This window comes from Mustela nivalis (genome assembly GCF_964662115.1).
Source record: "Mustela nivalis genome assembly, chromosome: 6".
Taxonomy (NCBI): Eukaryota; Metazoa; Chordata; class Mammalia; order Carnivora; family Mustelidae; genus Mustela; species Mustela nivalis.
In genome coordinates this window covers 104,265,354-104,336,814 of record NC_139025.1, presented here as the reverse complement: position 1 = coordinate 104,336,814, position 71,461 = coordinate 104,265,354, and the positions used below count along the sequence as shown (strand labels likewise).

At 43.9% G+C, this 71,461-nt stretch overlaps 2 protein-coding genes across 4 annotated transcripts; both read right to left on the bottom strand.

Annotated features, from left to right (window-relative positions):
- Positions 1-18,313: 18,313 nt before the first annotated feature.
- On the bottom strand, positions 18,314-22,170 carry C2CD4B (C2 calcium dependent domain containing 4B). The gene is made up of 3 exons (XM_082734318.1): positions 22,080-22,170; positions 19,694-20,400; positions 18,314-19,501 (listed from the first exon to the last, which is right to left on the bottom strand). Exons 2-3 carry the CDS (start codon positions 19,972-19,974, stop codon positions 18,421-18,423), a joined length of 1,362 nt encoding a protein of 453 aa, XP_082590444.1. The 5' UTR covers positions 19,975-20,400; positions 22,080-22,170; the 3' UTR covers positions 18,314-18,420.
- A 12,125-nt stretch (positions 22,171-34,295) lies between these two features.
- On the bottom strand, positions 34,296-63,210 carry LOC309866537 (uncharacterized protein). 3 transcript variants are annotated; one of them, XM_082734320.1, is made up of 5 exons: positions 61,371-63,210; positions 58,832-60,145; positions 55,884-55,953; positions 53,055-53,124; positions 34,296-34,897 (listed from the first exon to the last, which is right to left on the bottom strand). In XM_082734320.1, exons 2-5 carry the CDS (start codon positions 58,912-58,914, stop codon positions 34,854-34,856), a joined length of 267 nt encoding a protein of 88 aa, XP_082590446.1. In that variant the 5' UTR covers positions 58,915-60,145; positions 61,371-63,210; the 3' UTR covers positions 34,296-34,853. The 3 variants fall into 3 exon arrangements, 2 of the variants coding, with proteins under 2 accessions (XP_082590446.1, XP_082590445.1); XM_082734319.1 differs by lacking the exon at positions 34,296-34,897 and adding an exon at positions 51,134-51,462; XR_014312736.1 differs by lacking the exon at positions 34,296-34,897 and adding an exon at positions 51,893-51,978.
- Positions 63,211-71,461: the final 8,251 nt, after the last annotated feature.

The window sequence follows — 71,461 nt, the reverse complement described above, 5'->3', positions numbered from 1 at the left end:
CCCGATGCGGGACTCGATCCCAGGACCCTGAGATCATGACCTGAGCCGAAGGCAGCGGCTTAACCCACTGAGCCACCCAGGTGCCCCAGGCCCTTGAACTTCTTAAGAAATACTTTTAATTGCTTTATTTCATCCCACCTGCCCAATACACTGAGAACATTATTCTCATCTGATTTTACAGATAAGTGGACTGAGCCTCAGAGAGAGAAGTAGCTTTCCAGAGAAGAGACCAGGCTCCAGAACCCTGGCTTGAACCCCTTCCACGCTGCCACACTGGCTGTCTGTATGTAGCATTAGGGTCATAACACAGAGGCTACAGAGAATCAATTCAGCATCACCCTTCCTCCCAGCTCCAGGGCTCTGTCTTGACCCATTGCAAAAAGATTTGATCGAACCAGCCACCTAGTGTGGCATTTGGCATCAAGCCTTCTTAGCAGCTAGATTAGCCCCAAGTCTGATAACTGGGGTACTGCTGGTGTCAGCCAGTCCCCTTTTGGAATGCTGCAATTCTTGCTCTGGTCTTCTTTCTTGTATATTTCTTATTCCACTCAGAGGTCTAGAAGTTTCCCCCACCCCCAGCCTCCTATTCATGCCACCTGCTGGTCCTCCTGACCACCTGAGCATCACCCCCCCCCCCAACCCAGATTCCCTATAGCTGACTAGCACTGGGGCAACAAAATTTTAGGATGCCACAGGCACAGAGAGCCAAGGGTCTCATGCCCCTACCGTGAGCATCAGAAACCCTCCGCAGCAGCTGCATGTCATTGCCCTCAAAGTTGTACTACCCCACTGAAAACAAAGGCAGACACTGGCTCTTGTAACTCAACCCTGGATTTTCACCCAGCCCCCTGCTTCTCTGGAAACTGCCAACTCAGGCCAAAGTTCAACCCAGTTATAATTCCAGCAAGCAGCTACATTTATGATAGATAATTAATTATCAAATTAACTGTGACCTGGGGACCTGCCAGCCAAACCACTTCACTGGTTTTTAGAGAACACATGTTTCACAATTTTGTTGTGTCACTCATGCGAGTTTCGAAATCACCTAGTTTTAAGAACTTGACTTTAGGCATTGTAAAAGCTTTTTGTCTGGCCAGATTCCTGCATAAAGTATGTATACACATGTGTTAGGCTTAAGGTAATTCGGTAGCTCCATATTTCAACATGGTGAATTCCAAGTTTAAACTCAAGGCAAGACCTTCCACTTTGCCCCACCTGTCATCCCTCTTTCTAATGGAAGGTGTCTGCACCAAGAGCCATTGTCAAGGTGGCTGCCTCTGCTGAGCAGTGGCTTAGTGGTCCTTAGCTGGCCTTCATTTTTATGCACTGGCCTCACTGTGATGGTCACAGGTCACTGTGGCCTCTGGAACTGGGCCCCTTCACTCTGCCTCTTCCTGGCTCTGATACCAGCCCTTTCTGGATGGACCATCTGGCTCCCAACCACTTCTGATCCCCTCTTCAGGTGTCATGCAGGAATTCAGGGATGCCTTCTTGGGCCTCCCAGGGCAGCTGGCACACACTGAGCTTTCCCCAAGTTGACAGACAAGCACCCCTCCCTCAGCCACGGCTGTCTTTCCCTGCAGGCCCCAAGAGAAGGGTTCATCTACTTAGGTTTATTATGATGACCAGTGTTGTCAGAGATCTAAAAACAAACAACAAAAAGGGTATCAATCACACTGATGAGTATTTACCCAAAAAAAAACCCTACTTCAAAGAGATACAAGGACCCCTATGTTTACTGCAGGATTATTTACAATAGCCAAACTGTGGAAGCAACCCAAGTGTCCATGGATAGATGAATGGATAAAGAAGTTGTGGTGTGTATACAATGGAATATTACTCAGCCATAAAAAAGAATGAAATCTCACCATCTGCAACAACATGGCTAGAACTAGACAGTATAATGCTAAGTGAGATAAGTCAGAGAAAGACAAATAGAATATGATGTCACTCATATGTGGAATTTAAGAAATAAAACAAACAAATAAAAGCGGGAAAAAAAGGAAAAGAGAGACAAACCAAGAAACAGACTCTTAACTATAAGAAGAAACTGACGGTTACCAGAAAGGAGGTAGATGGAGGGATGGGTGAAATAGAGAATGGGGATTAAAAGCACACTTGCCACGATGGAAAAGGCTAAAAAATAAAAATAAAAGGTGTACAGATACATAAATACAGACAGACACATGTTTGCCCCGTTAAACCATCTACTGGGACTAATCTGACTATACATACATTCACCAGGAACTATTTTTTTGAGAGTCTACTAGATGTCAAGCACAGCTGACCTTGAACAACAAGGGTTTGAACTGTACAGATCCACTGATACACTTTCTTTGATAAATACAGTATAGTACTATAAATGTATTTCCTCTTATGATTCTCTTAATAACATTTCCTTTTCTCTGGCTTGCTTTATTGAAAGAATAAAGTACATAATACAATATACAAAATCTGTTCACCAACTGTTTATGTTATTGGTAAGGCTTCCCGTCAACTGTAGGCTAACAGGTTTTTAGAGAGTCAGAAGTTATATGCAGCTCTTCAACTGCGTGAGGGTCGGCACGCCAAACCCACATGTTGTTAAAGGGTCAACTGTATTATTCCAGGTACTGAGGATACAGGAATAAGCAACATGACACATGGATCCTGATCTCATGAAAATTTGATTCTAATGTGTCAAGTCAGACAATAAACAGGATCTCATTTCACAATGAAAACTGAGCTTTGATTCTTACATCTGAACGCCCCATGAAATATTAAACTTCCCCCAAAAAAGGACATGCCTGAAAACTCCATTAATGCTGAGCAGTTCTCATGATGTAAGAGCTGCAAATTCCCAGGACTTTGCTGTGGGTTTTACCAGGGTATTAAAAAGTACAGAAATGACCTCTTTGAAGACTGCATAGTTATTCTTTTTTTTTTTTTAATTTATTTATTTGACAGAGAGAAATCACAAGTAGACGGAGAGGCAGGCAGAGAGAGACAGAGGGAAGCAGGCTCCCCGCTGAGCAGAGAGCCCGATGCGGGACTCGATCCCAGCACCCTGAGATCATGACCTGAGCCGAAGGCGCCCCCTGCATAGTTATTCTTGATTGAATGCTTACCATGTGCTGGGCACGATGTCAGGCAGGGTCTCGGGGTGAATCATCGCTAATTCTGAGCACAAGCCTAAATTAGGTGCGTTTGTTGTGTCATTAGTAGCCCCACTCTGCACAAGAAAAAAAAGTGAGACTGATAGAATTTAAGTAAATTATCTGAGGTCACACAGATACGAGGTGGACAAGCCTTACTGGGACTCGGGTGGTCTGGCATCGTTCTGCTCTACCTCTTCACAAAGAGTTGGGAAATCTGTAACAGGAAAAGGAAAATCCTAAGTAGGAATTCTCTGAGTGCTCCTTTGAACTCAAACTTGGCCTATACATTCAAGAGCATACACGTGTTAGCTGGAGGAATTAGGGAGAAGATTGGCTTGGGGAGGACAGGTGGAAATAGAGTTTGTTAAAGCTAAAGTCTGTGGAAACACTGACAACTGAGGACCAAACAGAAATGATAAAACATCTCAGGAAGCCTAATACTGGAAGGTATAAAAATGGAATCCACTTTAGGAACATTCGGTTCCCATAAAAACTCCTGGGAGCAGATCTCGAGGAGGTTGAGGGGAGACACGGAAGCAGACTGGGAACAACCATTGTGTGGACATAGGCCTGACATTAGGGCCTTCCCTCCCGCCCTCCTCCTCATCGGGCTGCCTCCCCTTGTTCCTCACACCCTGAAACTGAACACACGCTCTCTAGCGGCCAGGAAGCCCGTCTTCCACCAGGATGGCAACCTCTTTCCTTGCATTTCTGGTCTTGGCCCTGGACCCAGCCTCCCAGGCACAGGCAGATTACCCCAGGCCATTCCGTCAGTCAAGGCCTCTCCAGCCTCTGAGCAGGCCCAGATCTCTGGCTAACCTCTAGGAAAATCAAATTCTCCACCTACCTCATCTTTCTTCATAGTGCCCTTGAGGTGTCCAGAAGGAAAGCACCCTGTCGAGCCTATTCCACTCCATTCAGGGAGTCCCAGGTGCTGGGTTCCCACCTGGGGATCTGGGAGAGGGGAAGCAGAGGCCAAGAGCAGCCCGTCAGCCCTGCCCTCAAGGGGACCCTTGAAAGGTCTAGTCAGACTTTGATCTTTGCATCTGCCTCTTGTGGACAGCCCCCACTTTGTCTTGCCTTGGAGACACGTCTCTTCTTCCACAAGATTTCAGTTCCCTGAAGGCACTAGAAAGTGCTCCATAAAACTTCTCTCCTCATTGGAAGAGGAGGAACCCAGCAGTGGCCTGTTTTTACAGGAAAACATAGTCCAGTCCAAGCGCCTCCCTCTGTGGTCAGCTCAGGGCATCAGATAACCTTCTCTGCTCGCTCCTCTCCACACTCTCCTCTTTTTCTCACCTAATCCTTTCCCTTTCTGGCTTTCTGTTCACTGGAACCAAAATCACCATGTCCAGGACCACGCTGTGGTGAATGGAAACACAAATAGAACTGACTAAGCTGCTTGGCGTTTCCTGTCACGTGATCTACCTGGACCCAGAATCACATCAGCTGTTCCATTCACAGCTCTTAAAGTTTTTTAACCTTGGCTTCTGCTTGTTAGTTGTTTTGACCAATTATTTTATTTTGTCCTTTTTCAAAGAACATATTCACTTCTTTTTTTCTCTTCTTTTTTTTTTTTTTTTTTTTTTTAAAGTATCATTAAGATACTCTTTGCAGGAAAAGCTTCTGGAAGGCGAGCATATATTTGATTCTCAGTGTGTTTACAGCACGAACAGCTCAGGGTAAGCTGCATCAGGACATTCTTTCTTAGCCTTGATTTCTGCAGGATTTCTATTTTCAGGCTAGTGCCTTCAAAAAAAAAAATGCAAGACAGGTGGAGTTTGTTTTCAAATCCTCTCTCCTTTACCATCTCAGTGTCCCTCACCTCCCCAGGCCATCCCTCCCTGCCCTTGGCCTGTCCCCGAGTCCTCACGACTGGAGTCTTCTACAGAGAGAAACCAGTGTGAAGAGCTTGACCTCTCGTGCTAGCCTGCCTGGATTCAAATCCACGGGGATGAAATATCTTAAATTTAAGCACTTAGGACAATGCCTTGCACTCACAATGAGTCGATAAATAATAATAACACCTCTAAAAACTGCTGCAACCTCCCCACCGCCAGCCAGATCAAACTTCCCAAAGCTGTACCAACAACCTCCAACTTGGCAGAGCCCCCATCTTCCCACAGGAACCACACTTTCTTCTCCTTCCTGTTCTCATCCTCCTGCCAGTGACACCTGCTGGGCTGGTGCAGGGAGACCTAGCAGGGAAGGGGCTTCTTTCCTCAGAGGGTCAGCCCTGCTCTTTCCACTCCCTGTCCACGTGCACCGCGAAATGCTTTGCGGGGTCCCCAGCTCCCTGGCCGCCTCCTTCCCTTGGCTCCCCAGCAGCTCCCAGAGTGAGCTACCCACACCAGCTGCAGCCTGACCTTCCCTGCGCGGCCAGCTGAGAAGCCCCTCTTAAAGCTGCCTGCGGCCCAAGGCCTTCAACCCCCCGGGGATTTGCAGGACCTTGAGACAGGCTTCTTGCCTGGCAGGGGAAGGAAGATCACACTACCCGCCCGATCCTCCGAAGCCAGGCTTGGTTCTGCTCAACGTCTGAGAGGTGCTGTGGCTCTGCCCTTCTTGTCCTAGAGGACTTCACTTCCAGAGCCAATAGCTTTGGCCTCTACCGCACACGCCTGAGTCCAAGCCTTCCCAGCTGCGATGCCAGGGAGAAAATCACCCCTCCAGGCGTCGCCACTCGAGGAGCGGGTACAGCCCAGGAAGCCGCCGCAACCCGGCAGGTGGTCTCTTGTCTCTAAATTAAACCCCTGTAGGGGAAAATCTGCTCCTCATCGGGCTCAGAGGTTTTCTCTAGCAACAGCCTGTCTTCTCCCAGCCCTGCTCCCTAGGCCCCCGCCCAGCGCGGGCAGTACAGGAGCCGACAGCTTGGGGCGCACAGTTTTGGTTTTTTTTTTTTCTCCCAGAGACAGGATCATCCATTCCTTAGGCGTGAGTGAAACCTGCAGTCCCCAGCACAAGCGATGGCCCCAGGGTCAGGGCCTCAGCATCTCCGCAGGGGGCTGGGGTCAGGCAGGGCGTGGCTGGCATGGGTGGGGTGGGGGTGGGGTCAACATCGGACAGGGGCAGGCCCCAGAACAGAAGTCCCCCTGGGGCAAAAGGCAGCTCAAAGGGCTGAGCATCTAGCCTTCCAGCTAGGAATGAGGTCCCACTGTGGTCTGGGGTTCCTCAGATGTTTTCATTTCAGTCCTGATGGAATGGGAGCAACTCGACCAGGTGCCTGCTGTCTGTATAAAGACTAGGAATAGGCTAGTGCTTTACACATGAACTCAGTCCTCACCAGAACTCTGCAAAGTAGATGATGCTGCGTCTCTCTCTCAAGGTGAGGAGACTCAGGCACAAAGAGCAGATCTCAGAGTCACAGCTCACACTGTTAGAAGAGAGCCAGGTTCCAAAATCCCTGCTGTTAAGGACTCCCCTGCACAGTCTGGGTTAAAAACCCACTTTTGCAACTGCTTCCCTTGAAAATCTAGGCTGTTGTTTCTGGACATTAGTTTTTTCATTGAGCTCACCTGGATGTAGGAATGTTGTGGGAAGGAAGTAAATAGATCCGGTAAAGTCCTTGGCCTGGTGCTTTGATAGTAAACACACAATCCATGCTGGTTACCAACACGACCAGTGTTTCTATTAGTAAAGCCCTGCAGACCCAAGCAGCCAAGCGGGCCTAACTCTCACGCATTCCCTTGCCTGTTTCCCTGCAGGGGGGCAGGTCCCTGGCAGCTCCCAGTCCTCCCAGCTGCCCGACCTTAGTTCCCAGGCTATTATAAACAGACCTGCATCTCTTTTGATCTTTAAAATAATCCTGCAATATAGGTAGAGCTGAGGCTTAACCAGATTAAGTACTTGGCCCAAGGAAAGATTTTTTTCAGGTTCCAAGATCTCTCTCTATAAAATTAAATGGAGTGTTTTCAGTTCTGTAAACTGTAAATGCAACTTTAAAAAACACGATGAATAAAGAAAAAAGGGAGGTGGCTCAGTCTGTTAGGGGTCTGCCTTCGGCTCAGATCATGATCTCAGGGTCTTGGGATCAAGCTGGAGTGGGCTCCCTACCCAGCGGGGAGTCTTCTTCTCACTCTCCCTCTGCCCCTCCTCCTGTTCATTCTCTCACTCTCAAATATATAAAATCTTCAAAAATATATATAAAAATTTTAAAAGTAAAAAATCGATCACAACCTCACCATCCCAACACAGTAGCCGCATTTAAACGATGAATTACTCACCAGGCTTTGTCCGTCTCCGTAGAGACAGTTTTCTCCTGATTCACCACTTCCATAGAGCAGCAGAGATCATTGCTAACCCCAACGTTGGGATGGTCTCGAAGTATCCATGGAGGGATTCTAGCGTGAGCACTGACTAAATCCAGAATGACTCTAATTGGACCCCAAGAGAATAAAAATACAATCAAGTGAGAGTAGATAAAGACTCAAGAAAACATGCCTTTAGAGAAACAAATCAGATTCACTTTGAGACACCATTTAAAAAGTTGTATTTTTTAATTTAAAAATTTTAAATTTTAAAATTTTTTTAAATTTTACTTATTTATTTTTTTTAAAGATTTCATTCATTCCTTTGACAGAGTGAGAGAGAGAGATCACAAGTAGGCAGAGAGGCAGGCAGAGAGAGGCGGAAGCAGGCTCACTGCTGAGCAGAGAGCCCGATGCGGGGCTCGATCCCAGGACCCCCAGACAATGACCTGAGCCAAAGGCAGAGGCTCAACCCACCGAGCCACCCAGGCACCCCTAAAATTTTATTTTTTACAGTAAAACTTGTGTATATTTAAGATATACAACACAATGTTTTGGTATTTGTATACCATATTCATATATCAAGTACACATTGTGAAACGCTTACCACCACCAAACTAACATATCCAAATTAACATACCCATCACTTCCCATCGTTACTGTTTTTGTGTATATGCTAAGAACATTTGAGATCTACTCCCAGCGAATTTCAAGTATGTATTATTATTTAGTACACCATGCTGCACATTAGAATTCCAGAACTTATTTATCTTCTAACTGAAAGTTTGTACCTTTTCAACAATATCTCTGAGCCATGAATTTTTTTTATCTAAACTACCCTATATCCAAATTCTCTGGGAAATGTTAAAATCATATAGACATATGATCCATTCATGTATTTATTAATTTATTCAGTAAGGCAAAAGCAGTTAAAATGTGAACCTTCGTCCTGTCCCTTTCTTTTTCCCTCCTATGTCATTAATCACATCAAGTCTGGGTTTTTTGTTTTTTGGGTTTTTTTTTTTTACTTTAAAGAAAGTTTTGTTTTTACTTTACATTCTTTTTTTTTTTTTTTCCTTTTAAGAGATTCTCAGAAACAAGGACCTCCTATAATAAATTTTACATAGAGTGGTAGAAATTTATGACTGTCTACTGTCAGTCTAAGAATGGATACCCAGAACACCCCTTTATGAAATACAGATTATGGGAAGTTAAAGAGAATGGGGTAAGGGAGACTAGAGGTGACAGAACTCTGATTTGATTTGGGGCAACTGGGTGGCTCACTGGGTTGAGTGATTCTTGATCTCAGCTCAGGTCTTGTCTCAAGGTTTCAGGGCCTCTGGGGTGAGCCCTATGTTGGGCTCCACAGCATGGAGCCTACTAAAAAACAAAACAAATCAAAACAAAACCCTCTACTTTGGTTTGAATGTCCTTCTACTTCTCACCAACTGCCTGAAGCTCTATATGACCGTTCTCTATTTTTCCCCTTTTTTATTTGATCACCAAATACTCAATGCTGACACACCTCACCCATGTTCCTTGTGATGAAGTCCCAGAACCTAAGTCAGGTTCGGTGGGGTGAGGTTCGGAGCTGACGACTAAAGAAAGAATTCTTAAGACATCTTTGGTGCAAAAAGGTGGTTTATTAGAGCACGGGGACAGGACCCGTGGGCAGACGGAGATGCTGCTGCCCAGGGCCTGTGAGGAGTGGCTGGTTATATACACAGGAGTTGGGTAGGTGAGGACAAAGGGGTGTTCAGAAGGGCTATTGGGGTAAAGAAGACTGTCAGGATATTGAAGGCCTGGTTACTATCAAGCCAAGGCCACTTTCCCTCTAATGAGGCACTAACATAAAGACAATTGGGAGTCTCCTGGTGGAATGTTACATTCCTGCTATCAAACATCCTTGTTAGTGAGATTTAGGTCTTAAAAGAAATTTAACTTTATTTACTTTTCCTTCTACCTCCGTCTCCTTCGGTTTTTTATGGAGGGGAGGGTGACGTTAGGGCTTGAGGAACTGAGTTATGTGTCTTTGGAAATTGGGCTATTGATAAGGCAACTTCTTTGTTGTAAATCTCAAGGACATTTGTAAACCAAGAGAGATTCCTGCCTTGCAGGACTGTGATCTCTGCAAGATAACCATTTGCTCTTCTTGTAGGGCAGTCAGGGGTGCCTGTGAAATGTCACACGTATTACCAAGGGGAGTGGGTGGAGAGGGGGTGCAAGGCACCAGCCCCTGCTCCATCCTCAGCCAGCCTCCTGCTCCCTCATCACTTGCAGGCTTACCTCCTGCACATACAGCTTGGTTGGAGGGTATTGGCAGGAATATAAAAGGAAGTGTAAGAAATGGACCATGATTCAGGTGCAAGAGCTGGCAGTTGAATTGGGACCTGATGTTAATAATCAGAAGACCTGGGACTGATTCCTGGCTCCTTCCCTTACTAATTGGATTACGATGAAAAATTGGTTAAAATTCTCTATCTGTAAATTAAGACAGATAGTATTAATAATAATAGTACCTATGTGTAACCTAAAGGGTTGCTCTTAGAATCACAAGGAGTAAATTCTGTGAAAGCATTTTACTAGGAAAGCATTTACTAGGAAGCGATAATCAGGAAATTATTATTAATATTTATGTAAAACGTATACACAGATTAAAACACTTTTCAGGTTTTTGTCACTTTGCAAGTTCGAATTTTCCAAGATTATTCCTCCTTCAGAGACATATTCCCTTTAAGAAGTGATGTCAGGCTCAGTCTTACTTGAAAAGTATTTGACATTTTACCATACCCATCTTAATGTGGGCACATTTGACACGACTCCCCCCAGATCTTTAAGATTCTGGGTGTTCTTTTTAGTGACCAATCAATGTGTGACATGCACAAGCTTACCCCATCCTTGAGGCTTGCTCTGTCCCTGACCTCACTCCATCACTGACTTCTGGGTTAGAAATCAAGGACATGAGTGGGATCCACAAAAGGTGGGAGGTGGGAAATAAGGTAAGCTCAAACTCCGGTGTGGCGAGTCACGGCTCTTTTTGGACAGAAAACCCAAAGCAAATCCAATTTAATTCTATAAGGAGTTTAGGAGTAGGCTGGCTGCAGTTACAGCTAGTTTCAGAACACCGGTGACATCACTGGGACACCAACTCTTCATTTATCACGCTGCTCTTGTCCTTTTGGGCTTTGTCCTTGGTTTCCATGTATTGACAAGATGGCTCCTGAGAGCTACCAGCCTGTGTCCTGTCAGGGGCAAATTCAGCAGAAAATCGTTCATCTCCGTCTCAAAAATTTAAAAGCAACTCCTAGGTCTGAATCTCAATGGACTAAATTAGGTCACATTTACATCCTGTATTAATTAATCACTGTGACCAAAGATATGAAATGACTCTTATTGGCCAGACCTGCATCAGACCCACCCCTGAAGCTTGATATGGAATCAACACCATCTGAAACTTATGGGCTGAGTGAATGGGATCTAAATATTATTGTGAGAGTTTCTTTATGTATGACTGCCATTAAGATAAAAAAAAAAATAAACTTTGAACCAGAATTTATAAATTACTGTATCGAGGTTAAATCACATTTTCAAAATAAAAATAAATAATATCTACTTTCCTTTTCTTTCTTTCTTTCTTTATTAAATTAAGCAAGGAAGCCATAAGACTGCAATGACTCTTATATCATGGAGGCCTATATAAGCAAACCCAAATCTAAGCCTATAAATGCCTCAAGGCTATAAAATTGAAACCTTAGAACAAGCAATCATAACCAACTAGACTTTACACTGTAACCTATCAAATCATCTCCTTTCTTCTGCTCCTTCTCCCAATAAGTCATCCCCCTAGATCTTGATCACCTCCAATTTGGTGCTGCCCAGTGGAATGAATTTTTGCTCAAACTCTTAAAATTGGTAACATGCCTCAGCTTATCTTTTAATATTTTCTTCCTTCTTTCCTTCTGTCCTTGGCCCTTCTTTCATAGATCCATTCATGGAGGGGGGCGGCAGGAAATACAATATACACCTGGGGACTTTGAAGAGGAAGATTAGGGGAGAGAGTGCTCCCCTCGCCACCTGAGGGGACTTGATGTGGACAGATGGATGACTGGCAGCCCAGAGTAGGATGCTGGGTGTCCCTGTCATGTTTCTCCAAGAATCCAGTGTCCCTTGCAGCCTTTTCAAATGCTAAGAGCACAGCAGAGAAATTGCAGCTCTAGCAAGTGTCACAGCTGCACGAACTCCAAGTTTTTTAGTGTGTTTTCTTCAAGACCAGCCTTTCCCAGTCAGAATAAAATTTCTTATTACGATCACCTCTACTCCCCTGGTGTTTGCTCTTGTATATAAGCTATTAACCTCAAATACTTACTTTAATTGATTCATCATTTCTTTTAGTCATTCTACAAGTTTGAGGTCTTGTTACTCATATTTTAGACAGTTTCATTGTATATTCATAATGAAGAATTCTAACAGTACAAATCTGTTCAGGGTACTGTAAACAGACATACTCATGGCACAGCAAGTGGATGTTCTCTTTGTGCCAGAGGAATGCCAGGGAAGGGACATTCAGGAGGGTAAGGCTGGAGGACTTGGGTTTGGGACAGACGGCAGTGCATCGTAAATCTCAGGCTAAGCATATTGGGAAAGGTGTAGCTATGGGAGGATTTTGTTTATGGTGAAAGCAGAGTATTAGGAAATTAAATTTGATGATGGTTCAGCTTAAGTATATTTTCTAAAAGATAGATGTGCAAATATAGATGGGTGTGTGTGTGTGTGTGTGTGTGTGTGTGCGCGTGCGCGTGAGCGCGCACATTCTAGAGCTTAGAAGCAATGACACCCAGGAGTTCATGGTTTCTAAGTACTATCAATCAATGCAAGAAATCAAGACGCCTTGAGAAATGGTTGATTCCGGGACTGGGGTATAAGAAGTGCAAGATGAACCTGAAACAAATTTTAGATACAGAAAATAAGGAGGCGTTCACTGAAGATATAACAAGCACACAAGAGTTAGCTTTAAAGGGGTTCCCACAGGTCAAACCTGGGACCAGAATGAATCATTGCAATGGGTTATAACTCATAGAATAAAATTTAAAACCCATGAGTCCATATAGATATAAACAGGCAAATAAATCTCTGTAGTAATAAATGTTTCAGGCAAGAATCATCAATGAATGCTTAAATCTGGGAAGGAAAAGGATGGTAAGAGATAGGATATTTACATGGTCTTAAAGTATCTCTCACAAGAGATTTATTAAATATAAAGAGGAAAATAATAATCTTTACAGTAAAGAAATCTGGTGAACACCACCACTCTAACCAAGTAATTAAAGTTAATGTCACTAGTAATGAGGCAAATTGATAGAGTGTGCATCTAATGTGGGCATTTCTGCCAGAAACACATAGTCTACATCTAATCAGAGTATCAAACAAAAACTTATGAACATTATGACCTTATAGAAAAACTTATGACCTTATAGAAAATGTCAAGATCATGAAAGCCCGAGATTAAAGAAGATTAAAGAGACATGCCAATTGAAGGCAACTTGTGATCCAGGATTTTCTTCTTCTTAAAGATACCCCCAAATATTATTGGCCAATTAGAAACATCTGAATAGGTTCTGTAGATTATCTGGTAGTACTGAATCAATATTAATTCCCTGATTTTTATAAGGGAACAATGGAAGAAAATAGCTTTATCTTCAGGAAATACACGACTATTTGGGGGATAAAAGAGCACATGTCTGCAACTTATTCCCAAATATTTCAGGAAAAGACAGTTAGATGAGATTTATTAAATATAAAGATAGATTATATATATATATATATATATATATATATGATAGATAAATATAAAGATAGATAGATGATAGAATGATAACAAAATAAATGTTAGGGAATCTGGTTAAAAGGTATATGGGAATTCTTTATACTGTTTTGGCAACTGTTCTATAACTCACACATTATTTAAAAATAAAAAAAAAAAAATTGGGCACCTGGGTGGCTCAGTTGGTTGAGTGACTGCCTGTGGCTCAGGTCATGGACCTGGAGTCCTGGGATCCATCCGGCATCAGGCTCCCTGCTTGGCGGGGAGTCTGTTTCTCCCTCTGACCCTCCCCCTTCTTATGCTCTCTCTCTCTCTCTCTCAAATAAATAAAATCTTAAAAATAAACAAATAAATAAATAAATAAAATTGATAATGGTGAAGAGAGCAGTACAGAGCAGATTGAGTAAAGGAGGAAGATATGATGGCTCTGGCTTAGGGGACCAGAAGGAGAAAGAGATGAAACTCCAGAGAACTGCATGGACATTTTAGACAAATCAGGCACCATCTCCTGGCAACAGACAAAGGCAGGAGACATCGGTTTTTTTTAAAATCAGGAACTGTGGCCAACCTGGAAAATAAATCCTGTTCTTTTTGCCAAAGAAAATAAAATATGGATATTCCCTGTTAGGATAAATACCAGTGTCTGGTTACATAAGGATATCTCATCAAGGCTTTGTTATTCATGAAGGATGAAAAACTCCTGGTAGTAATGTTTGGATTTTAGCACGTATCAGCTGAGCTCTTGTTCCTCTTTCTGGAACAAGGCAGATGGAGTCTGAAATATACAACCAGTGGAATGGAAGGCTGTAATTCTTTGTGTTTGTATCATTTAGTGCAGTCACCCAGATATGTTCCCAGTACACTGCCCTTTGTACAGACTTAAGACTGGAACCACAGATGTGCGCTAAAGCCATTCAGCAAAATCATACTCATTTGCTTGAACAAAACAGGGGATATTCAAACTGTACTTTAAAAAAAAAAGTGTATACTCCTATTGCTGTAACTAAATGCAATTATCTCTTTTAACCCTTGCCATCTTCACACCGAATATTTCAGAAAGGACAAAACTGAGACATAAAGAAGGCTAAGCATTGGCCCCAAGTTCACAAAACTACCCAGTAGCAGAGCCTAGATTTGAAGCCAGGTCTTTCTGGCCTCAGACTTTCTATTCTTTCTAGTACTGCACCCTTTCTTACTTTTTTTTTTTTTTTTTTTTTAATGATTTACTTATGTAATTGAGGTGAGGGAAGGGGCAGAGGGAAAGGGAGAAAGAAACGTAAGCAGACTCTGCCTTGAGCATGGGGCCGAGTAGGGCTCAGTCCCATGACACCGAGATCAGGACCTGAGTGGAAACCAAGAGTCAGATGCTTAACTGACTGTGCCACCCAGGTGGTAATTCCACTTTTTTACTTTTTTTTTTTTTTTTTAAAGATTTTATTTATTTATTTGACAGAGATCACAAGTAGGCAGAGAGGCCGGTAGAAAGAGAGAGAGGAGGAAGCAGGCTCTCCGCGGAGCGGACAGCCTGATGCGGGGCTCGATCCCAGGACCCTGGGATCATGACCTGAGCCGAAGGCAGAGGCTTTAACCCACTGAGCCACCCAGGCGCCCCCACTTTTTTACTTTTAACAGGAAGAAGCACCTGCTTCAGACGACGCTGACCTCACACTCCACTCGCTATAAAGAGGGGCCCAACTTCCCTAAGTCTAACCATTCTTTCCCTTTCAGGGAATTATTCATAACTGGGATTGCAACCAACTTAGGCTACTAAAATATAGAGAGGAGTTTTCTGGGGCTTTCTGAAGTTCTTCTTTAGTCGTATAGGGGTGCCTATAGAAGCAAGGCCTTTTCTCCTGCCTGGGGTCTAACAAGAAATCATGGCACAGTCCTGCTGTCCCAGCCAACAAGCTAAGACTGCAATTGTGACCTGCCTGGGGATGGAGTGATGCTGTGGATGAAATTTGGAATTAGATATGGTTCAGGAACATGAGTTCTTCGACCCACATACGTTCTGGGTCCTCTCTTACTTTTCCAAAGAGTCTCCTCCTATAGTTATTCCTGGTTTTTTTTCACTTCACTATCAACCTCTCCCTTTTCCAAACATGTGTTGGATTCTTTCATATTAAAACAAAATAAATCTTTGATTCTGGAAATCTCCGCCTTTCTTCCAGCTATAGGCCCCTTTCCTCTTCCCCCTTTTCTAAAACCTCGGGTATACTTGCTCACCTCCCAGTCACACTTTAACCCCTTCTGGTCCTGCTCCTGTTAGGACTACTCTTTATGGTAAAAGCACCTGTTATGACAACTGTAGGATTTCAATGGGGTGGGCATGTCCTTCTTCTTTGGCTTCCATGACTCCATACTCCCCTGATCTTTCCCCTGTCTCGCTGGCTACTGCTTCTCTCTCTCCTACACTGATGCTCCTCTTGTACTGAATTTCTAAATGTTGCTTTGTTTCAAGGCTTGGTCCTAGATCCTCTATGCTTCTCTATTCTAGCTCTTTCTATGTTTGTTCAACACTCAATCAATTTCATTGAGAGTCTACCAGATGCCAGACTCTGCTCTAGGCGCTGGAAATAAAGCAATGAGTTAAAGCTCCTGCTTTATAAAGCATACTTCTGGTGGAAAAGAAAGAAAGAAACAAACACCAAAAAATACGGGTATAATATAATATCGGGTAGTGATAAGTGCTATGAAGAATAAAAAAGCAATAGCAACATTGATGAAGAATGATGTTGCTATTTGTTGAAATAAGGAAGACTAGGGGGTGAAGAGATTTGAGAGGGGAAAATCAAGAATTCTGTCTGGAGGGGCGTGTGGGTGGCTCAGTGGGTTAATACTCTGCCTTTGGCTCCTGTCAGGATCCCAGGGTCCTGGAATTGAGCCCTGCATCAGGCTCTCTGCTCAGCGGGGTGCCTGCTTCCCTTCCTCTCTCTGCCTGCCTCTCTGCCTACTTGTGATCTCTGCCTGTCAAATAAATAAAATCTTAAAAAAAAAAAAGAATTCTGTCTGGATGTATTAAGGGGTCATTTGGACACAGGAAGTAGTTATTTGAATAGATTAAATTTCTCTTATGTATGAATCCTTCCTCAAATCTTAGGAGACCTTCGCTGGCCACTCTATCTCTGAAAGCATTCCACCTGCCTCTTCTCTCTTGCCCTCCTTAGTTAACGGTCTTCGTGATAGTCCCCACAATCTGTAAAAACCAAACTTGGCTATTGTTTGGCTACTCCCACTAAAACTATGTCCTGTGAGAACAGGAATCTTATCTGTCTTTTTCATAGCTGTGTCCCTGGGCTTGGTATTGTGCCTGTCAGAGAGAAAGGGCTCAACAAATCATCCTTACATGAGGGAACAAAGGGGATGTCTGTCCTCTGGAAAAGTCAGCACAAGTTGGTTCTTATCTGAGCTTAGCCAATCTCTAGCTATTTGACTTCAGGCAAGTTACCTCTGTGGTATTTTCTCAATACCAGAAGTAATTTGATTAGATGATTTCTAAGGGATAGTTTTTCCACTTTGAAATGTATGATTTTTATTGACTTACTCTGACCAAATTTGTATCTCGAACCTCATTTCAGTAGCAGTGCTTATGGGCTTTCTGATGTAGACTGTTCAAACTCTTGCTTATGGGGATATTTACCACAGGAAATCTGAAGGCTTCTGTATTCACACTCCTAGCTCCCCTAAATCCTGTCTCAGCTATTCATTCATCCGTTCTGCTAGCCTCCACTCCAGGACCAGGGAGAAACAATTGGAAAGAAAGAAGAAGTGAAGGAGTTTATTTTCTGGAACATTATGGAACACCTACCTATTCCCCAGTACAGTTCAAGCCTTTGAAGGTAAAGTAGGATACCTTTGAAGGTATCATATTTCATGTGTATTTAAGAGTTATTTGGATATCAAAGCATATTTCTACAAAACCCTGTGAAGTAGGTATTAAGACCCCCATTTCACTGATGTAGGAAATGAGGTTCAGGGACAGGAACTGATCTGCCCTAGTTCAGACAAGGGGCAGAAAAAAGATTAGAAGCTAGGTCTCGCCCCACCTGCTCATTTTGCTTTCCCCCACACCACAGATGCCTATGGTCAAGGGCAAACCCTCTTGGATACAATCAGTTTCCAGTGGACTCAGGTCTATTTGTTGAGTCAACAAATGAAAATAAATTGGATTAAGAAACCCTCTCTTGGGCGCCTGGGTGGCTCAGTGGGTTAAGCCGCTACCTTCGGCTCAGGTCATGATCTCAGGGTCCTGGGATCGAGTCCCGCATCGGGCTCTCTGCTCAGCAGGGAGCCTGCTTCCTCCTCTCTCTCTCTCTGCCTGCCTCTCTGCCTACTTGTAATCTCTCTCTCTGTCAAATAAATAAATAAATCTTAAAAAAAAAAAAAAAAAAGAAACCCTCTCTTAAAATCCAGGGTTCAAAAAGTTGACAGTTTACTTTTCAATTCATTGCAGAGAAAATCCTATTGCAGAGGCATTGATTACTGTGTAACTTAAATACATAGCTAGGTGGAAATAATGCCACAAAAATATCAGTATGTTTACAGAGGCAAAAAGATGTGTCTTCTGAAACAGCAAGATTTCCCAGGGCTCCTTCTGGAGAAGGAAGAGGGGGATGCCAGGATTATCAATTCCCTACATGACCATCTTTGGAAAGATCCTCCTCGCCCTTTTACTTTTCTTTAGCATTTTTTAAAAACTTCACTTTCAGAAGAATCCTTTTTGCTTAATGGGAAAGAAATTCTTTTCCCACCAAGATATGCTTATTGCAGAATGTCCGACTCTGATATATGGGCATCAGTGAGGATATGAACCTATGCCACACCAAAATATGTAAAGCTGTATATGTGAATCTTAGCATTGGGCAGCGTTCTGAAATAATAACTTAAAAAATAACAAACCTTTAGCGTTATCATAAAGCAGGGAGGATAATCAAGGCAGATTGGGTGTAGTTACTTTTTCTCCCTTCCAGCCTCTTTCCCTTTGAACGTAAAAATGGTCTGGAAAAAAGGATTGGATGTCGTGAATAGAGAACTTCATTTTTTCCATCACTACCAACAATGGCAAAAACAGACATCTAAAAACTAAACTGTCAATAAAACAAGATCATAAATAGAAAAATGAATAAATAGCATTTATTTTGTCCGAAGGGGCTGTCCGGGTCCGAGGTCCCAGCGCGCGGAAAGCGCCCCAAGGGAAGGGCTCGAGGCCCGGGCGCCCTCAGGGGAGCAGCAGGGAACCCAGCAGCAGCTCGCCCTGGCCCAGCCAGCGGCCCCGCTCGCGGCCGCGGCCCCGCTTCTCCGCCTGGACGCGCACGGCCAGGCGGCGCACCTGCTCCTCCGACAGCCCGTCCAGGCACACGTCCTGGTCGAAGGCGGCCTTGCGGCTCGGCCGCACCACAGCGCTGCGCTGCGGGCGCGTCTTGCCTGGAGAGCGCAGGACGAAGCTGACGCGGCAGCCCACGGCGCGGGGCTCGGCGGTCCCTGCGGGCAGGCCCTCGGCGCCGAGCAGCCGCACGCGGAGCCGCCCGCTGGCCCGGCTGTACTCGGCGGCCAGGCGCAGGGCGCCCCTGTCGTGGCCCAGGGCCACAATGCCCTCGGCCTCCAGGCGCTCGGGCCGCGGGTCGGGGCCAGGCGGTGGAGGCGGCGGCGGGGACGCGGAGGGGGCCCGGGCCGGGGGCCGGGAGCCGGCGCCGCGCTCGTCGTCGTCGTCGTCCCCGCTGGACACGGAGCGGGCGCGCGCCAGGCCACGGCCCCTCCGGGCCCGCAGCGCACGGCTCAGCAGTCCTTCGGGGGCGCGCAGGAGGCGGTGGGCGCGGGGCGGCGGCGCGGGCACGTCCGGGGTCTGCCGGGGTCCGGCGGGGAGCGCGGGGTCGGGAACCGGGGCTGCGCCCGGGAGCAGGAGCGGGGCGGCGCCGGCGCCCCCGAGGAAGAGTGACTCCTTGCGGCGGGTGTGCGGGCTCTCGAGCAGCGCGCAGAAGCCGTAGGCAGTGCGTGCGCGCGGCAGGTGCGGCAGCGAGAGCGCGGCCTGCGAGCGCGGGTCCCAGTCCGTATGTCCCGCGGCACCGTAGGCTCCTCCGGGCCACAGGTCTGGCTCAGCAGCACAGCGCCGGGGCAGAGCCGCGGCCGGAGGCGGAGACTCCGGTGCGCAGGGCGCGGGCAGCCGGGGCGGGATGCAGAACTCGGGGATGCGGGCCGGGGTGAGCACGTTGGAGAAAGCAGGCTCCGGAGCGGAGGCGCGCAGTTTCCCAAGGAGCCGCATCCTCAGAGGCTGAGGCTGGGAGTGGTGGCAAGAAGTGCTCCTGCGGAGGAGAGAAGTTGGTGAGCGTGGATGCCTGGAGCCCCTCGGGAAGTGGCTGGACCGCTCCCCGGGGCCCTCCGAGTGTACCAACGGCCTACGATCCCTGGCTAATCCAAGCCCAGCTCTCCCGCACCACAGGCCTGCCCGCCTTCCACTCATCGGTACTAAATAAACGAACAAATCGATATCAGACCTTTCCTTCCTTCTCCAGTCACTCAGGGTCATGAGTTGCAAGTTCAGGGCTAGCTGCCTCCCGGTCCTGGCTGGGGCGCCAGCTTCAGCACTCTGGCTGGGACAGTGGCGCCCCTGCCTTATACTGGCAGCCCGAGTCCCGCCCAGCCGGCCGGGAGCCCAACCCCTGGAGGCCCTGGACAGCCCGCCTTCCAAGCCAGCCCCGCTCGCCCTGCTCGCCGCTGCCCGGGCCCGGCAGCGGATGCTTGGGCGTGACCGTGTGGTCAGTCCTGGGACCTGCATCCTCTCGGCGTGCACAGAGCCCCTTACACAGGCCTGGAAAAAGATTGCAGGTGAAAAGAGTGTGCCCGTTTGCCCTGCCCAGGGAGAACTTGGCGGCGGAACATGCTGGCGGCCTCTTGGAGAAAGTGAAACAGGATGAGGAACCAGGAAGTTTTTTGCTAGGAGCTAAAGCCTGTCAGCCTGCGCGTGACCGACACGCCCGAGGTTCTTCTATTTTACTTTCTCCACGCACCCGCCACGTGTAGATGGAGTTTCCACGTACCCGTGTACTTACTACAGGGTTCCCTCTGCTGGATGGTGACCTCCTTAATAGCCTGCTCAGTCAATGCCGTAAATACTGATGAACTGGGTGGATTTTGCAAACATATCTGAATGTCGGCAGCCTGTCATCTGTTGTCACAAGAGATGGGGCCTCTGGCTCACACTCTAGAAAAATAACACTTGATATTCCCAAAGCCATCCCTTTTCTGCTTCAGTAGGGAGTGACCAGTTAGAAAGCCCTTTACGGAAAATCTACGTTGCCTCTTTCCACGCCCCACTCCGTCCCCCAACACCTTCATTTTCTAATATGAGAAAACTGGAAGCCCAGAGGGACTTGAGGAAATTCCATAAAGGTTAAATAAAGCCAGTTAATGGCAGAACCTGGAACTAGCCACTTCCTGTTTACTTGGCTTTGCATGTGATGCTTCCTGCTATCTGAAATGCCCTTCCTCTGTTCTCTCTCTCTGTAGGAACTCGTTTATTTTCCATCATTCAGCCAGACAAGCATCCCCTTCAGGAACCTTTACCCAACTCCCTCTCTACAGTTCATCAGTCCCTCCTTATTCCTTCCACATATCTTTTATGTACCAGCATTGCTGCATTTAGCATGCTGCTTTGGAATTTTGGTTTACAGGTTGTCTCCCCCAATAGACTAGGAGTTTCTTGAGGGCAAAGGCTGGAACGACTCTTTCAGGGTGTTTGGGGACCTCTTTTGAATGTAGGTATAATAAAATAAGAGTGCTAGGATTCAGAATCTGGGTTTGCCTCCCTCCTAGTTGCCCTATACAAGGGACAAATCTGCCTGTCTTATTAATCTTCTATCCAATTCCAGCACCTGGAATACAATGCCAGGCAAATAATAAGTGCTCAGTAAATATTTGAGTGAATTACATTGTGTGGAATTGAGCCTGATCTACAATCCAGGTCTTATGACTGTCAGGTGCTTTTAACCACCTACCCCTCTAACGACATTATTCAATTTCTCATAGTAAGCCGGTGAGGTGGACATTGCTCCTGTTTACCAGATGAGAAACAGGCTTAGGTTATGAGATTTGTCTAGGGTCCTTCAAACTATGAATAATATGCTGTTTCCCAAGTCCCAACTTTTTACTAATTTCTTCCTTCCTTCTCTTTTTTAGTTCAATATAATTGGCTGAAGTCTGTTGTGTGTCAGACTTTGTGTGTGTGTGGCTTGTATTACACTTTATACCCAGAACGTTAATACTTAGCTACTCAGTCTACTGTTAAGCATTTTCCACTATCCTTGCTTTGAAATAAGTAACCATTATTTCCAAATCCTTAGAAGTAAGGAGAGTGAATGTTTCTCCATGTTAGTAATATTTTCTTAACTGATCACTGTTCTCCTTTGGTATATGCTTTTTTGATGGGACAAGCATGAATTATGCAACCAGGGAACAGTAACCATCCTGCCAAAGCCAAACTTGCAGGCAGAGGTGTCCCGGGGGTCTCTGAGTGCATCAGTCCCTCTGATTCTTCAGACCCTCTGCAGATTTGCAGGCAAATGGTCTTCTCAAAAGCAGAAAACACCAGCATTCGGTCCTGCCAATGTGCTGGCTCACTTCAAATTAGACCTCAATGAAAATGGCTCTCCCGAGGGCCTTTGTGGCAGGAACACACAAACATTTTGTCAGTGGGTAAATGCCACCAAAAGCAGGACGTGGGATTTGAGTCATTATGCTGACAGCGCTTTCATGTTCATAGGACAACATAAGCAGGGCTGGAAACCCAGTCCTTATCTAGAGGGTTTTCTAAAACCATTAGCTTTCCATGAATCAATATTCTACAGAAAAGACAGTGAGATACAGGGAAATTAAATTACTTACCCCAGAATACACTCTAGTCATTCATTCATTTAAGCCCATAGCTGCAGGCTGTGTCCACAGTTAGAGGCCTGATTTTCTTCCTGATTCTGAAATCACACTGGGAAAAAGTGAAAAACAATGCCTTTTTGTTGTGTTTCAGTGGAAACTCTGATCACTCCGATTGTTTCATTGTTTTGTGCCTTATGACCACATAAGGTCCACCACTGTCTTGCATTTAAAGCTTTGACATTGTTATTTCAAATAATCTATCCCAAGAATAATATTAACATTTACTGAATGCTCACTATATACTGGGTTTTATTTAATTCCTAAAACAACCCACTAAAGTAGGTAAGAATGAAGAAACTGTGGCTCATAGAAGAGAAACAACTTGTCTAGAGGCTTATAGCCATGCAAAGCAAGGTTGGGAGTCAAATCCAGATCCTTCTGGCTCATTATGCTGTATGCTTATAACCATTTCCCTAGAGTGTCTCCTTCAGAGCTATTTTTTCTGAACCCTGTCCTCTCTGGGTGGTTAGATAAAAGAAAAAGAGACTTTTGTTCCAAAGCCTTGGGTTGAAACTACACACCTATTGTTTATACCAGCACCTAATAGCTTACCACAGGCAATTGTCATAAGCAGGAAATCACTGGTTTTGCACAATAGTGCTGTTTTGTAAACAGAATCCTTATCCTCCCCGGAAGTGTGATCACTCTCTTTATTTATATCATACCTTTTTCCAAAACAGGGTTTAAGGGGATTTATGTAACAAAGACCCAGGGAACTTACGAATTAGAGCCTGACGATAAAAATGGAAAAGAAATGCAATGGATTGAGTAAGGAACCATGAATTAGGTCCCAAACTAACATGTACCAACACCCATAACCCTAAAATGGGATGGACAAGATATGAAGGCAGTGAAAGAGGCTGCAATGGGAAGACTTAGGGTTGTGAAAATCCCACAGGACCCTCACAGTCCACCAGCCTTGGAAAACCAGAAGAACCTTGGAAAACCAGAAGAACATGGGAATGGCCATGTCTCCTTTACAGAAAAAAAATACAGTCATGGAAAATCACCATCAAAAAGACTGTAGCAACACGGAAGCGGGTTTCCGTTGGAACAGTCCATGAAGTTAACAATATGTAAGGCTATATATCCCTTAACATCACAATTGGATAAAGATGCGGTCTCGTAAAGGCCAGAACTAGATGGGAATATACAACATAGACACTATTTCTTTTTTTGTGGGCATTGGAGTTTTTATCAATTTATGCCCTGGTTCATTGAAAGTTAGAGCAAGCTTACAAATACAGGTGCAACACGATGATAAAATAAAAGAAAAAGAAGAGGATGAAGTAACTGACCCAGAAAGAAAGAAGGGTAAGGACGATATGATAAAATCGGAAATGAAGTTATAATGGAAGCGATGTAGTGAAGTTTTTCTTTTCTTTGTAGCTGCCACAGTACTAGAACATGAGCCAAAAATCTGGCATCACCAGAGCTGACTTTGAACTCTAGTGCTGCAATTCACTTTTTCATTGTCCTCAAACAAGTCATTGCACCTCCAATATGACTTGTTTTTATCTATTAGATGGGAAAGATGAACATTGTTTTCTAAAGACAGAGTGGGAACTTGCTTGTGAGCATACTTTGTAAATCATAAAGTGCCTCAATCCTCTACTTGCTGTTTCCTGCAAGCTTCCCTGTTTCCTGTTCCTTTTATATCAAACCACCCCCCCCCCTTCAAGATTCCTATCCACTTTTCTGGAACTCTGTTCAAACATTACGACCTCCTGAAAGCCCTCTAGGACTGACAAGTTTTGGTCATGGGCCTCTTTTCTCTTATTTTCCTTCAGAGCGAAGGGAAGGCATAGCAGTGAATTTTGGAGTCTCTGAAACCTGGGTTCACGATCCCACTCTGACATTTTCCATACAAGTGACCTTAGCCAAGTTAGTAAAATCCTCTGAGTCCAATCTTATTTATTAATCTTATCTTACCTCCATCTTGTGAGGATTAGAGATAGGACATAGAAAGCACAAAGGACATAAAAGGGCTCCGGGAATTTTGGTTATTATTACTGAAATAATGTCCTTGGATTAAGTTTCCCATGTAAAACTTTCAAAATTGCTTAGTTTGCTAAAACATATTAAGTCCATGTTTACATTTGAATGCTTTTAAAGCTGGTTAATGAAAAATACATGGAACAACTTAAAACTAATTCTTTTTTTTTTTAAAGATTTTATTTATTTATTTGTCAGAGAGAGAGAGAGCGAGAGCGAGCACAGGCAGACAGAGTGGAAGGCAGAGTCAGAGGGAGAAGCAGGCTCCCTGCGGAGCAAGGAGCCTGATGTGGGACTCGATCCCAGGACGCTGGGATCATGACCTGAGCCGAAGGCAGCTGCTTAACCAACTGAGCCACCCAGGCGTCCCTTAAAACTAATTCTTGGTCCACCAAGAAACAACTGCTGAATATTTAATATTATCCCGACTGAATGTTTATCAAGCTAACAAATAAAAATCAAGGTTATCAATTTCCTTTTTTTTCTTTTTCCAGAGGAGGAGTGTCTAGATTCTTCCATTTGTTTGCTTCTCCCTCCAGATAACTGTCTAGACTAATTTATGGTTATCTTTTAAGAATCTTCAGCTCACTGGGCTTTCTCCTTTCCTGTCAGAGATTAGTCTCCTTTATGTACACATTAGGTACTCAATGTATGCAGTACTTCTAGTCAGTTTTACAAATATCGTCCTTGTTTATTCTTCATAACAATCATGTCAGTCTAATGCTCATTTTATAGAGGAGGACATTGAGACTCAGTGTTTCCTTCAAGATACAAACCTGGTCTTGACTCCATAGCTTATGTTGTTCTCCCAAAACAATGTTTACCATTGCTTGTGACCCAGGGGATTTAAAAAATACACTGGAAAGCAAAAGCAGCTTGGACACAAATTGTCATGAGGAAGTGAGAAGTAACTCAGAAATTTAAGCACATTTGCATGTTTTCTCCTTCTGGCTACTTTCCTCTGCTTTTGCCCACGTTGAAATGCTGCTGTTCCCAGAGTTTCTTCTGCAGTCTCCCTCTGATTGATCCCCAGGGATTCAGTTTAATCTCTTTGTGCATGCTTCTCCGGACTGTCACGGACCCCCACCTGCAATCAGCCTGCCCTCCCACTCCTCCCTGGAGCTAAGAAGCAAACCTGATCATGTCACTGAAGGAGCAGGAGACTGGCTGAGGATAAAGCAAAGGCTGGCACCTTGCACCCCCCCCTTCACCCGCTCCCCTCCATATGTGTAACATTCCTCAGGCACCCCTGACTGCCATAAAACGATAAATAGTTAACTTGCAGAGATCACAATCCTGCAAGACAGGAGTCTCCCTTGGTTTGCAAGTGTCCTTGAGATTTACAAACAAAGAAGTTACCTTATCAATAGCCCAATTTCCAGGGACACAGAACTCAGTTCCTCAAGCCCTAATGTCACGCTCCCCTCCATGAAAAACGGAAGGAGGCGGAGGTAGAAGGAAAAGTAAATAAAGTTAAATTTCTTCTAAACCTAAATCTCATTAACAAGGATGCTTGATAGCAGGAATGTAAGATTCCACCAGGAGACTCCCAATTGTCTTTACTTGATAAGTAACCAGGCCTTCAATATCCTGCTAGTGCTTTTTTCGCATGTGTGGGCTAACCGGCGAGTTCTGGTTCTGTAAGATTGCTTTGTCTGCTTTTGCGTGGGGTTCCCTGACCCAATCCACTGACACCAAGTATGCCTGTTCAAACTATCAACCAATTAGCACAGCCCTAACCGAAACTTGTTTGTACCTGTCTATAAAAATCCTGCACCAATCCAGCTCTGGACCTCTCGGTGTTATCGGCAATGAGCGCCGCAGAGGTCCAGGTTCGAACCTGCAATAAACGACCCTTGCTGACTGGCTTTGACTCACCTCTCTGGTGGTCTTTTAAGGTGGGGGTAATATTCAATTGGCATTTCATCACTCCCGGACTTTGAGCCTTCTGTGTTGCCTCACTGCCTCTAGGATAAAGCCCAAAGTGCTCTGCTTGGAGTACGAGTCTTCATGATCTGGCCGCTCCCAGCCACAATCTCCAGCTATTCCCACCACGCCTAGGACTGCAGTCCCTGTACTCGCTGTTCCCTGAAAGCGCATATTCACTCACCTCAGGTCTTTGTTCATGCTGTTCCCAGCGGCCATCTGCCTTTAACAGTCCTCTCCATTCCTTCGTCTTCTCCTAAAAGCCTTCCCTGACCTCCCAGGATTGGGCCATGCAGTCCGCTATGAGAGTGCTTCTCCTATGGTATTCAAGACGTTTGCTTGCCTGTCTGTTTCTCCCTCAGGTCTCTTTGACCGAGACTTTCACCCCCATTCCGCAGGCCCAGCACAGGTCTGTCACACGGGTGTCAGATGGCTGCTGAAATCAGGCACAGTCTCGCGCTGCTACTTAACTGGGTGTTCCTCCAAGTGCGTTTGTATCTCATCTTTTCAAACAGATGCTGAAGTTCATTTGAGGTTAAGAATCCCTTTTTATATATATCCTCCTCCCCTTTTTGAGAATTTACCTTAATTGTTTGTATTTTTGCCTAAAAAGGAACCAGGTAAGAAACTAGCATTAACTTTTCATTTCTACTCTAAGGAAGTTAGTACATTAATTCCTATGATGCTTGTCTTAAAAGAACTCTTATTGCTTAATTCAAGTTATCTACACTGTTGTTAGTGTTATTTGAATCTCCTTAGGTCAAATAAATAGTCTTTTAAAAATTCAACCATGTAGGTGCATTTACATTATGAAAGTGATTTATTATTGTACTCATGTTAAATCAAGTAGTTGATACGACTTACTAAATTGATGAACATGGCAGTTAACAGGTAACCACTTATACTTTTCTCATGAGCTATCAGAAAACGAACTTCCTGTCTTGATCCCCAACCGTTTCATTCTAGTTGATCACTGATTTCTTTTCTCTACAAGTAATAACCAAATTTTTAAGTATTCCATTCTCTTCTCATCACTAACAGGGTTGACTAAGAGCAACATCCCTGTTGAACACTTACTTTTCTTTTACTGTCCACAAGATCTAGACCCTGTTCACACGCTCAATTTTTCCTTTTTAAGCATTTCTTTAAAAAATTATATAACCTTTAATGAATACAAAAACGCCCCTAAACATAATATAGTACACACTTGTTTATCCACCAACCAGCTTAAGAAATAAGTTTTCAAAACAGTTGAAACCCCCTATAATTCTTCTCGATCACCTTTTTGTCTCTTTGTTGTCCCAGAGTTAAATATTATCCTGAATTTGAGGCTTATTGTCTTTCTCTAAATATTAGTTTTATGCCCTATGTACATATCCCTACAAATTATTCTGTTTATTTTTTGGTTTTGAACTTTATAAAAATGGTTAAGACTACAAACATTCTTCTGCAGTTTTTCTTTATTCAACATTCTGTTTTTAAAACTCATTTACATATCTGTGTACAGGTCTAGTTCATTCGTTTTCACTGTCAGAGAGAATTCCACTGTAAAAATGTACTTCATTTCTTTCGCCGATGAACATTGCGATTGTCTCCAGTTTTCTAGTGCCGGTATGGTCATTTGTATACATGTCTTCTCAGCCACCTGTACACAGATTTTCTAGAGTACATTTCCAGAAATAGAAGAGCTGGTAATAGGGTATTTGCATCTTCAGTTTTAATGCAAACTTGCTTTTCTCATCAGCAGTGGATAACATTTCTTGCTGTTCCATATCTTCCTTCAACTACATTTGTATTATCAGCTTTTAAAAGACTGTTAATATGTTAATATGGTTTAAAAGACTGTGTTGTGGGCTAAACTGTGTCCTTCCTAACTAAGTTCATATGTGAAGTCCTTACCCTCAGTGCCTCTAAGTGGGACCACATTTGGAGTTAGGGTCTTTAAAGAGGTTGTTATGATTCAGTGAGGTCATTAAGGTGGGCCCTAATCTGAGAGGACTGGTGTCCTTAAAAGAAAGGGAGATTAGGACTCAGGCATGCACGGAGGAGGACTGTGCAAAGGCATGGGGAGAAAACCATCATCTGAAAACCCAGAAAAAAGGCCCTCAGAAAAAATCAATGCTACCCACACCTGGATTTTGGACATTTTTTTTTTAAGATTTATTTATTTATTTATTTGACACAGAGAGAGAGAGATCACAAGTAGGCAGAGGGGCAGGCAAGGGGCAGGGGCGGGGTGGGGGGGAAGCAGGCGCCCTGTCGAGCAGAAAGCCCAATGTGGGGCTTCATCCCAGAACACTAAGATCATGACATGAGCCCAAGGCAGAGGCTTAACCCACTGAGCCATCCAGGCACTCCGGATTTTGGACTTCTAATCTCTAGTCTCCAGACCTCTAGTCTCCAATCTTCTTTATCTCCACGCAGAGATAAAGCTGTCACTACATTGTACACCTGAAACTAATATTACAGTGTATGTTAACTGAAATTTAAATAAAAACTTAAAAAATAAGAATTCTCTGTTGTTTGAGCCAGCTAGTCCATGGTGTTTTGTTATTGCAGCCCTAGCAAACCAAGGCAATGAAGTTAAAAATCATAGTTTTAATTTGTATTTCTCTCATTTACAATTGAGGTTGAGCAATTTTCCATATGTTAATTAGCCATTCAGATTTCTTCTATAAAATTCTTTAAAATATTTTATTTATTTGGGAGAGAAAGTGAGCACAAGCCGAGTGGGGGCAGTACAGAAGGAAAGGGAGAAGCAGACTCCATAATAATTAAGGAGCCCTAGGTGGGGCTCGATCCCAGGACCCCAAGATCATGACCGGAGCTGAAGGCAGATGCTTAACTGACTGAGCCACCCATGTACCCCTATAAAATTCTTTTTAAGAAGTCTTTCACTTTGTATGCTTTTATAGTGCTATTTCCTTCTCTTATACATATATACACACATTGGACACTTCTTTTTTGGTCATATTTAAGTGCTGTAAATGTCATCACCCTGTGTCTTGCTCTTCATACTTTTATAATCTCCTTTGAGAAATAGGAGTTTTAAAAGTTTAATGTAATCAGATATATCAATTTTTTCTTTCATGATTTTGCTTAAGAAAGAATTCCCTGCCCCTAGGTCATAAAGATATTTTTTTACATTTTTTTCTGATGTTTTAAAAGTTTTGCTTATTCATATTTAGACTGTTAAGCCAGCAATTGGCAGAATTTCCAGCCAGTGCTCCCTAAATGTGAGTAGGGCTTTTTTAGGAGGTGATATGCTCCCCATCTTTGGGGGTATTCAAATAGTCTGGACAATCATGAGATAGAGATCTTATAAGGATTCCTGGATCATGTCAACTTATAAACCATTGAATGTCTGGTCATAGATCTGAGTACGACAGGCATTTTTGTCTGAATATTTCAAATATCATCTCAAAGGACTTATTTATCCTATCTTGGCTACACTTCACCTCCTGACTTTTATTTTAAAGCCACAACCTATCTACCAAGTTCTTTAAGATTATGGACAATTCCCCAAATGCTGTGAATGGACACACTTTGGTAACTGTAAGGAATTAGATGTAAACAGCCTACAGCTTCCTCCCTTGTAATAGGACTGCTCTATTTTCCTGGTGGACACCCAGGACTGAATGTGGCTCATTTTGATTTTCCTTTCGTATTAGTGACAGACTGTCTGGGTCCATCTCCATCATGATCTGGCTGTGTGAGCCTGGGCAAGTTTCTTAATTTATGTAAACCTCAGTTTTGTCACCTATAAAAGCGGGTTAATAGTTCTAATTATATCCTAGGGTTATGCTGATTAGTAATCCATGTAAAGCCATTAGGATATAGTGTCTGGCATGTACTCAGTAAATCTTATCTATTTTATGGTAGTGATATTAATGGTAATGGCAACAGTGGTATTTTGTGACTATACTCTTTGTTCCTATATCAGGTTAAATTTTTCAGGCACAAATGGGATCTTAGAAAGAAACTAAAGGAGGAAAAACAACTCCTTTTGGTAGGTAACAACTCTGGCCCAAGCTCTTTGCAAAGAATTTTTTATCTGACCTTTCACCAATCTTGCAAGTTTCCAATGTCCTAGCATTTAAACATAAATCCTGACTGAGAGCGTTTAAATAACTCCTCCTAAAGTTACTTGGTCACCAATCACAGACCTAGAATCTAAAAGCTATTATCTGATACAAAAGCCTAAGGTCTGTGATGTTAACACTGTCTTCAGAAATCACTTGAGGCTCAAACAAGTTGATGGACCTGCCCCCAAAGCCCAGGCTGCTGACCTTAGTAGCTTTGAGAAGTCATGGCAGATCTGTGTTAGAGTTTTTTCAGGACTTTGTACAGTGTTTTGACAGGCCTAGAAGGGAGTCCAAAGCTGGGACAAGCAAACTGGCCTGTATCTCAAAGTGCTTGTGGGCTCCAGACCTGTCTCTACTGTTTACCAGTTGGCCTCTGGGTAGGTCACTTAACCTCCCCAGATCTCATTTTCTCCACGTGAAACATGACACTCAATGATACCAGGTAATCTTCAAATTCCTTTGTAGGGCTTCATTCTCAGAATCCAAAAATTCTACAAAGCAGCTACATAAGGTCCTACAAGGAAGCCTCCCGGGCCCCAGCCAAATCCGGAGAACAACTTTACAGTTCCCCAGCTGCTCTGTTAGCTTTTTCTTTTGGTCTCACTAAGCTAGAAATGGACCTCTCAGCTCCTAAATCATGTCAATGGATCCCTGTAAGGGAGAACCCTTCCTTGACTCTTCCTCATTGTGGTACTTGGGAGTTCCCAGTCTTGTGGCATTCCATTGTCTGCCTTGTCATCTTGTGGTGTTCTCTCCTATGTCTGTGTCTCCCAGTCTCTCCTCCTCTTATAACACCATTCTTTTGGATAAAGAGCCCACCCTACTCTGGTAGGACCTCATCTGAACTCATTACATCTGCAAAGATCTTATTTCCAAATGTATTCACCTTCTGAGGTACCTGAGGTTAGGTCTTCAACATAGGTTTTTTTTTGGCGGGGGGCACAGCTGAACCTGTAATAGTGGCTAACTTGTACTTTGTCTGAGCCATCTGTCAGCAATGGTCCCCCAGCCCAATGTCATATAGGGAAGGAGGGGGGCAATTTCAGAACCTAAACCAGGAAAAAAGGTAGGAATCTTCATAAAAATTGAGTCATCCATTCCCTGCACAGGAATCAGAGGTCACCCCTCCACTTCTGTTTCTTGAGCAGAGAGATTTACAATTGTTTCCTCTCCTGGGAAATATGAAAGTTAGCCAGGCTGCCTAGGGCTCTGCCACTTTCCTGAGGCTGCTCCAGATTGGCAGATGGCCAGCAGTGGCTGCTGAAGGGATAAAATCCCCTCATCCTGAATAAGGAAACTCCTGAGTAAAGCCTTGAATTTCAAGAGAGGAAATAGATTGTAAAAGTATTTTTCCTCCTCCATAATGAGAAGGGCATGTGTGGCCACACAGGGGGCTGTACATATCAGTACCAAGAGGAGCCCAGAGGGCCCACAGCCAGCACATGGTGAAGGACACCACGAGGAGACTGGCCTGCCTGGGAGCGGCCTGCTAAGGCCTGGGCCAAGGACCCACCCACCTCCCCATCAACTGTGTCTCAGACCTAGGATGCCCAAATGGTGGGGTAAGAGTCATAGGAAATGACAAACATAGAACACAGCTTGTTGACTTCCTCAAGTGAGACCTCTGAGACAGATCTGATTCAGCTTGGAAAGGAAATGTTAGCTATTTAGCAATATAAATATTGTGGAGAAACCTGTAAGTATTACAATTACAACTCATATGATTTAACTTGTATTGTCTCTGTAAGACATACTAAGCACATAAACTTGATGTCAGGCCAAAAATGTAAACTTTTAGTGCCTGCCACAGATTGGGTTCCCAGGGAAGCAGACACTGAGCTAGTAATACACATGGAGGAAAGTTATTGGAAGGTCTCCATGGGAGATACATCTGTGGGGGTGAAGAGAGTTGGGTAGGGGAAATAGAGCTGCTGTGTGGTCCTAATACAGGTCTCAGCATGGACCATGCAGAGCTCTGGAACCAAAAGAGCCCTGAAGAGTTGTCCCAAACTGGGGGGTCAGGGGACAGGCAATTAGAGCCTCCCCATCAACCAGTCTTTGAGTGAAAACTCCCCCAGGAAAAGGGCCGTGGGCTTAATCATGGTGGATCCCTTTAGTTACGGCAGTTTCTGGAGAGGAATTTATCTGTGACTTGTGGGCAGCGAGGGGAATGAGTGTCGAAGAACTGAAGAGGGGTGGCAGTAGTCAGGACAGCACTCCACAGCGTGACAGTGCTCTCACTCCAGAGTGACATGGGGTGATGCTCCAAGCAGAGTCTGGCCACTCAGCACCAGCTGGCATCCTCTGCTCCATTAGCAGAAACATCTAATCCCAAAGAGTCCCCTGTTTGACATATGCCACCAATCCCTCATAAATCACAAGGGCACTCATGCCCCGCCCAGGAGAAGACAAGTGAACATCACACTGTTGGGGCTGTTAGGGTGCATCCAGGTGACAGCCAGGCCCCTCTAGGGGCAGCTTCTTGGGTCTGGTAACCTGTGAGCAACAGCACATTGATTAAATAAACCAAGGGCCGTCCACAGGGAGATCATGAAAATGGAAGTTGTAGAAGACTGTAAGAGAATAAAACAGCGGGCACTGGATGATCCCATTTCTGGGAAAAGATAAACATATGGGAAGAGTCTAGAAGAATGGCCATGAAATTCAAGTAGTAAGATTATAGATTATTCTAATCTTTTCCTTTTACTTAAATATTTCTTCTGGATCAACCCAATATGTTACCTTTGTCATAGGGAAAAAATTAGTTTTTCTCTAAAGATTATAAGAGGAAATTATTTTATTTTTTTTCATTAAGATAAACCTTGTAAGAAGTAGGCCTGTGGCTACATTAGCCAAATAGTGATTTGCTTAACCACCAGAGGCAGAAATCAGAAAAGGGACTTTAAATGAAGTTTGTATGTTAACAATGGCCACTTCAGAGCCTGGGAGATTTAAGAAAGAACAAGATTAGGTAGGTAAAAGGATGTTTGAAATACCTCGCCAAAGTAAAAGTCATATCACAAAGTAATTGCCATGCAGGATACCTGCTAGACTTAAGAGTTTTGCTTGGTGCTTTCATAGGACAACCACTGAAAAGTACAATTGGTTAACAGATGAGTACACTAGGTGAACTGTGGGCTCTGCAAAATGCACCCCACACTACTTATTCACATATCAATCTATATCATTGAAATCTATCAGCTCAGGGCAAGTTAAACACTGCTGCTGTAGAAAGCCATTAACATCTTCCTCTGGGAGAAGCCCTCAGGCCTGTTATGGGAATGCCCAGGAGCTGCACCTTTGCACCTACATGCTGGCTCAACTGAGCATTTGTCAGGATTCTGACTCATTCCCAAAGAAGAAAAGCAGTGACTTGGGAAAGCTCCTATAAGACAGAATGGTTTACTCTTAATGACATACAGAGTTTTGTCTTTGGTTAATTTGTTTCTTAGTTTTTAATGCTGGTCAGTGTCCAAAATTAAGCTGTGGTCAATGCTTGCTCCACCCTGAAATGTTTGTACGGAAAAGCACAAACTGGCTTACAGTTCACACAAATCAATCTAAATCTAAGTACACCCCCCCACACACACTTTTTAAAATATTAGGTGACTTACACAGAGCTTCAGAGAACACTAAATACATCTCAGTGACCATTTTGTCTTCTCAGCAAGCTGGGAGGTGTTTTGTTTTGTTTTCTATCAGCAATTAACAACTTGAGTTTAAATTATGTCTAAAGTTCCTGTTGGTAACAACTTCTTGTTAGGCAGATTGCTACCTGGACCCCACCTCCCCACACCCTCTCATTTCCAGGCTTCAGAAATTCCTCCTCTGGGGCACTATCTGCTGTGCTCTCAGTGAGCTGTAATTAGCACCATGCTTCTCAAACTACCTTCTCTGGAACTGGGAAGTTATGTACATTTTCCAGACATTTTACGAGAAAGTTTTTCACATGCAGTAGGACATATAAAACATAAAATGTAGATGGCTTTTTGAGAGGGAGTATGAAGCTCCAAGAAATTTCAAGCTCCCCCAAATCTCCAGATCTTTAGTGGTACGAGCTAGGAAATCTTTGGTACTCCTGATGTCTCCACAGAAAGTCCAAGAAGCCCTGACCAAGAATAAAGAATCTAGGAGCAGATTGGTCACCAGCATTTGGGGGAACAGAGCATAAGGTAAAGGGCAGTCCTGGGGGAACTGGGGTGAAAACCTCCCACAGACAGATGTTGTTTATCTCATCATCTTCCCTGGTATTAGACGGATTTCAAAAATTTAGTTCATAACCTGCCACTAGGTCCTGTAATGCCAGAAGGGAGTCTTAGTTTCTGCTCTCAAAGAGCTCAGTTTAGGAGCTAATAAATCAAGGCATGAAGGTATGTGACGAGTGTTTTTGGAAAGTCCAAAAAATGTTCATTTTTTCTGGGGAAAACAAGAAGCACTAGAGAACATAGTGGTATTCAATCTGGGATCAAATCAAAGAATTAGCAATCAAAGAATTAGCCAGGTTAAACTGTGTGGTAGGCAGAGATGGGACGTGATTCTCATGGCTCTTACTACTATCAGTAAAGTGCACTCACGGAGATGGAACAACTTCAGTGCTGGGCCACAGACAGAAATCCCCATGGGAACGAAATCAACTGTCCACACCATCACAACAAATGGGTCATCTTTCCACTTCTGCTTCTGAATTAGAGGATTCTTCAAATCTGTTTCTTTCCCTGGGTCAATGTGAAAGCTCACCAATAGGGCCAAGACCCTGCTTCATTCCTGATTTGCAAAGAAAAACAGTTGCTGCTTAAGGAAACTGTAAAGGCTCTGAAAAAAAATTTTCTGCTGCATAACAAATATTATGAATGACACAACTTGGTTTAGCTTAGAGAAATTCTTTCTTAAAGTGCTAGATGGTCTCTGTAATTAGTGTTTCCCTTAAATACAATTTCTTCAAAGACTGTTAGCGAACACAATTGGCCATGTCCCTGTACCTTGTATTCTTAAAAGTTCCATGGGCTGTAAAGGGGCTCTTTGAGAGAACAATGGGCAAGGGAATAGGCTTCCCAGAGAGCAGTGGCCAAAGTTAGTTCACCAAGAAGGGAAAGCCAATATTATAAAACCTGTTCTTTGCAGAAGGAGGAGGGAAGCCATCTTTCCCATGTTTTGCAAAACTTCTACATCACTTCTAAGTTCTAGAACTAACATTTTGAAATTACCCTGAGCTTGAATTTTCTGGCCTACCCCAACCTAAAAAAGATAACAGATAAACAGCAAAACTTTAATTCATGAAGATTATAACAGAAGTACTATATTTTATATTTTCCCAAACATTTCTAATTTTAATTATATTCCTTTCATTAAACAAAATAGAAGTTTGAGAGCCATGTGTTCTTGGGCAAAGAATATAACCAATGTACCTCACTTTCAACATTTGTAATAACTGGGGTAAGAATACCTAGTTCCACAGCTGTTTGAAGGCTAAAAGCATATACATTATTTAGAATATTATTGCCTGAGACATGGAAAGGGCAAAGTGGGAGCTAGTGTTAGGTGAAAGAGAAACATTAACGTAGTATGCATGTGATGGAGTAAATTGTTTCTTTTCACTGATAACTTCTGCTTTAGCAAAAGTAGAAGCCTTTCTTTATAGAAGTGCAGCTACTTGTCTTCAGTCAAATTTTTCCTGCTCACAGTTGAAAGCTGACGCCATTTGTATCTTTCAAGCCAGATGGGAGACGAGCCAGCTTGAAGAATCCCCTTTTCCACTATGTTTGATTAGATGACAGAAACCTAACAAGGTTTTAAGGATAAACCGTCCAAGTTGAAGAAAAGATGGATTCTGGATCTATTGGGGTAGCTGGTATTTCCATTTCTATTCATATTTGGCATCCCTGAGACAGAAGCATGTTGGAAAGGAGAAAGCATCATGTTTCCATGGGGAGGCTATGCATCGAGCACATAATTACTGAGGGCATCAGTGAAGTTCATTGTAACCAGGTCTGCCTAGGCCAAGTGAAGCCACTGGGGCAGTTGCCTGAACTTGACACTGTTGGGCCTAAAAAGAGGCATCTTTAGAGCAAACCAATGGACCAAAGAACAAAACTACCCACATTCCCATGACCCTTTTCTCAGAGTTCAGACTTGGGGTCCTGGTACATTCTAAACAATGAAAGAATTCCAGTAAGAACATTCCTTACTGCCTTTTACAAGTGAGGGCTCCAAATGACACTTTCACACTCTAGCTAGTATGTTGTCTATTACATATAGAACTAAATATTATTCCAATTTTGTTGTATCTGAGTTTCATACTGAAGGGTCTGTGGACAAAAGGACGAGACCGATACAAAGCTAAAGTTAAGCAGGGCTTTATTTTGCACCAGCACCGAGAACCAAAACCGACCGGTCGGGGTCACCTTTCACAAAGGGAAAGCGATGACCTCCTATTCTCATCAGCCAGGTTTTATAGAGTAAAGGCCATATAGTTGAGCCTGGCCAATGAGAATGTAGCCCACAGAGAACATCATACAATCATGCTAGGTTATACACAGGTGGCCAATTGGATTGCACCCTACCTCATGGTAATCATTTGATTCAGCCTATCACCTTGGCTAGAATTGGTGCCTTAGTTTGGCACCTGAAAGGCGGGGCTCACATTCCTTAGCGGGTAGGGAGGTAATACATGCGCTTTTACTTATTGGATTACTCCACCTGGCCAAACACGTCCTGGTATCTGGGCTCCGTTATCTCGCCCAGGCTGACATGTCCTGGTACTTGTGCTCTGTTATCGGGGGCTATTCGGCCGTATTTTAGCAGCCGGCCATATTTCACCGGTTCTGTTTCTAAGCGCGTTCCTCTTGGGGGAAGGGGCAGAGTCAATCTAAGTTCACACCTAAATATCAGGATGGCTATTCTATGGGGATGAGACCAGCACTGATCAAGTAGGCCCTTACATTCCCCCCCTTTTCTTTGGAAAAGATCTTTGACAGTTCTATGTCCCCCTGTTGTAAGGGGTTATATTGACTTTGTAAGATTAGCATCTTTATCGCCCCAATTCTTTTTTGTACAAATGACAGCAGGTCGTTTATAGTGCAGGGGCCAAAGAGTAACATCAGTAATAGTAAGACCAGGGGGCCTGTAATCACTGATATTAGGGAAGTCATCCACGGAGACCAGTTGAACAAACTCTCATACCACCCCGGGAGTCCCTGCATTGTTGTTCGCGCTCATCTAGCCTCCTTTTGACAGCACCAGGCTGTCTTTAATGACTCCAGTGTGATTTATCCAAAAGCAGCATTCTTCCCCTAAGGTTACACAAAGTCCCCCTTTCTCTAAGAATAGTATGTCAAGCCCTCTTCTATTTTGCAGTACCATTTCAGCTAGAGAGTTCAGGGAATCAGTTTATCTATATTTTCATGCATGTGGTGTAGGTCAGCATCTACTTGGGATCCAAGAGCCTCAAAATCTACTTTCTCTTTTATTAAGGCTGCGGTTCCTATTGGCGGTGGACCCTGCTATCCCTGCAGCCATTAACGCTGGAATTAGGATGGGTCCGCACGTTTTGTTCATCCTGTCCCTGCAGTGAGATGCTGGAATCCCTCGACTCCCCCATAATAACCTACTTGGGGAAGGATGTGGGCCGTTATACAGAGTTCATTCCAGGAAGAGTTTTGGAACAAGGCAAGATTAAGGCATGGCATGAGTCCTGAATTGCAGGCAAACCAGGCCCCGGCAGGGGCCTTAAGGAAATTAGTGAAGATGGTAGGGACCATTATAATTTCACATAAGTCTTTGTACTGGGAAGATTACTTCCCTTTTCGTGTCGCAAAGCAAAGTCCCTTACCTTCTATATCCCCTAGGGTTAGTCTAGGTACTTTTCCCCATTCACAAGAGTCATGAGAGCTTTCATTTTTAATCTTCCCCTTTCGGTTCCCTATGATAAGATTGGCCCCCACACCATTATAGTATGGGGTCTGAGGATTTAAGCATAGCCAGCAGTCTCGGGTGATATTAAGAACTGAAGTATTTAAAAAATTAAACATTGTATCTATCAGTGGGAGTAAAACTTTTGCGGCACTATTGCCATTGTCAACCTCTTTTTTATCCTTCACAATAGTCTCCTTAGGGGTAGGCGTGGCAGGTAGCCTGGTTGGTTTTAATGGCTTGGGAGAATTTAAAACTGGGTTCGGCCCTGTAGGCCAGGGCTCTTCTCGAATCTTTATCTTCTGGATGGAGAATTGCCCTCCTCTATCTGCACCAGGTTCATAATATCTAAGGCCCCAAGATCGGCCATATTCCCAAAGACAATCTTTGGGGTTGATGATCATAATAGATATATTTGTACAATATCTCCCATATCGGTGGGATGCGGTTGAAGGGAAGATCCCTGTGGCTAAATTTTTAACAAATTCCTTTTGTTACACAGTTGTCTGTTCTGGTGGGTACTACCGTTATGTGGGGGTCACGGTTAATTCCCCAATCAGAGGCTATTGTCTCACAGCCCCACCATGCACAGTAATAGTCTGAAGCCCCCCAACATCCCGTATAAGTCCCTGTGTTAGGATACATGTAATAGTGATGAGGGAGTAGGAGGCTGGCTGAGAATGGAGCAGGGGCTGGCGCCTTGCACCCCCTCTCCACCCACTCCCCTTGGTAATATGTGTGACATTCCACAGGCACCCCTGACTGCCCTACAAGAAGAGCAAATGGTTATCTTGCAGAGATCACAGTCCTGCAAGGCAGGAGTCTCTCTTGGTTTACAAATGTCCTTGAGATTTACAACAAAGAAGTTACCTTATCAATAGCCCAATTTCCAAAGACACATAACTCAGTTCCTCAAGCCCTAACATCACCCTCCCCTCCATAAAAAACCGAAGGAGACGGAGGTAGAAGGAAAAGTAAATAAAGTTAAATTTCTTTTAAAACCTAAATCTCACTAACAAGGATGTTTGATAGCAGGAATGTAACATTCCACCAGGAGACTCCCAATTGTCTTCATGTTTGTGCCTCATTAGAGGGAAAGTGGCCTTGGCTTGATAGTAACCAGGCCTTCAATATCCTGACAGTCTTCTTTATCCCAATAGCCCTTCTGAACAACCCTTTGTCCTCACCTACCCAACTCCTGTGTATATAACCAGCCACTCCTCACATGCCTGGCGCAGCAGCATCTCTGTCTGCCCACGGGTCCTGTCCCCGTGCTCTAATAAACCACCTTTTTGCACCAAAGATGTCTAAAGAATTCTTTCTTAGCCGTCTGCTCCGAACCTCACCCTATTGAACCTCACCTAGGTTCAAGAACTTCATCATTTGGTGACCACGAAGGGACTGTGAGTCTTTACATTTGGACTCTGAGCTTCGGTGCAAAATTGGTGAGTTCTTTCTCTTTTCTTCCTTTACTCTCATTTCAGGGCTTTTCAAGGAGTATGGTCTTATTGGAACACTTGCATGTCAATTGCTCAGGCTGTAATCCTCTAGCCCGTGGCTACTCTATGGGGAGGAGAGCATCTGTCTCTTGGCTGTAAGTTAGTACCCTGGCCAGAATGGCAATAGACCCAGAAACTTGATGGCCTCTCTTTATCCCTGTTCTTATAGAAAGTTGTCTCTCTTGGGCACAGGACAGCCACCAAAGTCACCAGGACGGCTGCCAATCTTAAGACTCCTGTGTGAGGTTTCCTCCTGATTGATCTAATGTGATCCCCTCCACATCCCTGGCCTAGCCACTTCTGGACACGGGACCTCCACTGGGAGCTGGCCGAAACCAGTACCCGATTGAATTAAAACGCAACCGGGGACCGTTTCCTAGGGAAGTTGGCTGTAAGGGCCACATGTGTTGGAATGTCGCATAGACCATTATGGATTTCAGTCTTTACTGTTTCTTGTCAGTGTCTTATACAGATTACTTAAAGCTATGAAATTGGGTAATTTCCCCTTGCCAAACTTTTCTAGTATTTCCATGGGTTAAAATGGCAAAACAGTATGCAGTCCTCAGGACAGACGATGGCATGGTATGGCACAGCATTTTGGTCCATTCACCAGGCACCCATCAGCAGCCTAGGATGCGATGGGGAAGTGGAGGGATGCCGGTACCCCTCCAGGGCCTTTAGGGCAGAAATGCCTTCCCAGGGAAAGCAGGATGGTAATCAATAGCGATATCTTGAGGGACGCCTCTGGTCGCTTTTGACACACAGGAACCTCTGACATATCCTGCGTGGGACGCTACCCAGGAGTCAGGGGGGATTTGGTAATGGACCTTCTTTACTTTTCTGGAAGCATGGCCTCAGTAGGCTTCTTCAGTTCCCAAGGACTCTACCTTGGGGTGCCTTTTAACCCACTGGAAATAATTTGGATTGCAAAACTTAGGAAAGGACTGAGCTCCTGTAACACTGCATGGCCTCAGTGGGATCTATCAGTTAGATCCTCTGCAGGAAACAGGGCAAATGGACCTAGGATACCTTCAGGTCTCATACCTAGGCCTTCATTTCTCTGCACCAGGACCCCAGACTAAGGGGCTTTTGCGGAATGTGTTTGCCCAAATGAGTCAGCTAGTAAACTTTCTCCTGACATATTTGATGATAATTACGTAAATAAGCCTTCTTCTAGTAAACCCAGGTTGTTGGGCCATCCCTAGCAAAGGGGACTCTAACTTTATTTCCCTGTTTCTCCTAATAGATGTGGGTGCTTCTCTCACATTCACTTCCCGTGTTAATGGCTCTAACTGGAGCCAATTGGGGTTAGTCTAACTCAAGACAGAGACCGTAAGGAATATTCCCAAGCAGCTGCCGAAACTCCCTTTGTTTCGGGGAAGTTTCCCTGTGTTCTCTGGCCTGACTTGGACTGCTTAACCCCCCCCCCCTTGCTGGTGGGAAAGCATGGCATCTGCTCCTCTGTTGGGGCTTAGGAGCTCCAAAACTAGGAATCCTTTCTCTGCCTCCTGGCAGCACTTTGTTTCTTCTGTTTCCCCCTTCTCCTGTTTCTGTGCACCAACGTGCGTGCAGCCTGCATGACTAGCTTCTAGATCATGCACCACGGCTCCTCTCTTCACTGTCAAGGAGCAAGAAGAGCACCCCCTGGACCTAACACCCCCACTCCAGATCTTCCCAAGCATGACTCAGGTAAACATTCAAAGTGGAGTGGGCCCAGGTGGAAAGTAAATCAGTATTGGAATTAAGTTTGTTGGTTTAATTAAGATAGACATGTCTTTTAAGTTATTAGCAGTAAATGTGAAACTTCAAAATTTATTGAAGGTCATTCGTGTTATTTGTTAAAATTTATTAGCAAAGAAATGACTAAACTGATGGTTAATTGTCTGTCTCAAAGTTCTAATGGGTAATTGCTGAAGTAACTTTCAAAGTCTTTGGTAACCTGAAAGTTTTAAAGTTTTGCTTGGATGACAAATGGAATTGAATTGTGGACATCTATATCTTAACCAAACAGGATAAAAAGCTAAGGCGTTAATTACTGGATGTAGGTTTGCGCTTTTGACTTCTTAACTGCAAAGAAACTAAGAGTATTTAAATCTGTTGGTAAACGTGTTCTGCGCTTAACTGATTCATAAATTTGCCATCTGAAGAATTCTGTTGTAACAGTTCACAATTGGTTAATACTTAGTCTTCACTAGAGATTAAGGGGTTTCTAAGAGTATCAAATTCTGCTTAGTGTAACTAAGACTGATGGAAATAAGGGAAACTCTGTAGGAAAGTAGATGATATGTAAGAAAGATTTAAAGAAGGGAAATGCATTTTATTAAAGATAAAAGGTAATTTTGTCCTAAATGAGATGGTTGTTTGGAAGGAAATGACTCAGGACAAAACCTAAATGCAAAGGAAAGTTGAAGATTTGTGAACGGAAATCTTCACAAAAGAAATTTTAGATATGGTCAGGACAGACTAAAAAAGAAAGAAAAACAGCCTCCAAGGTAATTTAGCACTCTTCTGACCTGCCTCCACACAGATTATACTTCCTAGTATAAGGGCCATTTGGCTTTGAGAGATTAAGGAAACAGCCCAGCCTTGAGGGACTGCGAAAACACCCTGTTACCATCCTCCATTGCCTGTAACCATAGAAACTCACTCTAATCTGTAAAGAGTAAAAGGGGAGACTGATCACCTCCCATTAGCCAGAGATGCCCAGAAGGGGAGGGTATCCAACCTGTTTGAATCTGAAGAGTGCCTGACTGTGTGAATGTGTCTGTATGGCTCCACCACTTTGGCTACGGAGTCTGAGTGGGCTGCACCTTGAGTCTCGCGGGGCGTCATATGGCATAATGGTCATCTACTCCACGGAGTAGCCTGGTCCGGGGTTTATACGGACAGGCCTTAGCTAAGACGCTCCTAAATTCTCGTGAGGGATGCGAACAGGACAGCAAGGGAAAGATCCCCCTCCCTTGTCTGCGATATCATTCATGATAGGAGGGAAACCCAGAAAACTCCTATCTTAAGACTGCACACTTAGAAATAAAATAAAAAAGGGAAAGACACTGGTATAAAAAGCTGGTTTTCTTTCTGTTTAAAAGGGGCAAAGTTTTCTTAGCTAATTGATCTGTTAAAAAGTGTAAATGGTTTTCTCTTTGCCTGCCTGGAAAATTCAGTTCCTATGTTTTGTTTTATCAGGTGTTTAACATCCCTAATTATATTTAGGCATGTGTTTTTAAACTTTCTAAGGTTTTAGCAATTGTTGACAAGATTTAAACCAATGATAAACCTTGGGTTACATTTGGGAAAATGCTATAATTATTCTAGAGATTCTTTTTTTTTTTTTTAAAGATTTTATTTATTTGACAGAGAGAAATCACAAGTAGATGGAGAGGCAGGCAGAGAGAGAGAGAGAGGGAAGCAGGCTCCCTGCTGAGCAGAGTGCCCGATGCGGGCCTCGATCCCAGGACCCTGAGATCATGACCTGAGCCGAAGGCAGCGGCTTAACCCACTGAGCCACCCAGGCGCCCTATTCTAGAGATTCTATGCATTTCCTAAAGTTTTAATGTTTTGAGAGATCATCACTTGATATTGTAATTATGGAAATGTTATGTGTCACAGAAATAACCTGATTTCCATGCCAGCTAAATTGTAAACTCTTGTCTCATCAGCTCTAACCATATCCATTCCTAGTTTTGTCATTTGTAATTGTTTTAATTCCCTTGCAAAGTGAGTTTTATCTTAAAGGAGATTCATATAAAGGACTTTCAGGACAAATAGATATTTGATATACTTGAAAATCCTAAAACTGAAATGGGTAAGAATTTCCAGAACTAACTAAAGCTGCATTCACCAGATTTAGTAACATGGGACTAAATGAACTACAAGATTATAGTGTTGTGTCTCTTAATGTTTTGTCTTGTTTTAGACATTGCTGGTTCTCTAATGTTTGCTCTTCCAGACTAGGGATACTTTTTCTTAAGTTATCTGTAACTTACAGAGATGTAAAAGTGCTCAAGGCATTCAAATTTTCTATCTGAACCCTCTGAAACCAAAAGGTCTCCGTAAGTATTCTTCCTTCCATGGCAATCAGTCATTTGCATAAGTTCAATAAGAATATGTTCTCCTTGTAACAGGACATCATTGGAAACATGGGTTATTTTGCCAAGGCTTCGACTGGAATGTCATATTTGAGAAAGACATGCATAGACTCAGATATGACCAGACAGCTTTAAGGAACTAAGGTTGACTTTATGTAACCTGGAGCCATAAAGCCTCTTGGGACTGTTGGCCTGATACCTTGCTTACAGATTTCCCAGCAGCCTCACCAGGTGAGTAAAGAATGTCACTCCTTGGTAGGTGCAGAGTCTCATGAAGAGGCATTCGCCCAAATCGACAGGTATTGCAGGCATGCCTGATGGCAAGTACATGGCTTGGCTTCTGGCCCGGAGAGGCTACTAAACGTTCAACCTAAAGATTCCTTATAAAAAGTTCCAGCAAAGCAGATTCTAAAAGATCTATATGATCATGCACTGTTCTTGCTGAGCTTATGTAAATAATTAGGCCAAGTTTGTTAAAACTGGACTTGTTTTTCAAATGAATTAGTCCTGATTTGGCTATCTCTAGAAATTAGGGTTATTATAGAGAGAAAAATTATGTTCAGTAACACACCGTTACGGATATTAAATTCTAGATTTGATTGTCTTTAAATGTTTACCTAAGCTAAACAATTTGAGGTAAACTTCAGAGAAGTTACACAATAGCTTCTTTAGTCGATATTATTTTGTGGGGATATTAGCAGAACCCCGTGGCACATGATTAAACAACTGGAAAAATGGGATTGATTCCCTTATAATTGTATAACTTAACAAAAACCTTGTTTGTGGCTGGGATAATGAAATTGCCTAAAAGCCAGCCTATCACACTCCATAGGATTAACTATGGACTTGTGGAGATAATGGACGACCCCACTTTCTTTATGATTGGATTGGATGATGCATGGGGAACTCCCCTTATCTCTTGACAAGTTTTCTTCCACTTGCCAGTGATCCTCTGTAATCAGGATATTCTTAAGGCTGGACCACTCAAAGGGCTACTTAATGGTTCCATCCCTTAGTCATATTTATCTTAGAAGCCACCTCTGTTGAGATGCAATTGCAAACAGATGCTTTAGCTAAGCATAGAACAGCCCTCCTCATAAAAGGAGCCTCAAAGCTCACTATGGGACAGCTCCTAATTAATGAGTTCACATCAGGTCCAGATTTGTCTTAGAATTCAAAGGCCATCAGTGGATAATGGAGGCCAACTAATTAAATATTGGGCTATACTTACAGAAATGCCAGAAATAATACTTAAAAACTTGTCAGACTTTAAACCTAGTTACCTGTATGCCTGAACCTGACCACTGTACTTCTTTATAGAGCAAAACTGTTCAGAGGTTATTGATCTTGCTTACTCTATTTGGCCAGATTTAAGATGCCTCTGTTAAAAATGTGAATGACAGTTTACTGATGACAGTAGTTTTCATAGAAAAAGAAAAGAAAAGAAAAGCTAGGTATACACTAGCACTTGGTAGTTGCCAAAGCCTAAAAATAAACATTAACACTGACTCCAAATGTGCTTTCCTGGTACTACATGCCCATGGAGCTATTTGGAAGGAAAGGGGATTGCTGTCAAGCCATAACTCCCCAATCAAATATGAGCCTAAGTTCCAAAACCCTCCTTATCGCTATACTAAGGATGGTGGGGGGGGGGGCAGCTATGTACATAGCAGACAACATGGCGCTTGCGCCTGCGGCTAAACAGAGGACCTGTGCACCACCTGAAAGATGATTGGCTATGCCCAGAACAGGTAGCCCGAGGACACTGCGTGCTTTTTATCATGCTATCAGGCTTCCTTTCACATGTACAGTCTGCTGATGGGAGGAGAGGGGATACAAATAGGGGTAAAGATCCCGATAAGGAGAGAACAATAAAGCCCGGGTCATTCTTGCTGGCGAGGGACAGATGGTATAGATCAAATCTGGGATACGTATTTGTGAATCACACCCATGATTGGAAAGCTCAGTCAAAAGGCAGTTTTATGCCGGGAACAAAGAAATCATATGTATGATACTTGGGCAAATAACACACGACATCTAGGATGGCTGTCATTAGAAATGTGTTCCCAGGCTACTGACAGGTTTGCTACTGACTGGGCAAGGCGACCTGGCATTAGATGGCCAGCTCCAAATGGAACCCACTGGATATGTGGAACTAACCTGTGGCCCTGGCTTCCTCCAGGGTGGATAAGGATTTCCTTTAGGATTTGCCTGGATTCATGGGCGCATTACTAAAACTTATCACCACTCCAGCTAATCTCCCTACTTAATACCGAAGTCTCACAGATACCAAGGCACTCCAGAAAATAGGATGGCCTTAGATGTCCTGATAGCAGCACAGGGTGGAACATGCGCAATTATCAAAGCAGAATGTTGTGTGTACATCCCAGACTACCAGAAAACTCACAGAACTAAGATATGAATACCCAGATTAAGGCCCTACAAGATCCTTCTCTCTCTCTCAGTGAATGGTTCACCCCCTCTCCACCCACTCCCCTTGGTAATATGTGTGACATTCCACAGGCACCCCTGACTGCCCTACAAGAAGAGCAAATGGTTATCTTGCAGAGATCACAGTCCTGCAAGGCAGGAGTCTCTCTTGGTTTACAAATGTCCTTGAGATTTACAACAAAGAAGTTACCTTATCAATAGCCCAATTTCCAAAGACACATAACTCAGTTCCTCAAGCCCTAACATCACCCTCCCCTCCATAAAAAACCGAAGGAGATGGAGGTAGAAGGAAAAGTAAATAAAGTTAAATTTCTTTTAAAACCTAAATCTCACTAACAAGGATGTTTGATAGCAGGAATGTAACATTCCACCAGGAGACTCCCAATTGTCTTTATGTTAGTGCCTCATTAGAGGGAAAGTGGCCTTGGCTTGATAGTAACCAGGCCTTCAATATCCTGACAGTCTTCTTTATCCCAATAGCCCTTCTGAACAACCCTTTGTCCTCACCTACCCAACTCCTGTGTATATAACCAGCCACTCCTCACAGGCCCGGCGCAGCAGCATCTCCGTCTGCCCACGGGTCCTGTCCCCGTGCTCTAATAAACCACTGTTTTGCACCAAAGATGTCTAAAGAATTCTTTCTTAGCCGTTGGCTCCAAACCTCACCCTATTGAACCTCACCTAGGTTCAAGAACTTTATCAATAGGGGGCATGCGTGACACAGGGAGTTACAGGTGCCAATTGACATATAGTCACATTAAATTGCAGAGTTGGCTGATGGGTCAGCCACTCATTGCTTTGTATAACCTTTTCTACTTTTGTTAATTTCACCTAATTTCCTATTTATACTTCTCCATCTGATGGGGCGACTCAGAAGTTTTTACATAAACCGGTAACAATAGGAGTAACAATGAACTTAATGAACTCATTGTTTGAGTTTTTTTAGCTTTAGTCCACGGTCAGCGAAGTCCATTGGCAATGGTACCCATCTCTGGGGGGCGTTCCTGTCCTCGGCTTGTTTGACATGACCCGCATGAATCCAGGCCCTGATGCCCTCTACTTTTATTGCTGTGGGGGTGGTCAAAATGACAGTAAACGGTCCCTTCCAATGAGGTTCCAAGTTTCCCACTTGGTGGCGACTTATCCACACCAAGTCCCCAGGCTGGTAAGGATGTGGATCCATCTCTGGCTCCATTTCACTGTTGGCAGTTTGGATCCCTGCGTGGGCCCTTTTCAAGACAGATTGTAGTGCCTGCAGTGACTGGAGTACAGACTGATCAGACATTTCTGCTATGGTAACCTCCTGTAACAGGGGACAAAGTGGGGGGGGGGATCCCAAACATTATCTCAAATGGAATAACCTTTCTTAAAACGGGTGTACACCATACCCTGAGAAGGGCAAAGGGAAGGAGATCTACCCATCCACCGCCAGTCTCCAGAATTAGCTTTGTCAGGGTTTCTTTAAGAGTCTGGTTCATTCATTCTACCTGCCCAGAACTCTGGGGCCGGTAGGTACAGTGCAGTTTCCAATTAGTGCCCACGGCCTGAGCCAGTATATGCGAGACTGAACTCACAAATGCAGGCCCGCTCTCTGACCCAATCACAAGAGGCAGCCCAAATCTAGGAACTATTTCCTCTAATAGTTTCTTTGCTACCACTCCTGCAGTCTTGTGTTTGGCAGGGAAGGCCTCTACCCAGCCTGAAAAGGTATCCACAAAGACTAACACATACCTGTGTCCGTATTTTCCCGGTTTCATCTCCGTAAAATCCATTTCCCAATACATTCCTGGTTCCTTACCTCTTTCTTTCCTCCCTCTCCCCATTCTATCCAAACCCCCGTGTTCACTGCCTGACACTGAACGCATCTATCAACCACATCTTGAACCCTACGCCCTAGTTTAGAAACCTGGAACTGCTTGCCTATAAGCTCCTTAAGTTTGTGTATTCCCAGATGAGTACCCTGGTGTATCTGGCTTACTAATTTTTTCCCTAGTCTTTGAGGAAGAATTATTTTTCCTGTTTTAGTCTTGGCCCAGTCCCCTCCATTGTCCAACTGAGTCCATTTTTGCAAATATTTTAAATCTTCCTCTGAATAGTCCAGCTTCTCTGGTAGAACTGGAGCTGGAAGTGTAACTAGCTCCAGTACTATCTCTCAGGCTGCTGTTTTGTGGCCTGATCTGCTAACTGGTTTCCTTTTGAGTTTAGATCAGTCCCTTTCTGGTGCCCCCAGCAATGCATAACGACCATCTTCTTCGGATTCCAAATAGTCTGGAGGAGAGCCAATATTTCCTCTTTGTTTTTAACTCCTTTTCCTTCAGCTGTTAACAGGCCTCTCTTTATAAATAGCCCCATGTATGTGAACAGTAGCAAAAGCACACCTGCTGTCTGTGTAGATGTTAACAGTCCTGCCCTTGGCCATCTGCAGTGCCTTGGTGAGTGCAATCAGCTCTGCTTTTTGTGGCGAGGTTCCGTGTGACAGGGCCTCTGCCCAAAGTTCCTGTTCAGGAGAGACTACCGCAGCCCCCGCATACCTCTTTCCATCGACCATATAGCTACTTCCATCTGTGAGTAGGGTCATCTCCGCATCCCGGAGGGGAGTGTCTCTGAGATCTGGTCTTATTCCTGTGACCTGGGTCAGGACTTCCCCACAGTCATGCGGGTGGTCAGCTAGCTCCTCTGGCAGTAGCATGGCTGGATTTAGCACCGCTGGGGGCCAGAACATCACCTTCGGCTTGTTGAGGAGGAGGGCCTGGTACCCCGTCACTCAGGCATTTGTCATCCACCGGTCTGGCAGAGCCCGGAGAAGGCCCTCAATAGCGTGAGTAGTGGTCAAGATGAGATCTTGGCCCAAGGTTAATTTACTGGCGTCGTTAACCAGGAGGGCTGTAGCAGCAATTATGCGGAGGTAAGGGGGGAACCCAGCCGCTACTGGGTCTAATTTCTTGGTAAGGTAGACTACTGGCCTTTGCCAAGGCCCCAGAGTCTTATTTGGCCACTCCTGCCTTTTCATCCACATGTAAGTGGAAGGGCTTGGTAACATCTGGGATGGCCAATGCTTACTTAGTAAGGCTGTTTGTAATTTCCGAAACGCTCCTTCTGCCTCAACTGTCCATTCTATCACAGTGAGTCCTCTCTTGGTAAGTTTATAGAGGGGCCAAGCAATTTCTGCGAACCCCAGAATCCATAATCTACAGTAGCCCACTGTCCGGAGAAACTCTCACTTGTCGGGGTGTGGTGGGGCGGGGGTATCAGGTAATCACCTGTTTCCTGGCTTCAGACAGTGAACACACTCCTTCGTGGAGATCAAAGCCTAAATAAGTGGCATGGCTCTGACAAAGCTGTGCTTTCTTAGTCGACACCCGATACCCTTTTCCCTGCAGAGTCTGTAAGAGAGCTCTCGTCAGTCTGGATTGGAGGTTCTGTACTCACATAGATCCTCATCCAGGGCCTCGTCAAAAATGGTAGGTGAATTCTTGAACCCTTGGGGAAGTCTCATCCAGGTAAGCTGGCCTTGGGATCCTTCCTGTGGGTCAGACCACTCAAACGCAAAAAGAGGCTGAGACTCTTGCTAAACGTTTACAGAAAAACGCATCCTGTATATAAGACGGTATATACAGTTCTTTTGGGGCCCAGGAGGGAAAGTAGGGTATAAGGGTTGGGCACCTTTGGGTGGATATCTTCAACCCATTTATTAACTTCCTGTATGTCTTGAACTGGTCGGTATTCCCCAGTTTCGGCCTTTCTGATGGGGAGCAAAGGTGTGTTCCATGGAGACTTACAAGCAACCAGGATCCCAGCTCCTTGAAGACAGTTAATGTGTTTTCTGATCCCTTTCTTTGCTTCCCAGGGGAGGGGGGTACTGTCGGATGCGAACAGTCGTAGCTGTCTCTTTTAACTGTACCACCACTGGAGGCTGTCCTTTGGCTAGGCCAGGGGGCTTCCCTTCTGCCCAGACTTCAGGAAACTCGGCCTGCAGGGTTTGGAGTAGGTTCCCCTCTTTTCTTTCCTCTGGCTTGGAAGTTGGCTCAGAAAGGAGGTATTCATCTACTGCTGCCATAAACATCTGCACAGTGGGCTCTCCTAAAGTTACAGTCACATCTCCTTCCAAGAACTGAATGCCAGCTGGTAATTTATGGAGGAGGTCTCATCCCATCAAGTTATATGGGCATTAGGGAGTACCAAAAATCCATGTTTGACAAGTCCAGAAGCCAAATTTAGAGTCCTTTCCATTGTCCATTTATGCCTCTCTTTGCCATTTGCTCCCTGTACCTAGGCTTCCTCTTCAGACAATTCTGAAATTGTCTTTTAAGTAGTTTAAGTAGTGATGAAAATTGGGCTCTCGTGTCCACTAGAAAATCAATTGATTTCCCCTCCACTTTAATCTTGACCCGAGGTTCGGGGAAGGGCTCCGAACCATGGCACCTTCAGTCTCTGGTGGCCAGCATCACTGCCTTCTTTTTGGGGCACTCCTTGGCCCAGTGGCCTTTTTCCGTACAGTAAGCACACTGGTCTGAATCCAAGGCTTCCTGCCTATTTTCTCTGTGCTTGGGCCTTTCTCTCCATTGGTCATTCCCCACTGGCCTCTTCCCTTTTTCATGTAATGCCAAAACCTTAACTATTTTCTCCCATCCAAGTACTAACCAGGCCCGACCCTGCACCTTAACTATTTTCTTAGTCTGGTTTCTATCTTCGTGTGCATCCCTATTGTTAAACACCTTTTTCTGGTATTCTCACCAACTCAGTCAAATTCTTCCCTTCAAATCCTTCAATTTTCTGAAGCTTCTTTCTTATATCCGGGGATGACTGACTGGCAAAAGCAAGATTTATTGCCCTTTGATTCTCGGGCATCTCAGGGTCAATCGGGCTATACATTTTATGGGCTTCAATAAGCCTTTCTAGGAAGGCCCCGAGGGACTCATCCTTACCTTGAGTCACTGCACTAATTTTATTTTATTTTATTATTATTTTTTTTTTATTTGTCAGAGAGAGAGCGAGCGAGAGTGAGCACAGGCAGACAGAGTGGAAGGCAGAGTCAGAGGGAGAAGCAGGCTCCCCGCGGAGCAAGAAGCCCAATGCGGGACTCGATCCCAGGACGCTGGGATCATGACCTGAGCCAAAGGCAGCTGCTTAACCAACTGAGCCACCCAGGCGTCCCACTGCACTAATTTTAGACAAATTTATGGGCCTCCTTGCAGCCACACAGAGGCCCCCCCAGTAGAGTCTGGCGGTAGAAACGTAGGCTCTCCCTACCTTCATCAGAGTTTTGGGTCCCAGTTGGGGGGTTCCTTTGGGCAGTAGTCCTCCATTCGCCGGGGATCGAGGTCCCAGCCGAGCCTCTCTTTTATCACCTTACGGGTTTCTTGCGTAATGCGATCCCTCTCCTCTGCATTGAAAAGGGCCATAAGAAGTTGCTAAATATCCACCCAGGTAGGCTGATGGGTAAGAAACACAGTTTCTAGGAGACTAATCAAATCCTGGGGGTAGACAGAGAAGGACTTAGGTTGGGCCTTCCAGTTATAAATATCAGAAGAGAAAGGGATATAGGTAGGGGGGGGTGCCCTCTCCCATCCAGTGGATGAACCTCACGAAAAGGCAGTACCAGGGCCGCTGGGACCAGAGGGCTAGAGGCGGGTAGAGGGGGGTAAAGGGAAGGAGGGGATAAAGGGAAGGAGGGGGGTCGGGAGAAAGATCAGAGTGGTCCTTCTTCTTAATAGTTCCATAGGTGGACACAAACTGCGTATGAGATTGGCTTGGGAGGGAGTCTTGGGACCGAGAGTCAGGTCTGGGGGACAGATAAGGAGGGGGAAGTTCAATGTCCTCTGTGTCCGACGGGGGCAGAGTGGTCCTTTTTCCTGGATCTTTCTCATCTTTCTGTTCTGATTTTGGTGGACTGACCTGCCTTAGAGGGAGAGAAATAGTTTTGTTAGCAAGGGGAAGATGAGACTTGAGCCATGATGGCGGCTCTTCCACCAAGTATTGCCGGGCCACGATGTATGGTATCTGGTCTCAATGGAGATCAAAGACTTAATTCTGGGTAAGATAAATTTGAACCAAGGCAAACATTCCCTCCGGCAGCCACCCTGTGGAGGGAGTAAGCCTCTCTAACTGGCAGAGTGTTTTTAGTTTTCCTGGATAAACCTTGTCACCCACCTGGGTGGCTTTACCTTGAAAATCCTTGAAATGTTGGAGAACAAGGCTTAGGGGCATCACAGGTTCCTTACTCTCCATTTGCCCCATTTCTTCAAACACAACAAACAACAAGAAGACAAGACAAAGACAACCACAGGCCCAGTGGCCCTTCTTCGACCAGATGTTAAGCCCAAAGATATGCAAGATATAATCCCAACTCAAAAACACAACCTGTCGCTGTAGGGAATTTTCTCGGTTCCCCACAAGCATCCATAAATGTCGGGGACTGCCTCCGGCCGGGAAAGTCCCCGCCATTACAAGAAGGTGCTTGGCTCACTGCTAGCAAAATACGCTGCAAGTATACAATGAACTTCTGGTGAAGCCCGCCTAAAGGAGGACATAGTTATTGGCTGTATCAAATTTAATCAGCATAGTAACAGGACTCTCATTGGCTCTCCCCATTGCTCTCCCCATTGTTTGTCACCCTGCTGTATATAAGCTAAGGAAGTTGATTAAATAAACGGGAATGAAGCATTAACACCATACCAGGCTCGTCGTCGTCCTTGCCGGCCGAGGGCGACACATAAACCCAGCGGTTGCTGGGGATTTTCTCAGTCCCCTAGACACCCTCGCTGGTGGGGATTTTCTTGGTCCCCTGATCGCCTGGGAGGGCTCGTACCCCCTGGCAATCCTCCCCCTCCCTGGAGTGATGGGGTGTCCCCGCATCCACTCCAGCCCTGGGGAGCAGTGCTGTGTCAAGCTTCTCCCTGGCAGGCTTTACCCTGGAGCTCCGCACTCAGACAGACAGACAGAAAGGATCTCAAGAACAAACTCTCAAGATCTTACCTCCAGAGGCTTTTCCCAAAAATTCTGATGCTGGCTCAGTCCTCGCCATTTTATCCCGGACGAGCCCCCACTGAAGGGTAGTGGACAAAAGGACAAGACAGATACAAAGCAAAAGTTAAGCAGGGCTTTATTTGGCGCCAGCACTGAGCACCAAAACTGATCGGTCGGGGTCACCTTTTACAAAGGGAAAGTGATAACCTCCTATTCTCATAGGCCAGTTTTTATAAAGGCCATATAGTTGAACCTGGCCAATGAAAATGTAGCACACAGAGAACGTCATACAATCATGCTATGTTACACACAGGTGGCCAATCGGATTACACCCTACCTCATGATAGTCATTTGACTCAGCCTATCAGCTTGGCGCCTTAGTTTGGCGCCTGAAAGGTGGGGCTCACATTCCTTAGTGGGTAGGGAGGTAATACGTGCACTTTTACTGATTGGACGTCTCCACCTGGCCAAACACGTCCTGGTATCTGGGCTCTGTTATCAGGGGCTATTCAGCATATTTTAGCAGCTGGCCGGATTTCACCAGCCAGCTGTATTTCACCGGTTCTGTTTCTAAGCACATTCCTCTTGGGGGAAGGGGCAGGGTCGATCTAAGTTCACTACCTAAATATTGGGATGGCTATTCTATGGGGATGAGGCCAGTATTGATCAAGTAGGCCCTTACACATACAAAAAAAAAAAAAAAAAATGCTTTGTCAGATCGTATGTCATCAAAAGGTACACTTTATTATAATGCCCTACTATCACTTTTAAGTATATAACACTGTGATACAGCAGATGCCTCAAGGTTTTTGTGCATTTATGTTTGGTGCTAGGCATATAGTGACACCATTTCTTCCATGAGGGGCAATAAGCAATTTCAAAGAAACCTCCATATGACCAAACCCATTTATCCCATATTTGGCCACAAAAACCATCTTGTCCTCCCCAATATAGCCAAATGCTGTATCATGAGGCCCTTGTTCGTAGTGTCTTTAGGTTATGTCCATTCATTTTTTACATAAAAAATCCTTCTAGAATGGGACCTGTGGACAAGAGCAGACTTCTAGTGAATTGAAGCACAACTATGGGATAGATCCTTAAAATTAACGTTGTAGAAGAGTGTGAGCTCAGAAAATTTTAAAAAGTCTGTATCACTGAATTGTACTAAACAATCCTATTTCTAGGGGGAAAAAAAATTGTGCACCTGGGTAAACGTTGTAAAAAAATCCACTAAAATCATACCAGCAAGTTGACTCTGGATGGTTGGATTACAGATGATTCTGATCTTTCTCTATTTGCTCATCCATATTTTCTGGATTTGCCAAAATGAAGATGTATTACCTCTACAGGAGGACCCCTCCCCCCTCAAGAAATAGATAATTTTTCCAGGAGACAAACCTAAAGCAACTTTAAGTAGACAACAAACTTGAGTAATCAATAGTTAAAGACATCAGATGGCAATTTAAAGGGATTTAGTATATTTAAAATTGCCACTTCAGAGCTCGGATACTTGGGGAAGGATAAATAAAGGTAAAAGAAAAAGGCTTTCAATACCTGGGAGGATAGGAGTTCCCTGAAAGCTCAAGAAAAAATAAAAAGGCTGTAGTCTGTTCACAGCGTAGCTCTCCCTGGCTCCCTTACATGTCAAATGCTGGGCCCTTTGCCAGGCATAAAGAGCCCTACACTACTTAACTGGGATAATATATATAAGAAAGTAATGCATTTATGTAGAAAGGGGAAAACCAAAAACCATGAGCCAGTAGGTGGACTACAATAGGCCCAACCCAAGGCTGCAAATGAGCACTAGCTGCAAGAGGACCCCAGCTGCATGAATCTGTGGGACTGAGCACTGGACAGATGCACCGCTGCCTACTCCCAGGGAAGAAAAGCAGTGTCCCTGGGAATGTGCACACTAGCAGGAATGAATTTGAGAGCTAATTTATAATGAACGACATGTGGGTTGCACTTCTTGACCTTTAAAAGTAGTCAGTGTTTGGGCATCTGGGTGGCTCAGGTGGTTAAGCATCTGCTTTCAGCTCAGGTCATGATTCCAGGGTCCTGGGATGGAGCCCCACGTTGGGCTCCCTGCTCAAAGGGGAGTCTGCTGTTCCCTCTGCCTCTGCCTCCCACCCCAGCCTCTGTGCCCCTGCTCTCTCAAATAAATAAAACATTAAAAGAAAAAAGTAGTCATTATCATTATTAACATGCAGTCACTGGTTACCTCAGAGGAGTTCATTAGGAACCACCACAAACTGGTTAAAATTGATCTAAATGAAGTAAAACTGGGAAAAGTTCTTTGACTATCTCCAAAATTTGAATCTGTTTTCATGTCAGACAGAAAGAAAAGGATGGAGGCTTTCCTAGTTCTTAGTTTCTTTAATTGCTTCTTGTCTCTCTCCCTCTCTCTAAAATATTCTGGACCCCTTCACTTCTTGAAAAGTGCTATAAATCTCCTAGTTCACTCAGAAAGGGTGTTAAGTTGGACTTTTCAGTCTTTTCTCACTTCTATCAGTCTTTATGGCAACTGGGGAAGAAGATCAGATGGTAGAGACTGAGAATGGACAAGTCCCTGTACTAGAGAAACAGCATGGGAGAGTGTTAAGAGCCCAATTCTGGCCCCAACACTGTAAGAGTGTCTTAGATAAGTTAACTAAACCCCATATAATCCTTTCAGCAACCTGCTGTGAGCAAGAAATTGTTGGCATCATTAGGCAAGGAGAGAAGCCCAGAGGATAAAACCCTTAGAACAATGCCTGGAACAGAATGACTGCTACAGTAGTTTCAGTTAAATGCACTGATGGGGGCAGGGGGTTACTCAACACCCAGACAAGACCATACCTGTCTGTTTCCAAAGAACCATGTCTCAGCCAATGCTGCTTCTATACCAAGGAGCCAAGTCTTCCAAATTCTGAGAAATCAAGCACAGTTGTCATCAATTAATTTCCAGATTAAGATCCTCAGTTACTTCTTCATATGATGCATTTTAATAATCACACACATTTAAAAAATTCCCAGTTTAGGGACTAGCAGTGCAGATGGAAAGAAGCTGCTACCCATGGCTTAATTTAATCTGAGTCATATACCATATATGAAAATGTACTTTTCCCTTCAAAATATTTTATGACAATATTCTAGAATAGGGAGTTGGCAAAATGTTTTGGAAAAGAGCCGATCATAGATTTTTAGGGTTTTGCTGGCTACATGTATTTCTGTCCCTGCCGCCGCTGCTGCTGCTTTTTTCAACTACACAGCCAACTCTGTAATGATGGAATAAAATATTTTTTAGCTCAGGTGACCAGACAAAATATTTTAAAGGAAACTAAGAATAGTTTATTTTTTAAAGAAATGTTTTTAAAACAAAAAGGAAGACTATGTGGCAGTCGCTTTGGCCTACAAAGCTTAAGAGATTAACTGAAATATTACCATAGAAAAAGTTTGCTGACCCCCAGTCTAGAGAACAAGGTCAGAGTATTATTCTAAAAAATGTAACCCTCCATTCCCATTTTTGCTAGTTCACAGAGCTGGTTAGTTTTTTCAAAACAACACAACAGTACATAATCATCTCAGAGGATGCAGAAAAGGCATTTGACATTTGACAAGATCCATTCCTGATTGAAAACGTCCAGCAAACTAATTATGAGAACTTCCTTAATATGATAAAAGACATCTAAATAATCTATACATCACACCATATTTAATTATTAAAGGCTGACTGCATTCCTCCTAAGTTCAAAAGGAAGAAAAACATGGTCCCTCTCACAATTTCTATACAGTACAACACTAGAAGTTCTAACAAGTCCAGTAAGGCAAGAAAAAGAAAAAGCATCCATATTGGAAGGGAATGAAGCTATCTATTTACAGGTGACAAGGTTGCCTATGTAGAAAACCAGGTGCAGTCTCTCAAAAAAACTAATAAGTGAGTTTAGCAAATTTGCAAGATACAAGATCAATATGCAAAACACAACTGTATTTGTAAATACCAGTAACAGACAATCAGAAATGGAAATTTTAAAGAACATTATATCAACATTAAAAAATATGAAATACTTGGGATAAATCTGACAAAAGTTGTGCAAAACATATAACCAAAACTGCAAAATGTTGCTGAAAGAAATTAAAGAATATCTAACTGAGAGCTATTCCATGTTTTATAATTCAGAAGACTCAGGATTAGAACGGCAATTCTCCTAAAATTGAGGCATAGATTCAACATAATTCTAATAAAAATCTCAGCAAGGATTTTTTGACAAGTTAATTCTAAAATTGACAGGTTTATTCTAATATTCACATGGAAATAAAAAGGACCTAGAATAGCCAAAACAACTTTGAAAAAGAAGTCAGAAAACAAATGCTATATGATTTCAAGACTTATTATAAAGTACAGTAACCAAAGCAGTATGGTATTGACATAAAAATCAACAATCAGGGGCTCCTGGGTGGCTCAGTGGATTAAAGGCTCTGCCTTCACCTCAGGTCATGATCCCAGGACCCTGGGACTGAGCCCCACATGAGGCTCTCTGCTCAGCGGGGAGCCTGATTCCTCCTCTCTCTCTGCCTGCCTCTTTGCCTACTTGTGATCTCTATCAAATAAATAAATAAAATAAAATAAAATAAAAATCAGGGCTCCTGGGTGGCTTAGTGGGTTAAGCCTCTGCCTTCAACTCGGGTCATGATCCCAGGGTCCTGGGATCGAGCCCCACATTGGGCTCTCTGCTCAGTGCGGATCCTACTTCCCCCTTTCTCTCTGCCTGCCTCTCTGCCTACTTGTAATCTCTCCCTCTCTCTGTCAAATAATAAATATTTTTTTAAAAATCAACAATCAGTGGAAGACAATAGAAAGTCTATAAATAGAATCATACATATACAGAAAAATTATCTTTGACAATAGTCTTCTCAACAAATGATGTTGCGACAACTGGATATCATGTGCAAAACAAGCTCTGAGGCATACTTTTAAGTACCATATAAAAATTCTTGTGGCATATACAAACACTACCACAAAGTGGATCACAAGCCTGTATATAAAATCTTAAACTATAAAAAATTCTAGATGAAAACAGAAGAAAACTTTGTGACCCTGAGTTAGATAACTTTTTTAGATACTACTCTAAAACACAATCCATAAAAGAACCAATAAAATGTACAAAATTATACACTTCTGCTCTTTCAAGAGACACTTCAATAAAAAATACAAGTCTCTTACTGGGAGAGCAAATTTCTATATGATGTGTCTAATTTTGTCTAAAATACAAAAACTCTTAAATACAGTAATAAAAGATGAAGAGCAGGAGAACAGACTCGACCCGTAAGCATAAGAAAAGAAGCTCAATGCCACTAATCTTAGGGAATTTCAAATTTAAAGCACAATGAAGGATCTTTAAACCTATTACAATGCATAAAATTTAAAAGACTTTGTCAAGGGTTTGTGAAGTTAAATGCTCATACACTGGTGGTGGGAATGTAAGACAGTACCACCACTTTGGAGAAGAGTCCGACAGCTTCTCTGGCAGTTAAATATAAGCCCAGCATGTGAACAGCCAACCACTTACCACAAAAATAGCCTTAACCCAGTTTTAACCACCCCCCCACACATACACACAGAGTGAACCTAATATAAACTATGGACTTTATTATTGTTATTATTATATATCTATCAATGTAGTAGAAAAAAATGAGAATCTTTCCCTTAAAATTCCTCTTGCGGGTGTGGGGACTCCAATAACCCTTACAGTACAGATAGCGGTTCTGTTAATCCTTCAAACAGCCTCTCCATTTGTGTCACTTACTTGTGACTTGAGGCATTTGTAGGGCAGCATTCTCCTGAAGTAGCCAGATCACCTGATGTTGGAAGAGGGAAAACTCCAGACATTTGCCCCTAAGAACTGGAAGATCTGTGAGTGCAGAGAAGATGGGGTGTTCACTCACTGAGCGAGAACTTTGTTCTGGCAAGTCAGACCCAGGGTGAAAGTTGGGAGGTTGAGTCTCTCATCTACCAGAGTCTTTGATCTTCACGAGTAGCCCACAAATTCTCTTTCTGCCCTGATGACCCCAACTCTTCAGCTCAGCAGGCTCTCATTTCTCATGTTTGTCAAGAATTGGGGTTTCCTGGATGCACTGCCCCTCCTCCTCTCCCTGACACTCTCTCTTTCTCCTCTTAGACAAAACCTGATTCATTTCTGCCCCAAAAGGGCTTCATCCGAGTCCAGCTTTGACCTCACTTCCCAAGAGAATTCAAACTAAGAACTTTGGAAATCTTCAAGGTCAAATCCTTCACTTTACAAATGAGGTAACAGACTCCATGAGGTAAGGTGATTTTCTTAGAGCCACATGACTAATTATTTGTTCTATCTCCATCTTCACGTAAGCAGCTGGATAACCTAATGATTACCATGACCATGTAGCCAAGAATTTTCTGTCCCAGTTTCAAACATCCTGTACAGCCAGTCATTAGGACACATGAAGAATTTCACTATGGAAAAAACATTGCAACTACTATTCAGACATGTTAAGAGGGATCTTTTGGAAGCAATACATTTATTCCCATTACTGAAACCTACTCTTCAATCTAAAGCACTGGGCTTTACATTTTTAGGATAATAGACACCCCCCTTTAGAAAACCAATGAAAGCTATGGACCTTCTTCACACACAAAAAAAGTATTTATGTAATGACATAATTTTGCTCCAGCGATTTAAATATGTAACACACGGCCATGAAAGTCCTTGATCAGATAGTACAAATGTTAGCATGTCTGCTATATGGCCAGGGAATACTTTTAAATGGCTCTTAAATCATAACAAAAATTCACGAATATTTATATAGTACAACAGATTACAGAGCACATTTAATCCTCACAACAACCCTGTGAGGTAGGTATTCACATCCCAATTTTACTCATGAGGAAACCACAACCCAAAGAAATTTGGAGACTTGCCAGAGTTCACATGGATAATAATGGTAGTGCCAGGACTAGAACACAGGCTTCTTGTTCTTTCTTTAAAACATCTTCACATCTCATATTTTCAGTTTTTTTGAAATTGGGATCCTTGCTAGCTACCCAGGGGAAACTCAACGGCTTGCCCTTTCAACAAGTAGTTCTTCTAAAAATTAAACAAGTGTGAAGGGACCATGAGAGACTACAGATTGGAGCCCATCATGGATTATTCCCAGGCAAGGATACCAGAAAATAGGTCATTAGAATTGCAGACCTTTGGGTACAGAAATGACCACCAATTAAAGGAAAACAAAACAAAGTAAAACAAAACAAAACCAGATGTCAGAAATGGGAAGACCCACAGATTTTGGGGGGTTTGCTCTGTTTTGTTTTTTTCACTGTGGTTTTACATTTTCTGGCCTTTTCCCAAAGAACAGCTGAGAGTCAGTTGAAAGAACAGCCAACATCCTCTGAGAAAAGGCAGTACATACACCAAAAGGGAAATATGAGAACCAGAAAACAAACTTCCAAACCTTATAAAAGATGCTGTAAAATCTGCTAAATAGCCATAGAGAAACACCTCCTCCAGGGGAAAGCGGAGTGGGAACCCCTAATCAATCCCTAAGCCAGAGATTTCAGAATCTCCACAAAGTGGCCATGTTCTTGATGATGCAGAACTAGTTCCTTGGCCATCTACTCAAAGAAGCAAAGATGAGGAAGCTATCGACTCCATGCCCTTGTTGCTGAGGCTGTAGAGCTGAGCTAGATCACTGGAAATTAAATACTGTCCAAGGCAATTTTTTGAAAGCATCCAAAGGCCTATGGCTATTAAGAAAAATATGGTGCTGTTGTTTAGTAAAGATATCTATCCAACTGAAAGCCCTGACTGCCATTACAGACCTCGGTACACCAAACACTCTTCAAAACATTTGGCAAAATGACAGTAGTAAGAGTCAATGTTTTTCACCTGGCCTTGTTATCTATGGCTTAGGGTATCTACCCAGCCAGTGCCTTAATTCCAGGGTCTTTCCCGCTGCGGCCAGGCAACCTTAAGTGCCTCCTCCGATTAGCTTCAGCAGCAGCAAATACTTTCAAAATAAACCATTTAGGAAAATCTCCCAGGTCCAGTTAGGACCTAGCAATCTGGTTACCCCCAAACTCTAGAAACTTAAAACTACTTTTTAATGCCCGCTTTACAGATCAAACCTAGAGTCATAACAAATGTGACTTCCTCACAAGGCCTATCTTCTGGGAATTCTCTGTATCCTGCACCTATAAGAAGTTTTTAAATACTTGCACAAAAACACCTCCCACAAAGAAGTTCTCTCATCAAGATGTGAAAACCTAGGAGCTTTTGGTTTTCCAGGCCTCAGCAAAGACGCTTAACCAACCTTAAATGCTAATAGAATATTCTCTGATAAGAGCATTATTTTTTCTCTGGTCCTGGGGCTGGTCCTTGAACTTCCTGGACTTCAGGGACCCATAAACTGGATACAAAAATGTTTTTCTTCAGTTTTGCTGCTGTTGTTGTATTTGGGGATAAAGAAGTTTCTTCTTTGTTTCCTATTTTCCAAATCTCTCACAACTTCCTTATTCTCCCTTTTGCACATAATGACCAAGAGAGAACTCAAGGTAGTTGTTGTCGGTAGTTGTAGCCAGACAACCCACAGCAACACAAAGATACTTCAGGGAGAGGAGAAGTGATAACATTACCCCTTCCACTGTGCTGACTGTGGCACAGGGTACATAGGAAGTATTCTAGCCCTGATTCACTTCAGACCTCTGTCTAGTACCTGTATCACCACCCAAAGAGAAGCCACAAAGATGGCATGAATCCTTAGCCTACATGTGTCAGCTGGTCCTCTACCCTCAGCTCTGTGACAATTACAAAGGTAACTTCAGAACCCATTCTGAGGGTCTTTATTTTCTTAGCCTCCTCCTTACTGACACACAAAAAAAGCAGTCCTTGGAAACCCATTTCTCATCCCATGCCCTACAGTTAGCCATGATATTAGCTCCCCACTACTTATGAGCTCTTCTGGAGCAGGAAGTAAGTCTTGTTCATGTTTTATTCTCAGCACCTAGCTTGAACTTGGCATGTAGTAGACACTCAAATGTTTGTAGGAAGGAAGAGAGGGAAGAAAGAAGGAATACAGAGAGGGAAGGAGATTTAGTCATTCTGGTTTTGTCTCTAGTTTCCTTATAAGTTTCTGCCATGGCCTTCTCTTCCTTCTAAGCTTTTACCCTTTCCTCAGTGTTAACTTAAGTTTCATACGGTTTCTGCCCAAGCAGAAGTCTAAGAAGTGTTATCATCTGACTACCCACGGAGGCAAGGTCCACAGATCCTGTAAATAGAAGTAATTAATTCCATTTCCCTCTTAACTTATCCTAAAAGACAAGCAACTTCTATTCTATGATTTCTAACCTATTCTCTAGTTTCTTCAAAGTCACTCCAAAAGCTCTTCCAGTTACCATCAACCTAGGAACTGATTCTTTCAAGGGTGTGTATCCTCACCCAGAAGAGGAACAACTGGCCTTTTGCCTTTAAGCAGTCTGTCCCAAAGCAGACCTAGGACCTCTTTTCAGAGAGCAAAAGCCCCTACCAGCACCCAGAGATTGGGCAAGAATTTTTGCTTCACACCACTGCTAGTTCAAGTCCCTGCCCCATTTCCTGATCATAATCCAGTCTCCCATAGGGCTGATACCGCTGCAAGTTCCCTCTTGCCAGCTCTAATGTGAGGTCCAGAGGCTTTGGGCCCCATCAGATAATCTCACAATTGGAGGAAGGGACAAAACTTTGGATACTCGAGGATTCAATCCCAGGTTCCCATCAGAATCCAGCACCGCTTACCACCTAGTCTAGCAGCACAGAGGGCAGGCTTTCAGTTTGGAACAAAAAGCTCATCCTAATTTTAGGCACTTTGGTGATGCTAACATGGAGGGGAGAGCTGAGAGGTAAAAGAAGCAAATCACCAAAAAAGAATTTTCCATTTTTAGAACATGGATGCATAACTGACATTAAACACCTACTATCCTTCCTATGAGGAAGAGCATCTAAAGCAGACCATGGTGATGCCATTTACAGTGACTACCTGCCTAACAATGAAGATGTGTATCATCCCCCACCAAAGACTTCTGCTACTCTGATACCACTGCCAGACCTTGAATACTGAAGGGTATTCAGCCTCAAGATTGGATCCCAAATTCTTAACAGCCCTCAAAATTAAATTTGGACTGGGGCACCTGGGTGGCTCAGTGGGTTGAGCCGCTGCCTTCGGCTCAGGTCATGATCTCAGGGTCCTGGGGTCGAGTCCCACATCGGGCTCTCTGCTCAGCAGGGAGCCTGCTTCCTCCTCTCTCTCTGCCTGCCTCTCTGCCTACTTGTGATCTCTGTCTGTCAAATGGATAAATAAAATCTTTGAAAAGAAAAAAAAATTAAATTTGGACTGCTTTTTAGTGATTTCTGCAATATTGTTTCTATTTTCCAGGCCCTTTACAAACATAGGGTGCTAATTCATGAGAAAGGAAGAGGTAATTTTCTTCTTAATTTCATGTGTGTCCCTTAGGTCAGGCGTGACTATCTGGTGATGTCCCACCCTCTTCATCTGGGCCCCCAACAACTGTGATAAGTCTTCTCCAATTACTACCATGGATGTGAACATTCATACACAGGTTTAAACTCTTTTAAAATAGGGTTTAAGAGTGCCCCCACCACAGAACCATAAAAGGAGCCTTTCTTACCACCCCAGTTGGTTATGTATTTCATTCCTGAGATTCTGAATTCAGGAAAAACACCCACCCAATCCCAAAATACCCAGCAACTCTGGTGAGCCCACATCCAGATTCAGCCTAATATTTTAGCATTCCAACTTAGGACCACCACAAAGGTTTGCCTCATTAACAGACAACTTTGGAGCCATGTGAGGCTCATGCACCCTACTTAACCTTATAAACCAGAATGTCTGCACTAGGGAGGGAACTCAGGGCAATAATCTTTCGTTTAATCCCGTGAACCTAACAGCACACCTGTTAAGTGACTTCTCTAATGACATAAAAATGATTTAAAAGTAATTTGGGGAATTTTCCCCCCATCTAGTAAGAAGTGGAGGGGAGGGGATACACGTTTTATCATAGAGTTGAATGAGAGGGGTTTGATGGAAAAAAGAAAGGAACAGAAGGAAAATAGGTATGTCCTGTTTGTAGTAACTCCTATGCTTGTCTGGTGGTGACAGCAGTCTGAGCTGGGTGCACAGGGTGAGCCGGTGAATTAGTTGCAGGCTCTACTAAATCAATGGCTAGGGTCTCACAGAGACCAAAGGACAAGAAATAGGTCTGCTCCTATCTTATAGAGAAGCTGGCTACAAATCCTCACTCTCAGCTGGAGAAGTTATCAGCTCACTTGGCAGTTCAAACTTAGTATTTGTGGGTGTAACTACAAATTTCACTGAATTTAATATCTACTCTATACCCCCCTACCTTCCCCTGACAGGATTTGAAATTTCCCCCACCGTCCCTCCAAAGGCCACTACATAGGTTGGTTGCATTTTTTAAGAAGACTTGCCCAACTCTGACCTAGTCACCCAGAGACAGAATATTTTTCCTAAGGCCACTGTCACCACAAGAATATATTCAAAGCCTCGGCAACAGTTCAAGGTTTCAGGGTGTACCATGCCACCAAGCCTCCCCTTGGGCCTGCATCAGTGACAACAACCCCCCTAGTAGGGAAGCCCAACGGCAGGAAGCCGGAGTGACCAACGCCTTCCAACAGCGGCCTGGGGGCGTGGCCTTGGGGCAGTAGGGGCAGGGGTAGACCCGTGAGGACAGGGTTTCCAGGGCTTCCTGGCAGGGGCCTGGCCAATGGCAGGGCTGGTGGCGAGTGGCCACGCCCCTTGACAGCCCCACCCGCGTGCGTTAGTGCGTCAGGTGTTCTGTACGTTGAGCCCACTTACCTGCCTCATGCTAGCTCTGTGGCAAACGTTGGCCATGTCTGGTGGAAGCTCACTGGTTGCAGCCTCGGGCTCTGATCCCTCTGCTGCTGTGGCCTTCAGTGGCAGCTTGCTCCTTGTCTCTCCGCACTGTCACACGGGCTGGCTACCCCACTTACACCCTGTGGGTGCCTGGACGTTAGCTCCACGTTGGATCTAACGAGGCCTACTGCTACAGCCCTCTCCTCCCTCACTGGCCCTTCTAGTTCTCTTGCCTCCATCTGAATTGGTCGGACACAGACCTTTCTGGATCTTGAGGGTGGGGCAGGCATGCATTTCCTACTGCTCATTTCTCCTTGGAAATGGAGTGATCTCTCCATTCCTGTCTCCACTCTCTGCTTGGTTTGAAGGCCCTCCTACCCTGCCTCTTGTTTCCAAAAACCCCCTGCCCCATGGCCCCCTTTTCCAGAAGCATTGGAGGCACCTGTTCTCCCATGTTTCTGGCCCCTCTAAGTCTTTCTGGTACTTTCTGCGGTCTCTTTTTATCACCCTTTCCTGGGCCTCTCTCGTTTACAACATATCCTTTCTTTGCTCTTCCTTAATGTCCAAAGGGCTTATGCTCACAGATAGCAGTAATCACCACCTTATTATAATCTTTTGTAGTTGGTTTATTAAACTTCTAAGTTTGAAGGAAAAAAACCAGTATGTTTCACACATACCATTTTTAAAACCTATTACTTGAACATTTACTCACTGATGACAGCTTTAAACTATGATAACAAAGATAGTTGAGTCTGTTGAATACTTTCCAATGGTTTAAATAGCAGACACAAATTTTTATTTCCAAAAACTGTAATCACTTCATAACCACCCCTGCTCCCCAAACAATTAAGCTTTGTTTCTTACACTTATTCTTTGCTGGGGTGGAGGGAGAGAGAGAGATGTCAAAATGAGACCAGTGGTTATTTGCAAGTGAGATGTTCTCCATTGTCCTTTTAATTAACTATTTTCTACCATCCACATATATTTTAATAGACATTTTCAGTTTCATGAGGATCAGAGACATGAAGAAACTGGGAACCAGGAAGAAGAGACCAACCCCATTAACAATCTCATCAAGGGACTGTCTACTCTTTGGGGGAACCTCCTCTAATACTTCTAGGCTTTTCCTACATTATGGTTGTAAGAGAAAGAAAAGGAAAGGGCAGCTTAACTTAGTGCAGGGTGCAGGAAGATCGTGTGCAATAGATTAGTGGGTATTCTGACCATGGTTTGAGGGCAGAGGAAGATGAATGATTTTATCTTCCCACAGGAGGGACTAGCCAACCCATCTTGCACATTTGTGTGTGTGTGCAAGAAAAACAAATACAGAAGTGAACTGAAAACATATTGCCCTGTTACCATATTTTATTTGTTCAATCTTTGGGCTGCTTCCCCATTCATTGTTAAGTGTAAGGTTGGATCCCAAATTAAGGCTACCAAAGTATTCAGAATAATTTGGGAGAGCCTAAGAGGTTGTTAAGCTTTGAAATCAGACAGGACTGGTTTTCATCTAAGCTTGCCCACTTGCTAGGTATGTAACTTTGGGCAAGCTATCTAAACACAACCTCTGATTTTTCATCTCTAAAGGAATGATAACTTGCAAGGATTTCCATACACCATGGTGCCTGTCAAATAGTCAATACTATGCAAATGAGAGTTGGTGGCCCTCTTTCTGCTTTCCCACCATTACCTAACCCAGGAGCCCAAGGCTTCCTTTAGCATATGCCTTATTCTCTTCTGTATCCCCATCTCTTTGTGTGTACTGTGTATGAGGGAGTGGAGCAAAGATGTTTTCCTGAAAGAACCCTTTTGCAGACCCTGAGAAAGGGTGCCTTCTTACCTCCACAGTCTCTTCAGGGGTGCTAAAGTCTAGGTGTGCCTGGGTTTCTGGAGGAATCTGACCACAGCTGGGGGCTCCACCTTCCCCCAGGGGCCATTGAGAGTCTCAGGCTCTGATCCTACCTCCCAGTGCAGCCCTCAGCTGAGGGCCAAAGGTAAAAGGCCCTGCCTATCCCCGCCCAAGGCTGACCCTGACTGTCCCCAGTCTATGCTCCAAGAGGAGATGCTTCAGTTGCTAGACCCTGGGATACTGCCCTCTTCTCACCATTCAAAACTCCACCTCTTCCATAGCAGGAAATTCCCTGCTGTGGACCCAGTCTGTCCAACTACTTAAAGTCCTGCCTCCACATCAGAGCCCCTTCCTCTACCATAGACTCCATGGTCACTGCATCTTCCACCATCTTTCCCTTTCCCTGCCAGATCCCAAGCCGTGCTCTTCCTCCTCCTGCCTTTACCCTTCTCCCTGTGAGAGCCTAGGTCCAGAGTGCCCATCCTTTCCAACACACACACAGGCTTCAGTCCTGGGTAGCTTCTGTACTTGCCAAGAGAGATTAACTTGCCAGGCAGAGCAGCCTCAAGTTCAAGTGACATCCCCTCAACTTCCCTTCAGCACACTTACCCTCTTCCTTCATCTTACTCTCCAGTGTCCCAATCAGCCTCATCTGGCCTATTTTAAGGGGTCTAATGACTGGTCCCATGAGGCCTAAAGAGGGACCTCCAGCTCTAAAAGTAGGGTTTTCAGTATCAGTCACTGGGAATGGTCAGATCTAGTTTGTCTGTGGAGACATGGACTTGATGGGGCCCCTGGAGTCCTACTCTCAGGTCCAAGCCCACTCTGCTTGCTTGTCCCCCCAACCCCAGACAGGTAGGCCTGAGTAGCTGGGTGTAGTCATTTCTCCATAACATGTATGGAATTGAGGGGAAGGGGGAGAGTGGAAGAATATTTAGTGTTTTTTTTTTTTTTTAATTATTCAGAAGTAAAGAAACATGCATTTGATCCTGCATGTCAAGTACTGGTAGGTAATGATAGCAGAATGGAAAAATAGAGAACTTCTGAATTAACAAGGGAAAGGGAAGACTACATGAAGAAAAAGTAAACATGCATAAAAGAGATACAATTAAATAAATGATAAACATAAAGTAGAATAAGCGGGAGTGTAACAGTATGACAATTATTGTGTGATATTAATGGGCTGAATTTTCCTATTAAAAGAGACTAGGTTATTGGGGTTAAAAAAAAACCAACCCTGTTATATGCCATTAAGCAAGAAATACACTTGAAACAAGATGCTTCCAAAACCTTGACAATAAAGAAACAGACAAATGCAGGGCGCCTCAGTGTGTTAAGCCGCTGCCTTCGGCTCAGGTCATGATCTCAGGGTCCTGGGATTGAAACTTGATGCTTCCAAAACCTTGACAATAAAGAAACAGACAAATGCGGGGCGCCTCAGTGTGTTAAGCCGCTGCCTTCGGCTCAGGTCATGATCTCAGGGTCCTGGGATTGAGTCCCGTATTGGGCTCTCTGCTCAGCAGGGAACCTGCTTCCCTTCCTCTCTCTCTGCCTGCCTCTCTGCCTACTTGTGATCTCTCTCTGTCAAATAAATAAATCTTTAAAAAAAAAAAAGAAACAGACAAATGCATATATTTATATAAGAGAACAGAAATAGCAGTATGATTATGAGCTAGGTTGAATCAATTGTCAAAAATATGTATACATTTAACAATACAGCAGCTAAGTGTATCGAGCAAAAACTATTTGGTAGGCAAGGAGAACTTGATTTTTAAAATACAATTAGAGGGGCACCTAAGTAGCTCAGTCGGGTAAGTGTCTGCCTTTGGCTCAGGTCATGATCCTGGGGTCTTGGGATCGAACCCCAAGTTGGGCACAATGCTTGGTAGGGAGTCTGCTTCTCCCTCTGCCCCATACTCCACTTGTGCTCTCTCTCTCTGAAATAATGAATGAAATCTTTAAAAAAATACAATACAGTGGGAGATTTAAAAATAACGTCCCTATGAATCTTTGTTTGTTTTTCCAAAATTGGATGTGATGATCCTAGAATTCTTGTGGAAGAGGAAATGTTTAAAATAGCTATGAAAAGTGCCCACTTTGACAGCACATAAACTAAAATTGGAACCATACCAAGAAGATGAGTGTGGACCCTGAGTGCAGATGACACGCAAGTTTGTGAAGCGTTTCCTATTTTTTGAAAAACAAACAAACAAACAAAAAGTAAATAAAATAGGTAAGAAAAATCATGTAAAGGAAGATGACTGAGGAATTTACCATATGAGAGGTGACATAAGTTCCCCAAGAAAGCTACTGAAACTAAAGGCTTGGAGCACAGGAGGGTCCATGGGACGGCTCAGCCAGGGGACTACTATGCCAGAACAGAGACAATTCTGAGCTCTCAGCTGCTGGAGAAGGGATATAGGGTCAGTGGCTAGAATGTTATCTCTGCCTCTACTGGGAGGGAGTCCAGAGCAGAACGGGCCCCGCCAGAGGCTCTGGTTGGTGCTGAAACCAGCAACAGAAATTTCAGTACAACATGGCTCACACTCTCTCTCAAGTGTTGGGGAGCATGCAGAGAAAGGAGAGGATGCAAACTAACTGGACAATGTTCAGATACTCATTTAATAAACAGAATCCTGCAGGCAAAGCATTAGGGAGGTCACTTCTGCTAAGCAATGATATAGTTTTTCTCCGGCAACAGCTGCTACAGAAGCTATTTTCCTTTAGGAGACTATGTAAATGTTCACGGCTCAGATTTAAAGGGGTTTGAAACTGATTGTGTCCTCTCAGAACCCAACGCATGGCCCAAACACATTTCTCAGATGCATCCAGAAAAACCGGAGGGAGTACTACCTGTCATCTAGGACCTATATCCCATCCCTATCCTGTACTCCTAAACCATGTGTGTGTATGTGAATGAAATCTGTGTAAATGAACTACTACCTATACATACATGTAGATAGTGTGTATATGTGTACATACACGCACATACACATATACATATGAATAAAGATTTTCAACAATTGTTTCCTCAGGGCACTGGGTAAGGGTGGAAAAGAATGCAATTGTGGTGCTGGCCTTGGAGGAGAGCACACTGTTGTTAGAGACAGTGGATTTGGGAACTGACATGTGAGTGGTTTCCTCCAGGTTCCTACCCCTAAGTGGAGCAACCAACACAGTTGTTGGAAGGACTCCACAAAATCTCTACCTAATCTCACTTTCTTCTATGATTAATAAGAGGAGAAGTTGACACCAGAAGCCCCAGAAAAAAACACCCCTAGGGGATTGAAGTCGCCTTAGACTTGGTGGAAAAACACAGATAGTATTTGGGCCTGTAGAATCTCCAAATCTGGCAAAAATGAGCCAGTGTTTTAGAGGATGGTGTGGGGAGAGAAGAACCAGGAGGGAAAGCTACAAGAAAGGCTTTTTACTGTACTGTGTGTCTAGAAGTAAATCTGCCTTCAAAGATCTGATTCTAAGAAAGGTATAAGCAAATAGTTCATGTGATTGTTGCTCTAGCAGTAGAAACACAGGGTGAAAACACTCATAAGAAAGATGCCTCAGCCAGGAATGGTTCCTGGAGGAAGCAGTGTCTGAGTCTTAACAAGGATGGAAGAGAGTTAGTTGAGCACTGGGTTCGGGGTGGTAAAGTCTCTCCAGCAGCAGGAAGGGCAACCTGTGCAGGGCAGAGCATATTTAGGGGGAAAAGGAAGTTCATTATGGCTGTAGCACCATGTTGGAGCACAAGTGGCCAAAGTTGATGCTGAAGACAGATGCAAAGGCCTCTAAACTATGTTAAAAGAGAACAGATTTTATCGTGGGGTAGTGAACTCCTGTTCCCCTCTTATGGCTGGCCTGAAAGAAAAAAAAGGGCAATAAAAACAGTCACAGATATAACTTCAACAAGATACAGAACAAGTAAACTGAGAAAAAGAATATTCCAGAGATTGACCTGTAGAAGAAGGAAAGCAAGGCCAAGAAAAATAGATACAGCAGCACACAATGTGGGGAAGGACGGTGGGTGGGGTGGGAGGAGCAACAACATGAACAAAGAGTGAGAGAGGAGAGGTAGGGGACAGCAGGGAGCCCCAAGAAGCTGGCAACATGCGCACATTCACACCCTGCTCTGACCTTGTGGGTTGGCTCTCTTGCCACTGCACACTCTGTCTCAGCTCCCAGCTCCAAGGAAGGGGAGAGAGAGGTCTGGTCCCCAAGGCTTCTGGTTTGGAAAAGGGGTAGTAGAGCAAAGGCCAAGTTAGAAAGGATTGACAAAATTGGCCAGAGATGGAAAAGTGAGAGAAAATTTTGTCCCAGGAGGAGGAGGGGACCAAGCAAGAGTGGTCTTCAGCAGCTGAACTCATACAATAGGAGAAAAAAATGAAAGGAAGAAAAAGTCATGGGAAATAAGTCTTGTCAGAGAAATGCCCAGTGACCATGGCGAGGTGTGGGTTTTAGAGTTGAGTCAGAGGAGGGACCTCCAGGAATCGAGTCTTGCTATTAGACCAGCTGTGTGAAACTGGACAAGTTACTTAAAATCTGTTCCTCAGTTTCCTCAACAGTAAAATGAGAATGAAATCATAGATAGTACCTACCTCATAGGGATACTGGGTGGTTAAAGTGAGTTCAATCCGTGGAATGCTTAGTGAGGTATTACACTGCTGTGGAG

Bases quoted from the DNA above. Each gene is read 5' to 3' on its own strand.
- C2CD4B (XM_082734318.1), bottom strand. From the start codon at position 19,974: ATGCAGGTCCCAGGACTGACCACACGGTCACGCCCAAGCATCCGCTGC. The intron at 19,502-19,693 runs GTCTGATATCGA...TCTCCTCCGCAG, and splicing joins GACTGGAGAAGGAAGGAAAG to GAGCACTTCTTGCCACCACT.
- LOC309866537 (XM_082734319.1), bottom strand. From the start codon at position 58,914: ATGTCTGGAGTTTTCCCTCTTCCAACATCAGGTGATCTGGCTACTTCA. The intron at 55,954-58,831 runs GTAAGTGACACA...TTGATTTCTCAG, and splicing joins ACAAATGCCTCAAGTCACAA to AATTTGGAAGACTTGGCTCC. The intron at 53,125-55,883 runs GTATGGTCTTGT...ACTACCCTTCAG, and splicing joins GGTTCTTTGGAAACAGACAG to TGGGGGCTCGTCCGGGATAA.